Source organism: Stenella coeruleoalba (assembly GCF_951394435.1).
Source record: "Stenella coeruleoalba genome assembly, chromosome: 12".
Taxonomy (NCBI): Eukaryota; Metazoa; Chordata; class Mammalia; order Artiodactyla; family Delphinidae; genus Stenella; species Stenella coeruleoalba.
In genome coordinates, this window is record NC_137158.1 from 89,773,735 (window position 1) to 89,844,057 (window position 70,323).

The 70,323-nt window shown below is 47.4% G+C and overlaps 2 protein-coding genes across 8 annotated transcripts; one reads left to right on the forward strand and one right to left on the reverse strand.

The window, feature by feature from the left end:
* Positions 1-2,594: 2,594 nt before the first annotated feature.
* On the reverse strand, positions 2,595-16,344 carry DYNLT2 (dynein light chain Tctex-type 2). Of its 2 annotated transcripts, XM_079939268.1 has the most exons (4): positions 16,217-16,344; positions 7,701-7,907; positions 4,760-4,918; positions 2,595-2,719 (listed from the first exon to the last, which is right to left on the reverse strand). In XM_079939268.1, the coding sequence occupies exons 1-4, from the start codon at positions 16,322-16,324 to the stop codon at positions 2,609-2,611; spliced, it is 585 nt and encodes a 194-aa protein (XP_079795394.1). In that variant the 5' UTR covers positions 16,325-16,344; the 3' UTR covers positions 2,595-2,608. The 2 variants fall into 2 exon arrangements, with proteins under 2 accessions (XP_079795394.1, XP_079795395.1); XM_079939269.1 differs by lacking the exons at positions 2,595-2,719; positions 4,760-4,918 and adding an exon at positions 6,981-7,453.
* An 83-nt stretch (positions 16,345-16,427) lies between these two features.
* ERMARD (ER membrane associated RNA degradation) lies at positions 16,428-42,873 on the forward strand. Of its 6 annotated transcripts, XM_079939979.1 has the most exons (19): positions 16,467-17,067; positions 17,134-18,832; positions 19,403-19,571; positions 20,903-21,042; positions 21,998-22,099; positions 22,391-22,480; positions 24,665-24,762; positions 25,205-25,341; positions 26,727-26,841; positions 27,781-27,883; positions 31,396-31,425; positions 32,080-32,148; positions 33,575-33,748; positions 36,393-36,479; positions 38,038-38,114; positions 38,657-38,782; positions 39,097-39,315; positions 40,171-40,284; positions 41,460-42,872. In XM_079939979.1, the coding sequence occupies exons 3-19, from the start codon at positions 19,535-19,537 to the stop codon at positions 41,638-41,640; spliced, it is 1,899 nt and encodes a 632-aa protein (XP_079796105.1). In that variant the 5' UTR covers positions 16,467-17,067; positions 17,134-18,832; positions 19,403-19,534; the 3' UTR covers positions 41,641-42,872. The 6 variants fall into 6 exon arrangements, with proteins under 6 accessions (XP_079796102.1, XP_079796103.1, XP_079796106.1 ...); XM_079939976.1 differs by lacking the exon at positions 17,134-18,832 and having other exon boundaries at positions 16,428-16,486; XM_079939978.1 differs by having other exon boundaries at positions 16,467-18,832.
* Positions 42,874-70,323: the final 27,450 nt, after the last annotated feature.

Sequence of the window (70,323 nt, forward strand, 5' to 3'; positions counted from 1 at the left end):
GGGGACTGGTGTGATTCAACTAAACTGTAGTAGCTACAACTTGTGCAAAGCGAGAGCTGCCTTACTGGATGATTATCTACGTGGATATTGAAGTCACAAAGAATGACAGCAGGAGTTGAGTGGAGATGAAGCTTGCAATCCAGTAGCTCAGGTTTTCAAGAAATGAGAAGGAACAGGCCAGGGGACTAGTAGGCAGCAATGACACACAGAAGTAAAGAGCTGTATATCCAGATAGCATAAATTTCCAGGAGCCTGAGCTTTTTAGTCAGTGGGGTTGCCTACCTACCTCCTGGCTCTGAGGCATTAGCGATGAGGGATGAGAGAAAAACTAGCTTTTACTTGAGAGGGCTGCAGTGGGACTCTTCCTCAGGGAAAAGTCAGGTCCTTGTTAAGGAAAGAAACTCGGAATGCATCTGGAGGAGCGGGTGGGATGACAGAGGAGTTCTGTGAACCATGTAAACGATGGTCAATAACCTGCTATAAAGCTTTGAGAAGCAGGGAATCAGATTAGGGGGTATTCAGATTTCTGTGGTGACATATGTTGAACAAAACAATGAACACATGAATAAATAAAAGAAGGACTATAGAAATAGTTGTGAGAGAGTGAGGACCCAGGCAAGAGATATCACAGCAGGTTTTTTTTTGAGGTGGACCATTTTTTAAAGTCTATTGAATTTGTTACAATATTGCTTCTGTTTTATGTTTTGGCTTTTCGGCCGCGGGTCATGTGGGATCTTAGCTCCCCAACCAGGGATGGAACCCTCACCCCCCGCATTGGAAGGGGAAGTGTGTTTTTGTTGTTGTTGTTGTTTGTTTTTTGCGGTGCGCGGGCCTCTCAGTGTTGTGGCCTCTCCCGTTGCGGGGCACAGGCTCCGGACGCGCAGGCTCAGCGGCCATGGCTCACGGGCCCAGCCGCTCCGCGGCATGTGGGATCTTCCCGGACCGGGCCACGAACCCGTGTCCCCTGCATCGGCAGGCGGACTCTCAACCACTGCGCCACCAGGGAAACCCGGAAGGGGGAGTCTTAACCACTGGACTGCCCAGGAAGTCCCAAGGGGATGATTTTGAGTCACTTCAAAAAAAAAAAACAGAATCCATAGAATTTAACAATTAAGTAGGAATGGGGGTTGGGACAAGGGCAAGAGAAAGCAGAACTGAAGGTAATTCTGAGCTGTCAAACTGAATGATAACAGGTAACATTTCAGGATTTGGTATGCTCCAGGGTTATGCTAACCGCTGGGCATAAGTGCCTGACTATATATATTACCTCACTTAATTCACAAACCAACCCTAGGAGGAAGGCATAATTCTCACTTTACAAAGTCACGTTTATAAGCATCTGCTCTATACCGGGAAGTGTGCTTATCCTGAGGAGGTCATCAGGAAGGAACATTGCTTAACAGAAGCCCTTCGTAGGTTTGTTATTACTGATTTTTCTGTGACCAAAGTTAGCAAACAATAAATCCTGTTTTAAAGATTCTTTGGGCTACAGCTATCATGTCTATGCTGTATAGTATGGAACTGCCAGTCCTGGATTATCCAACGCATTAAAACACACAAGTGAAAAGAAAACTCTCCTCTGTCTTTCTGTTTTCCTGTTTATAGATTATTCAACTAATCAGTATTTTTACTGTCCATTAAGTTTGGCATGCGTTTTCAAGTTCTGACTATAACTTGAAAATAGTATGAATTATCACAGACATTACTACTTGGCTCACCAAGCCCACCCCCTGCCTCCTTGCAGGAGAAGCCCCGATTGACAGTGGTGTCCATTCTCCACATGGCCGTGTGCTTCAGGGAAGGTGAGCTCCAACCCAGCTCAGGGAGTGAATCATGATGATAAAGCCATGAGAACATGGTTTAATTCTACCAAGTTAAACTCGTGTACATAGAATCTGAGGGGAGCGCAGGATGACAGAAAGAACCCGGATCCTTGATCAAATGCCTGAGAAATACAATTTTCTTCTTTTTAAAAAATAATTATGTTAGGTTTTTCGGTTCTTGCAGCTAAAAAGAGCTTAACTAATGGACTAGCAAATAGAAAGACTGCACACTTGGCAGTGTTTTGATTGGAGGGAGAGGTGTTAGGGAAGTATTAAATATATCAACATCTTTCTTTCAAACTTGGTGACTTCTTTCGAAAGAATGCATGTAGTATATTAAGATACCATGCAAAATATCTGCCTTCGGGAGTTTTCCAAAAATCTATCTTAACATTTACTTAATTTGACATTTTACAAGGTTGCATCATAATATCCTGTAGCAAATTCTAATTTTCTTAAACCTAACTAGGATGATAAATAATTCCCCCCTATTATAATCCATCATAAGCATTCATGTATTCGTATATATACATGAAAAAGGCATATACATATACCTCTTATACTTTTATACTTCGGGGTAATACAATGTTAATAAATATGATAACTAGTAAGTATAAAGGTAGAAATCCAGCTTTAACTTTGTTGTTAAAAGAATACAAGTAAGAAGCTTCAATTGGAGATATAAAAATATAGCTAATCAAAACTACTACGAGGTTCACAAATCTATAAATTTCATGTATTTTTGAAAAGTTGAGAAGTAAACACTCTTTAGTACATGTAACAAGCTATTCACAGTAAAGAGCAAATACTAAGGCCAATGCCACGTAAGTTTCAGTTTCGTGTTTCGCAGCAACCCAGCTGTCCCACGCAACATCCCAGATCCATCTGCTGGCAGTCTATGAGAGAAATGTTTAGAAGACCCACTTTAGATCGAACATGTTAAGTAGTAATTTTTAACTCTATACAATGTTGGATACTGTTTAGAAGATGCATCACTATCTCAGAAAGTTATATTTTAAAAGTAATTTGTCCAATTTTCCCTTTGCTGAAAAGACTTGACAGTGATGCTTCCTGGGTCCATCTTTTCTTTTACTGGAGCTGGTACGTTATCTAACACAGAATGACCCTCCCTTAGCAGAGAGTGTCCGGGGGCAGGAACAGGAGGCACTCTGTAATCTGGGTCTAGTAGTTCTGCATGCAGTACTACTCTGCGGTGTTATAGTCCATAATAAGGAATTATTCTTCCCACCCTTAAAAGATTTTCAACCGAAAGTTTGTCTTGAAATTAAAAAATGGTATTGACTCTGTGAGCAGGCTGTTAAAAGAGAAACCCTAATTCCTTGCTTCACCTGCAAAGCCACACATAATCTTTTTCTGTGGTGGCTCTAAAATGGTCAAAAACCCTCTGTGGCATCTCCCATCAAGAGGCTGTCTATTTTTCCACCCTGTGAATATGAATTGGCCTTGGGACTTGCTCTGAGCAAAAGAATGTAACACTGCAACTTCCAAGAAAGGCCTTAAGAGGTCTTGTGCTCTCACCTCCTGGAATGCTGTGAGGAGCCCCGCATGTAAGGAAGCCCATTCAGTCCACTGGAGGATGATGGCTCCTGTGCAGGGGGACCCAGGTGCCCCAGCCAACAGCCAGCACCAACTGTCACACCTGTGAGTGAGGCTGTCGTGGACGTCTAGGTCCAGCCGAGTCACTGGATGGCTACCAGAGCATCCGTGAGACCAGCAGAAAATCCAAACAGCTAATCCAGGCTAAGCTGACCCACAGAATGGTGAGCAAATAGGCTGCTAAATTCTGGGGTGGGGCTACCTAAATACACCACAACCTCTCTGGTTATTAGTCAAGCACAGCGAGTTCGCCCATCTTAGCGTCTCTGCGCTCCGTGTTTTCTCTGCTTGGACATTCTCCCTGATCTTTGGCACGGCTGGTTTCTTCTTGTCATTCAGACATCAGAGGCCCTTCCCCGTCCCCAGACAATCCCAAGTAGTCACTCCGTCCGTGGAGCACTCGTCACAATCTAGAAGCGTCTCGCTCCCCGAGTGTGCACGTAGGCTGTGGTGTAATTCTGTCCTCCCCAGAGCCTTGCTGACTGCCCTGTGGGCGGCAGCCTTCCGCCCAGCCAAGTCCTCCCGCCAGGCTTCCTCATGGAGCCCCTCAGACTGTCCCACCCCACACACTCACGCTCAACTCGCTAGAAACGCACACAGCTCTCGGGGTATTGCAATCTTACTTGTAAGTAATAGTAATAAGCCTTTCTCATGTAGGAATTGCTCAATAAATATTTATTGAATAAAAAAAATAAGCCTTTCTGTTTATTGAGGACTCTGGGCTGGGCACTCTGTTAAGGATTTTAATACGGATAAGCAAGTAGGTTTTATCGTCCCCATTCTACAGAAGAAAAAACTATGTCCAGGCCAGAGGCAGTGTGTGTTGCTGCCAGGATTCATATCCAGGCCAACTGGACGCTAAAACCTAGGCTATTACATTCTCTGTATCATTTTATTTTCTTACACTCTAAACTGTGTTGCTTTATTTTCTTGACTGGAGTAAAAACTCCTTGGCAATCATGGTCCATGTCATATAATTTTCTGTATTTTCCTCAGTACCTATACCTATTATTTAGTGCCCTAAATCAATTTACTGGTTAATCAATTATTAAATGACATTAAATTGTCAAAACTGTTATGGTCAAGGAACAGAATACCCATACAATTTAATAAATTATTAACAGAAAATTACCATTTCTAGCTTAGTATTTTTCAAATAATTCATAGTGAAAGAAAATACAGTTCACATAATTATCCTTTCAGTCAAGATGCACCTCAGGATCTGGAAGTGCCTTTGAGACATTGCAATAAATATCAAGTCACTTAAAGGGGAGACCTCATAGTTGAACTTGGTAGATGCTGATCAGTGAGGTACTTACATTGATTGCCTGACCCGTCTTTTGAATGAGTAATACTTTTATAATGAACTTATAACGGTGGAACCCAAATTCTTTGACTGCTAACAATATGCGATCTGCTAATTCAAGCGACAAATGAGAGAAGACTTTGTCATCATATTTGACATCTTTAAGATTTTCCTTTAAAAAAATTAAGAAAAATATTTTAATTTTCAAACCAAATATTTTCTAAACAAAAATTGAAGTAGAAAATGTGTCTCATTAATACATATAACTTTTTGAAAAACATACATATTTCTAACCAAGTAATATTAAATGGTTGATATGTTTACCAATTTATTTCAATAATAATTTTGAAGAAAATTTAGTTTTATTTATTTACTTATTTTTTAATATCTGGCTGCATTGGGTCTTTGTTGCTGTGCATGGGCTTGCTCTAGTTGCAGGGAGCAGGGGCTACTCTTCGTTGTGGTGCCCGGGCCTCTCATTGAGGTGGCTTCTCTTGTTGCAGAGCATGGGCTCTAGGCATGCGGGCTTCAGTAGTTGCGGTGCGTGGGCTCAGTAATTATGGCTCACGGCCTCTAGAGCACAGGCTCAGTAGTTGTGGCACACGGGTTTAGTTGCTCCACAGCATGTGGAATCTTTCCAGACCAGGACTTGAAACCGTGTCCCCTGAATTGGCAGGTGGATTCTTAACCACTGCACCACCAGGGAGGCCCTAGTTTGGTTTCTAAATTATGTTCAGTTGCCCTTCATTAGCAACCCTTAAGCTTAAGTTTTCCTTTACTAGATTACTGTGCCAAGCAGTTACTAGGGAGACACAAGAGGAATTTTAAAACAAAGCTTCTAGGAATTCTTAGGTAGAGAATCTTAAATGTTTTTCAAATTTATGTATTTGCTAAAATTCAGGAGCAGAGCCTGCATTATGTTTTTCCTGTCTCTTTTTTTGGCCACGTGGCACGTGGGATCTTAGTTCCCTGACCAGGGATCAAACCCACACCCCCTGCATTGGAAGGGCAGAGTCTTAACCACTGGACAACCAGGGAAGTCCCTATTCCTGTCTTCTTGTCTCCACAAATTAAAGGCCACTTCTTTCTAATTCTGCTTCTATGGCTTCTCACTCTACTGCTTTTTTCTGTGGCCTCCAGGAGAATATCAAGGAAATCAAAGATTTCTCACGTTTGTTACTAAATTAATATATAGCTGGGGGCAGGCGGGGAGACAGATGTGGGCCATGAAGGACTACATTTTCCTACAAACCATAAGCAGACCTGAACCAGCTGGTGAGCAGGTGGTGCCTGGCTTTGATTGACTGACTCAGACCAATGATAAATTAACCAATGTTCTGAGTTCTAATGACAACAAATGGATGCCTACCTGGTAATTTTATAGGCAAGTAAAACCAAATAAATTACCCATTTTTTGGTTTTGGTTCCCTCCTAGAATGGTTCTGGATCTAAACTGGGTCTAGAAGAATTTAGTTCCTTCAGGCAATTGGCTCAATCTTTTGGACACTTAGCGACATCCATTCTCCCTTCTGAATCTGCCTAAGAGATCCCAGGCTTTATCTACATAAGTGTTCATTTTTAATAAATAAAGAGCACGTGCTATAGGAAGATACCTATAAGCTCCATCAGTATATACTGTTTCTGTGTCTAGAACTGTGTTCAATGCTCCCTAAACGCAAAGGAAAATCCCCGGCCTCTCTATGACCCCTAGCCTTCCACCTATATTTCCAATTAGCTGTTCCAGACCCCATCATGCTCAATGCAGTTCTATAAGCTATCACATGCAAACACAATTTGAAACTCTACTATAGTCAATAAACTTGAACTCAGTCTATGTGGTAGGGCTGAGTGACACACCAAAATGTATACTCAATCACAAATGCTTGCTATTAGTGTTTAGATCAGAGAATTAATAATTATTTTATTGTATTGAATTTATTTCCTGAAGTTATGAGCCATAATATCTTTACCAAATATTATCTGATAATTATTAATTCAGCTTAGAAATGTATCTATGTCTATGGTGGTGGAGGGAGGTTGGAGGGTGGGTTTCCTAAATATTCTTCCGTATTAATAAAGGTTAATTCATTTAAGAATTAACTTTGATACAATTAAAGGGCCATTAATCATTTATACAGAATAAACTAAACATATGCTTTCTTCCCAATAGCTAGCTTACATCAGTTATTACTAAAGGAGTGCATCTTGTAAATTAGAGGTGGGGGAGGGAGATTAGGCTGGGTAGAGTCCCACAAAGGGAATCTGGTCATCAGAAAAATCCTGGGTGCCTGGTGCCCAAAGGTGAAAAGGGGATTCAGAAAAAGTGGTCCCTTAAACAAACATTCTATAATTAAAGTTTTTAATTTGGCCCTTTATTAGGAAAGATGGTGAAGGGAATTCTTTCCATCTGAACCATGTAGTCTTCAGATACCAACACTAGCATAATTAATATTGGTATTCGTATTACAGTATTAATTTTGTAAAATTGAAGAAGCTTTGTTGGACTAGCCTGAAAACATGTGTCTGAGTTTCAAACTGTCCTAAATGAACTTTAGATTCCAGCTGGTTTAATGAAGAAGAAAACCGATGCATAAATTGGGGACTGCCTGTTCTTAAGATGTTTTAGCGTCATCATGAATCAATTTTTCACACATATTCAATATGTGTTCTTTAATTCATTCCTCCAAATATGGGAGACACATGGAACCTGAAGGATAAATAATTTATGGATAATTAAGAATTAAATGAAATAGCAAAAGAATATTCCTTTTGGTCTAGCTTTACTCATAGCATCAACATGAAGATCATTGAGTATGACTCCAAAGTACTTTCATATTTTCAGAGATAAAAGCTACAAAAAATCAATCAGGGTAACTACACGGCCATAAATCTTAATGTAGTTCATCAAACCCCCAAAGCTAAGATATTACTATCAGATGTGTCTATCAACCTACCTTTAATATCTGCTGGACTTTCGCTTCTACTGAATAAGCCTGGAATTTTTTCAATGGCTCCATTCTGTATGAATTAGCAAACTTTAGTTTGGCCAGGGTACTCTTCCATTCTTTACCTATGTCAGCAATTGCGTCATCAAATGGTGGCTCTACGTACTGAACATCATGAATTGATTCTCTCAGTCTTTCTTTTAAAATCTGTGCATACTGAAAGGAGGGAGAGAGAGACAGAGAGAGAGAGATTACTTTTTTAATTGTAAAATGAAATTTCGTTTTTAAGAACCCTGGTGCAATGGGACAGGACTGACACAAAGCTTGGAAATCCATTATAAGACTTCAATGATTATGTGGTTGCTAAATCCTAGATTCATTTCTGGCTATCAATTTGGTAAAAGAAGAAAAAAGAATATAGCTATCATCTATCTATTTATCTATAAACAGAAATACACACAAACACAAATTTGAATGCATATATTTAGAACATCCATGGAAGATGCAAAAGAACTAGAAACAAGAGTGGCCCCTGAGAGGGCAACTGAGTGGCTAGAAGACTGGTATGTAAGGAAAACCTTTCATGTTCCCTGCCCTGACATTATGAAAATATTATCCTTTATTGTCTTCTTATCATTTTAATTATTTTATCTTTGAATAAATAATACAATTATTTACATAACACATTTCTAAGCCTTAAATTGAAAAGATAACAAAAGTGTATTGATTTGGTATATACATCTTTCTGTGCTTTTTACATTCAACATTTATTGCATGACATTCAACCTGTCTTAAAGAACTATTTATTTAGTGGCTACTACGCTTCAGTTAAGTACTCTAGGCTCTGAAGTTACAGTGGTGAACTTCATTATAATAACCAGGAATTAATTGTTTTACTTGTATTAACTCATAATCAAGGACTCTGCACTCATGGAGTTATCCTTCTAGTGGGGAGGAGGACAGACAATAAAAACGTATATAGGGTAATGAATAAGCCAATTTAAATAGTGGTAATTGGTATACAAATAAAACCACATGACTTGATAGAAACTCATCATGAGGGCCTAATTTGGACTGAATAATTGGAGACGTCCCTTCAGTCCGGTTTGGGCTGAAGTCTAAAAGGAACAGGAAATAGGAAGGACAAAGAACATGTTCTGAGAATAGACGTGTGTTTGGTGTGTCTGGATCGTTTAGAGAGAGGAAAATAGTAGTAACAGAATAAGGTTAAAAAGGTATCATGGGGCTTCTCTGGTGGTGCAGTGGTTAAGAATCCACCTGCCAATGCAGGGGAGATGGGATCGAGTCCTGCTCCCACTTGGCGCGGAGCAACTAAGCTCATGCGCCACAACTACTGAGCCCGAGCACCTAGAGCCCATGCTCCGCAACGAGAAGCCACCGCAATGAGAAGCCCACGCACCGCAATGAAGAGTAGCCCCGCTCGCCGCATCTAGAGAAAGCTCGCGCATAGCAACGTAGACCCAACGCAGCCAAATATAAATAAATAAAATAAATACATTAAAAACAAAAAGGTATCATGCAGGACTAAGAGTTTGAAAAGGAATTTGAAACTTATTCTCAGAACAATGAGGAGCCAGTGGAAGGATTTAAACGGGCAAGTGATATTTTCTAGTTTACAGTTTTAAAAGATTATTGTGGCTGCTGTATGGTGAATAGATTAGAGGGAGATCAGGGTCTGAGGTAATAATTTATAGTTTAAAATACTTGTTTACAAATAATGTTAATGATAAATAACTTCGTAAGTGTACAATAGCGTTTCAAACCAGGAACATGGTTTGCTTCTGCATTTACAGAAGAACTTTTATTTACAATTAATTTTTTATATTACAAGAATTTCTTTCAATTTATTCTGAAGCATTAATTCCTGTGATATTCTTTCAATGTCCCATTTAAGGTGATTTAAAAACACATTTTATGTTTTTAGGAGTTGTATAACATAAAAATACCATTGTTCCCTACTAAAATTTTATTAATTTTAATGTTTATTACATCTTGATTTTCCTACAGTTCTACATATTTCTATCACTCCTCTTCATTTTTCACACCTTACTTCATAGACCAGTAGTTTAAAGTGTATACATTAAACATCATATTCCCAGGAATACTATGGGAAAATATTTATTCTCTACCATTGATGTTTCTATGTGGCAGAAACTGTTATGGAGCAATAGTTCCCCTTCTTTGCCCTCTGATTTGTTCCTCTCTGAGGGAGCTTATGTGATAAGCAAGTTAGGAAGAGGAAGAGCATGTTTAGTGCAGAATCTCCCCACCTCTCCTCTTGACATCTAATTATAAGTAGTACATATTTTCTGTTCCACAACTGCATATGCTTTACAGAGATAGGACATCATCTTAGATATATGTCATCATCCAGCTAGACCCATGACTGGGTGAGCTGCTTTAATTTAGGTAGAAATGTTACCAATTTCCATCCTATTTTTCATCCCTAATGGTTTGTTAATACGATGAGTTACATTGATTTTTGAATGTTAAACCAACCTTGCATTCCTGGAATAAACCACACTTGAGCATATTATTATTATTATTTTACTTAAGTTTGTACCTTTTAACCCCCTTCACCCATTTTGCCCACCCTCCAGCCCTTTCCCCACACCCCAACCTCTGGCAACCACCAATCTGTTCTGTGCATCTGTGAGCTTCCACATATAAGAGAGATCATATGGCATTTGTCTTTCTCTGACATTTCATTTAACATAATGCACTTGAGACGCATCCATGTTTTTGCAAATGGCAAGATTTCACTCTTTTTTGTATATATACACCATATCTTCTTCATTCATTCACTCATCATTGGACATTCAGGTCATTTCCATATCTTGGCTATTGAAAATAATGCTGCAATGAACATGGGGGTGCATATATCTTTTTGAATTAGTGTTTTTGTTTTCTTCAGATAAATACCCAGAAGTGGAATTACTGGATCACATGGTAGTCCTATTTTTAACTTTTTGAGGAACCTCTCTACTGTTTTCCATAGTGGTTGCATGAATTTACATTCCCACCAACAGTGCACAAATGTTTTTTCTCTACATCCTCACCAACACTTATCTCTTGTCTTTTTGTTAACAGCCATTCTAACAGTTGTGAGTTTTGATATGAAACTTTCCTGATGATTAGTAATGTTGAGCATATTTTCATGTACCTGTTGGCCATCTGTATGTCTTTTTGGGAAAAATACCTATTCAGATCTTCTGCCCACTTTTTTCATCAGATTTTTTTTTGGAATTGGAATTGGAATTTTGATAGGGATTGTATTATATTAAATCTGTAGGTTCTTTTGATACTATGGAAATTTTAACAATATTAATTCTTCCAATCCATGAGCATGAAATATACTTCTATTATGTCTTCAATTTTTTTTCATCAATGTTTTACAGTTTTTAGTGGACAGGTCTTTCACCTCCTTGGTTAAATTTATTTCTAAGTATTTTATTCTTTTTGATGCAATCATAAATGAGATTGTTTTCTTAATTTCTCTTTCTGATAGTTCATTATTAGCACATAGAAACCCAACAGAATTTCTTATATTGATTTTGTGTCCTGCCACTATACTGGATTTGTTTTTTAATTCTAATGTTTTTTTTTTTTTTGGTAGAGTCTTTAGGATTTTCTATATATAATATCATGTCATATACAAAAAGCAACAATTTTGCTTCTCCCTTTCCAACTTGAATGCCTTTAATTTCTTTTTCTTACCTAATTGTTCTGTCTAGAAATTCCAGGACTATGTGAATAAAAACAGCAAAAGTGAGCATCCTTGTCTTTTTCCTGACCTTACAGGAAAAGCTTAGTTTTTCCATTATTATGTTAGCTGTAGGCTTTTGATATACAGCCTTTATTATGCTGAGGTACATTCCCTCTATAACCACTTTGTTGAGAGTTTTTTTAAAAAACCATAAATGGGTGTTAATTTTTGTCAAATCTTTTTGTGCATCTATTTGAATGATCGAGATTTTTATCCTTCATTTTGTTAATGTGGTGTATCACACTAATTGATTTGCAGATGTTGAACCATCCTTGCATCCCTGGAACAAACTCCCTTTGATCATGCTGTATTATCTCTTTAATGTGCTATTGAATTCAGTTTGCTAATATTTTGTTGAGGATTTTTCCATCTATGTTCATCAGGAATACTGGCCTATAATTTTCTTTTCTTGTGGTGTCCTTGGCTGGTTTTGGTATTAGGGTAATGCTGGCCTTGAAAATGAGTTTGGAAGTGTTCCCTCCACTTCTATTTTTTGGAAGAGTTTGAGAAGGATTGGTATTAATTCTTATTTTAATATTTGGTAGAATCCACCAGTGAGGCCATCTGATCCTGGACTTTTGTTTTAGGTAGGTTTTTGATTATTGATTCAATCTCCTCACTAGTAATCAGTCAATTCAGATTTTTTCTTTCTTCATGACTCAGTCTTGGAAGGTTGTATGTTTCTAGTAGTTTATCCATTTCTTCTAGGTTGTCCAACTAGTTGGCATAGTGATCTCTTATGATCTTTTGTATTTCTGTGGTATCAATTTTAATTTCTTCTCTTTAATCTCTGATTTTATTTATTTGAGTTTTCTCTCGAGTCTTGGTCAGTTTGTCCCCTCTCCTCACTTAGGGACTCCAAAGACAATAAAAGTTTTTGCCTGAAATTTCCCATAGCTCATGTCAGATTTTCTATTGCTGTCTCTAAATTCACTAAGCCTGCTCTGCAGTGTCAAATCTGCTGTTAATTCCACTGTTTATTTTACATTTCCAACATTATATTTTTCACCTGTAGAGGTTTGATTTGGATTTACCACGCTTAATCTTTTCTGATTTTTTAAAAAAATATTTATTTATTTGGCTGTGCCCAAGTCTTAGCTGCAGCAGGCGGGATCTTTGTTGCCACAGGCAGGATCTTCAATGAGGCATGCAGAATCCTTAGTTACAGCATGCAGGATCCTTAGTTGTGGCACGTGGGATCTAGTTCCCCGATCAGGGATCGAACCCGGGCCCCCTGCATTGGGAGCATGGAGTCTTAACCACTGGACCACCAGGGAAGTCCCTCTCCTCATTCTTGGGAATAGAACATACTAACTCTTTTATAATATCATTATTTTATAACTGCTTTAATGTGATGAAAACTAATATAATACAATAACTGTTTTATAATAACCGCTTTAGTGTCCTTTTATACTATTTCTATCTTTTTATCATTTCTGGGTGTTTTGTTTCTTCTCTCCATTTTGAGTTGTACTATTCTGCTTCTTTGAAGGTATGCTAATTAAATACCAGATATTGTGAATCTTACCTTCCGTTTTTGCTGTATATTTTTGTATTCCCACATGCATTCTTGAGCTTTCTTCTAGAATGTAGCAACTTGGAAACATTGTAATCCTTCTCAGACTTATTACGAGGCAATTTAAAATCCAATTTAAGCTTTGATAGGCTGAACTAGAGAAAACCCTAAGTCTAGGGTCTTTTTCCCCCAATACTTAGACAATACACTTCTTAGCACTCTAACCAATGCCCTATGATTTACATGGTTTTCCATTCTTACTGGTGGGGAAAAAAAAAAACACTATTTTGTGTGAGTCCAAGGATTTTTTTCTGTTTCTTTTGGGTGGTTCTTTCTCTAGCCACACCTGACTTCCTCACCAGATGCACCGATGTACTAAGCTGAAGACTTGAGGAAAATCCTCTGCAGATCTTGGGAACTGTTTGTACAGCTCTCTCCTCTCTAATACTCTGCTCTTATATCACCCTGAACTACCCTGACTCCCAAATCATTCTCAACTAAGGGAGACATCTCCATAAGGTATGGGCTGGAAGCCCTCACCAGGCAGTACATTAGGGGAAATCTTGGGGCTCACCTTTCTTGTTTGTAATCTCTCAAAGATCACAATCCTGTCTTGCCTTACATCCAGCCAGTGGAAATAAGTACTTCATACATTTTGTGTAATTTTCTGTAGTTTCTGGTAGGAGTTGGCTTCTAGTAGAAGTCCTTAATTAGAAATAAACCTGCTGTTTTAATCATCTGTCAGACTGCTTTATGTTTTAGTTGTGGAAGAGAAGCATTATAGCTCCCCAAACCTCTTAAAAATGAAATCTTTATTTTGTTCTTTTTGATTAATAGAATGCTTCTCCAGGGTACTGCCATCTTCTTTTCCTCTCACAATACACCCAAGGGATACAACTATATTATATCATTAATAGTGGCTCTCAACTGCAATGAATTCCTTGGGGATAGGGCATGCATTTGTGGTTTAAAAATAACAATCAGAGATCCTAATATGCTGAAAACTCACATCTCTGCCATTTCTTCCATATATATATTGGCTTTCTGATTTAGTATTCTCTTTATTAAGAGTATTTTATCTCTTAATTAAGGAAAAATCTTTGTAGTCACTTCCAAAACTTAGAAATAGGCTTTAAATATGAAGAACTTTTTGGTATCTACTAAAACAATCTGAGTTTAATTATTTAACCTATTGATATGGCATTTCCTTATGTTGAGCCTACAATCCTAGAAAAAAAAGAGCATGGTCATGAGATGCCATTACATTAATGTATTTCTAAAACCTGTTTGCTAGTATTAAAGATTTTCAAATGTACGTAGACAAGTGAGACTAACCAAGTTTTCAATTTTCAGTAATTTGTTTATGGTTTTGGAATCTTTGGTTGCAAGCAATAAGCACGGAATTTTGTTAACCATATACATAACTAATTGGAAAGATATGGAGTAGCTCACAGAATGGAAGAGAAGCCTAAAGAGTCTGACACTTGAGGCAGTTCAGTATGCCGCCTTCAATTTAAATTAACCTCAATCATTTTCTTTAATTATTACAGGAAGAGTTCATCTAATCAGCCTAGTTTTGGTCTCATCCTCACCACAAAGTTAAGGAAGGTGACTGACAGTCCCACCAAAACTCTATCCAATAGGGAATTAGTTAATTCTCCAAAGGAAAACTGAGTTGCTACTAGTAGAAGCAAATAAATGGATGCACGAGAGAGAAAATCAAAAAACATTTATAACCATTAAATTGTGTGTCCTAATCTTTCTTATGCTCAGGATCATGAGAATAATCAGCTACCTGAAAAGTTAGGAATGACTAATTAGTGACTCACTGCCCTCAGGCACATTTAGTGAGCATTTGTGAAATCTTTTCTCAGTCTCTTCCCAATTCAAATTTCTTACCTGTAGAAGCCCAGATTTTAAAGGCAGCTATGGTTAATCACATTCATAGCAAATAAGCAAGAACTGCCTTGGTCCATGTTCCCTTTTCCCCAGATTCTGGCCTATATACCAAGTGAACCTATCTGTCGTCCCTCCTTTTGGATTCAGACTTCCTCACTTTTCAAGACTTCAGATCTTCAGTAGACAGTAAGTTTATAAAAGGCACCTCAAAATACAAATATTTTTCATTACTGCAGGCGACCTATCTTTTTCTCAGACTTATTACGAGGCAATACAACAAAGTTTCTGGGAGCATGAATTTAAAATCCAATATATTAAGGTTTCTGGCCTTGCTGTGCTTTTGCTTGGTTCTGAGAACTTGCCCTATTTATTTTTCCTCCTTTTGTTTCTCTTTCCTCTGTAAAATGTAGACACCAAAGAGCAGTCATTAGAACCCTGAAATGTTGCCATGACTTTTTTTTGGGGGGGGGGGTTGGGAAGGATTCTGTTATTTGAAATAAGGATCTTCAAAAATTAGTGTTTTGGGCTTCCCTGGTGGCACAGTGGTTGAGAGTCCGCCTGCCGATGCGGGGGACACGGGTTCGTGTCCCGGTCCGGGAAGATCCCACATGCCGCGGAGCGGCTGGGCCCGTGAGCCATGGCCACTGAGCCTGCGCATCTGGAGCCTGTGCTCCGCAACGGGAGAGGCCACAGCAGTGAGGGGCCCGCGTACAGCAAAAAAAAAAAAAATTAGTGTTTTGCCTATTATCTCTCCTTCATTCTGTTGATTATGGGTCCCACGAAGTAGGTATGAAAGGAACAATTATAGGCAAGTGGACCAGAAGTCCCAGCTCTATGATTACAGTTTTGTACTGTAATGGTTTTCACACTATGCTCATACAGAAATCATGGTGTTACACCACCAATAAAACTGAATGTCATTTTGCATTAATTTCAGACAGTAAGTTAATGAACAGAATTATTTTCAATTTAACTTTCTCGTACGTTCCTCAAATAGTGAGGCTGCTGCTGTTTACAAAAACTCAAAACATCTCATTGTTCTGCTTGGTATATCCAATCCAAATATTATTATTATTATTTTGAAGCACAGCACACGTACACCCACTTCTGGCTGGTAAAGCTGCGGTTTGTGTGGTGGCACTAAACACACTAAAATTACGTATTTCTGGGGAAAGCGCCTCTTAGGAAACCTGGGCTGAACAAATCTGAAGAGAACTGAAGAAGCTGTTTCAGTCAGTTAGCGCGGTGGTCTAGGGTCTACACCACAAAAGCCGGAGCTCTGCAGCCCAGGGGCTGGCCCTCGTCCCGAGTCTCCTCACTCACTGCCTCCTTCTCGAACATGCTAGGCCTCCTCTCTTTCCGAGGCATCATCAGCGGCTGCTGAGGCGCCGCGGCCGAGGGCGGTTTCCCACTCCAGCCCCGCTTCTCCATCGCGCAGGCTCTCGCGGACGATTTCCGCGACAGGGTTTCGCTCGCGCCTGCGCCGCGGGAGCCGGAAGTGCGCCGCAGGGAGGGCCGTGACGTAACGTGACGTGGCATGGCGTGGCTTGCGTCATCCCTCGGCGCCGTGGACGGGAGCCGTAAGTCATGGAGGTAGAGTTGCAGTCGCCGGTTCTCCTGAGCGCACCCCTCGGGGTGCGGCGCGGGAAGCGCCGTCCGGGCCGCAGCCGGTGCCGCGGCGGAGGGCGGCCGTGCCTGCGCTGGGTGGCGCCTGCTGGACCCGTCCCGCCCCGCCCTCCTGCTTCTTGGCGCCGCCCGACCCCACGTCGTTCCTGGGGCTCGAGGTCCCGGCTGCAGTCCGCGAGGACGTGGTGTGGGGGCCGAGGGGACGCCTTGCGCGCGTGTGGAGGCTCTGTGGCCGCGACAGCCACGGCCCGGAGCTGTTCACCGGGGCCGGGTCGTGCACGCACAACGCGCCGTTGGTTATAGTTTTTGTTCTGACTGGCTTTCGCCCCAAGGGAAGTTTTCGCTAGGTGGTACCCTGAGCAGTGTGGGAAGTATGTGTAGGAATACTCGCCTCTGGCTCACATTTGCAAGTCAGAATTACATTGGACATTTTTAGGCCATTTTGATAACGTAAAACTAAATCACAAGGGTCTCATTAACTGACCGTAGATCGGATTCAGTGGGGTTGCCTCAAAATAAGGATTTTACTTACATTCCTGCCTCGGGGAGTTCAATGTCAGTCATCTGTCAGCAGTTTTAGCACTAGCTGCTGCTCTCTGAGTACTGTGTGCCAGGTGCTTTTCAAGTATCATCTCTAAGTACTGCAACCAGAGAAGGCGATAATATTTGCACCGCTTTACAGTTAAAAGCCTCGGGTATGTTAAGTAACGTTTTCAAGGCAAGAGGTAAAGAGTCTGAGAAAGGATTCAAACTCAGATCATTCTAGCTGTCAAGCACAGGCCGTTTGCACTACCCCATGCTGCTCTGGACAAGACACTGAAGTATCAAAAAGGGCGTGGGAGGTGCACACACATGTACATAAACATGCAGGGTTTCTGGCTTCTGGGGGGGGACAGGCATGTTCCTGAGTGTAATACACAGGATGATGTATTTATTGTCATGAGTGACAGAGCATTGCAGCATCTAAAGTTTGTTGATTTGAGGTTGGATTTTATTGTCCAACAGAGTATGGGCTTAAAAGTTAACCCAGAAGCCAACTTGTAGAATTGTATGTGTGTGGGTAGGGGTAGCATATAGCCATTCCTCAGATCTGAAGGTCTTGGAGACCTGGAGGGGTGTATTGCAGCTCAGGGTAGGAGGAGCCAATCATTCATGTAACTCGTATTTTTCATTTATTGTGTGCCAGGGTCTATGCTGTGTCCTGGGGTTACAGCATTGTATAAGGCGTGGTCTCTGTGCTCTAAGATCTTACTGTTTGGTTGAGTCTGAGGGACAACTGTGTCGATCCAGTGCCTACAACCAAAAGGAACCCTTTTTACAACTTCAGGTGCCAAATCCAGGGCCCATTCTGCTCGTGGAGTAGATGGGCTTTTGTGCAGAAATACCATTTCTGTCTGTCACCTGTCACTCCAGAACTACAGCTCATTCCTTTAGAGTTCGAATCCTTTTAAAAAATGCAAGGAGTCCCTTTTGATGTGAATGTGACCTTTTAGAGTTATATTTCTGTGTTAGTCCAGAGACAAACCACACTAGTTTTTGCACTAAGATAATTTGGTATAAAGAGTTAACTAGGTAAAAATTGTTAACTAGTTATCTGAAAGGATAAAAAGGGATCTCTGCAAGTAGTATGGTGGACACGGCAGCTGCGGGAAGCAGTCACTCCCCCTAGGACTGAGGGAGCTAAGGGAAGTGGTCGGAATTTTAGAGCTTAGAAACTTAGAGGAGGGCCCCTGCCTGGCTGAAACTCAGGGGTCTAAGGAGGAAACTGTGCTGCCCAGCTACGTGTAAGGGCCTGGCAAGTCTGGGAAACAGAGTTCTGAAGGGAAGGCACTGACGCATGGTGGTGTGTCTGTGGTGGGCATTCGGTGGTAAAGCTGGGCCTACAGGTGTCGGGAAGACTGCAGACTGAGTTCAGCTGCTGCTGCAGGGCGGTGCTCAAAGGAATAGGAAGCGCACAGGAAGCCCCAGGCTGCAGGCAGCGGGAGCAAGTCCCCTCTCCCCTGCCGTCCCGCAGTGCTCCTAGGGGTGTGCACCGACTGGCTGAGCAGGTGTCCCAGAGGACCACTGAACATTCCACACGAGTCTCTCGGGCAGCACCTCACCTGCTAGGGCCTGAAAGGATTGGTTGACAGTCAGGCCTGAGAGGGGGAAGTGAAGCCTTTGGGGACAGGAATAGCGGGCAGGATAACAGGGTGATGCTGACCGGGATGGAGGAACTTAAGCTGGCTGGCTTCCAACTCAGGGAGCTGCCAGGACTTACTGATGTTAGAACACAGAGACCCCTGAACTTGGTACATCACATAAAGACCCCAGGTCAGTTTTAGACCTAGAATGTGATCTCTTTGCAGCTTTATAAGATGAGCTTCATGTAATGTCAGGAAAATTATGAAAATTTGGTTTTATTTAATCCTTCATGGAAAAGCAGTGTGGTGTGCTGCTTTTTACACCATATAGGGAGTCAGAGTTATGGTTTTTGCTTCTCTTTTAACTCATTATGCTTGATTTTCTGTTTTCCCACTCCTCATTAAAAAATGCTTATTTTGATAACTTTGGGATAGCAAAAGAATGCTGAAAGGAATAAGGCACTATCCATAAAATATACTGAGCTTCTGTAAATTCTTAAATACTATGATTAATAAAGTAATTAAAAATCTTTAAGCATTTACTTGGAAATATTTGCATAAGTAATCTTTAGTTAACATTTAATCACAATGTTTTAATCATATAGTTCTCATGACATTCGGAAAGTGTATTAACGCAGTAGCTATACCTGAGTATATTCTATACTCAGAATAGACAGAATAGAATTTTCATGCGACTTAAATATATACTAAAATTAATTTTTACTTCATGTTAAACAGTGTTTTATGTTTTATATTTCAGATATTAATAGAGGATCCTATTACCACGTGTCTTTCTCCTTCAGTGTATAATACGATTTGTAAACTCGGGTTTGAAGCCAGAGAAAATTGCGATATCAGTAGTATTGTAACTCAAAATGGTGAAGTACGCTGGATGACAATTACAGACTGTGTGGTTTATACAGAATCAGGTTTGTACTTTCTCTGAAGCCCAAATGCCCGTCAATACTGTTGCATTTAAAATGTCTTGACCTGCAAGATTTCCCTCTCTGCTCATTGCTTTTTGGGTTAGGAGATGTTATAGTACAGCCTTAATTTGAAAGAGAAAAGGAATCGGTGTGGAAAGAGGGAACGAGGCAGAGAAGCATAGGAGAGTTAGGGGAAGCTGGGCTCTGAAAACCAGGTGTGAGGAGGGGGGGTCGGGAGGCAGTGAGGGCTGAGGGGCTCTCAGCTTACGGCCTGTGATCCAGGTGGAAGAGGGAAGAAGATAGAAGTCACAAGAATTAAGGGTGTAGAATGACCAGTGATATATACAATTATTTTAAATGTCTTCCAGGCATTCTTGTATGTCTTTTGAAGTAGGGATGTGGGATGGGAAAAATAATAATAATTGTAAAAATTATAAGGGAATGTGCTGTGGCCCAGCAATTCCGTCCAGGAACGTACAAGACAGGCCCAGTCACAGGTATGAACGTGTGTTTGTGCCAAGTTACTGCAGCATTTTGTAATAGAAAAGAAAGAAAGAAAGAAAGAAAAAAGACTGGAAATAGCCAAATGTCAAGCAGTAGTGGATTGATTAAATAAATTATGGGAAAAAAAAAAAATGCATGCAAGGGAATATTATGCAGTGGTGAAAAAGAGTGAGGAGGCCCATCTTTCTGATCCAGAAATCTCTCTGAGCTGTATGGCTGAGTGAAAAAATAGGAGGAGCACATACATGTATTATTTGCTTGTGTATGTATAAATATTTCTAAATACACCCAAGGAATTTATAACAGTAGCTGCTATAGGAAGGAGAACTGGTGGCAGGAGGGAGACTTTCACCGTTTTATATTTTTTGGTCGTGAACCATGTGAATGTTCAACCAAAACTTATCAAAGCAACAAAACCAAAAATTCATATTCTAAATACGTTCCAAAATAATAATAATAATTATTAATAATGTCATTGGAAATCTCATAGTCTAATAATGTTACATTAAAAAGTCAAGTTAAAATATTATATATAACAACATGAAGCTGATTTTGTACAAACTTATATACAGATAAAGAGATTGAAAAAATGAAAAAATATTTGAACCTTTATTTTTCAAACTCGCTAATGAGAGTTTTTCTTTTATAAGCAGATAAACACTATGTAACTTATTTTCAACAACATGAGTATCTTTATTGTAAGTCCAATTATAAACTGGTTGCCAACTTTATGGAAATTTCGTAATTAAAGCCCTTTTTCTTTGATGATTTAGGCATTTGCATCACACGATGTGGAGCTGTGGTACTAACTTGCTTTCTTATCCTTGAAGCCCAGGGTCTGGATTACGGGGGAAGCGTGAGGCTGCTGGGCCCTGTGTGCCAGGCTGTCCACTTACATCTGTCGTCTCTGACCAAGGGGCAATTTGAGACGCGATATTCATCGGGGTTCCAGTGGACAGGTGTTCCAGAGGTTCGGCTTTTTAACAACCTTTAGAAATAAAAGACTTCAGATTCCACTTAGAGGTCCTTAGTACTTGCTGATTTTAAAGGGGTCTCCTCCATCCTCTGGGCCCTCAGCTGTAAGAAGGCTTGAGTGTTGCAAGGCAAAGTTGGAGCTGTTGGCAAAGCCCGCAGAGCCTGAGCTGAGACATCCTTTGACCAAAGGAAGTTTTTGGATGCAGTGTCAGGATTGGGGTTTAGGGACGTGGGTTGGTGCATGGGTGCTGGTCCTGGGACAGAGAAAAATGGACAGCTCCAGAAAAAAAGAAAGACCTTACAGACTGGTAGTAAGGTGTTCTTGAGACGGTGGGACCGGGAGACCGGAGGTGGGGATGCTTGGCTTGTTGAGGGCGAATAGAAGGGAGGAGGAATTGCTTGGGGCCCAAACCTTGTTTTGGATGGCTTGATGGTTGGTTTGGTGGTTGGTTCAAACCAACCATTTCACTTGGAACATTAAATTATTACAGTAGAGCAGTAACTATAAAAGAGTCTAATTCTAAAATACTTTGGATTTCCTAATGGAGGGTCAAGGGTGTTCCCTTTTCCCTGTGTAGTAGCTCCCTTAAGTGGCAGGCTGAGCTGCCTTATGTTTACCTATTTTTAAGAACTAATCAAAATGGGAAATAAGATTAGGTCAAAATATTTGACCTTTCAATTTACAGTTACGCCAGATGTATTGCTTTTAATAAACATTTAAGTAAATAAAGAACTTTCCAAAAACTCCTTAGATATTGAACGTCTAACGAGTTAAACATCTCTCTGATTCTTTGGATATTGTTATATAGAAAATGTTTACCTATACCAAAAAAGTCATTAAAATATGCCAATTGAAATCATCAGAGGTTTGAACTTCATTAATAGAACTGTGCCTTTGAGAAATAATACTTACTGAACACGAATTCTAACATATGTCTTATTCTAAACAGTTATTTCCTGAAATGTTTGATGCCTTGGGAAGTCTTCAATCTCTTGCTATTTCTCTTAGCTTAATGAAGCTGACATCATGTCTGGAGCGAGCCCTGGGTGACGTAAGTGTGAGGACTCTTTCGTTGTTGGTCCAGTAAAGTATCAGAAAGAACATTAACCTGTTTTGCAGTTTAGCTCAGATTTCTTGATTTTAAGTATTGTTTTCCTATACAATCACTTAGCATAGATTTTTTAAATATTTTTCTTTTTGAATGATTATGAGATCAAAAACGTCAGTGTCTTCGGTACTTTTGTCCTCTCATTTGTACAGATACTTGCTTTATGGGCGATGTTTTTGTTAACATCATCTGACTCATAATACGATTGTTACACAATATTTGTTTTAATTTTAGGTGTATTTACTGAGTAGGAAGGAATGCCCCTTTCTTTTAAGAGATCTGATTGCATCTGAGGAGCTCTCTCAAGTCTTTGGGCAGTCTGTGGTAAGCTTGTTTGCCTAAACCTGATGGAGCAGACACAGCGCAAAACAGTCGATGTTAGCTGTACTTCTGTTCTTCAAAAACTGATGCTCTGGGCTTCCCTGGTGGTGCAGTGGTTGGCAGTCCACCTGCCGATGCAGGGGACACGGATTCGTGCCCCGGTCCGGGAAGATCCCACATGCCGCGGAGCAGCTGGGCCCGTGAGCCATGGCCGCTGAGCCTGCGCGTCCGGAGCCTGTGCTTCGCAACGGGAGAGGCCACAACAGTGAGAGGCCCACGTACCGCAAAAAAAAAAAAAATTGATGCTCTGTTAGGAAAAAATTAATTTCAGTGATTCAAGCATATTTTCCTTTCCCACATCCCCTTTCCAGCCAAAAGACACACCTCCCTCTTGTCCTGAGTGTTAATGTGGTTTGATAATAGCCTCTGGTGTGATGACTGCTGGTGTGAGGGCCTCAGGTCTAAGAGCCTCAGGTGTAGTAGTAACCTTTGATGTGATGACCTCTGGTGGGATAGCCTGTGATATAATAACCTCTGGGGGGCCAGGCAAATGAGCAATTTGAAGTCTTTTGATCCACTAATTATGTATTAATTATAATGCTAATTCTGCAAGTTATAGATTATAATACTTATTCTAGAATAAAATTTTAACCCTTTAAAGAGTGATATTATAGTTTTATTATTAAAAAGATCAATATTTTTAACATCCGAGAAATTACACCTTTTGCAGCTGTTCAAACTTACCGTGGAAAAAAAATTTAGATGCCAATTAAAAAACATGCAGAGCTATGTACATTCCCAAACCTTCTAGAGGCCACATGATCAAGATCGTTTTAAGACCAGTGAATAACCTTCAGGCAACTGAATAAGGCTGGGCTGAGGTGAAGGGGGAAGCCAGGGTAGTGCCAAGCCGGGAGGACACTACAAACAAGACATTAAGAAATCCGTTGTCAGTAGAGCTTTCCCACTCTTACGGTGGTGGTTCCTTACCCCTTGTCAGCTTAAGGATTGTTTTCTTTGGTGGAGGGTGTGGAGGGAAATACAGACTGCTTGGTGTCATGCTGAATTCTTAAGTTCCGTCGTTTTCTTCTGCTCTTTATTTTCTGCCTGTGTTGTGCAGTGAGCCTTTTGCCTACCTGCAGCCCTTTTAGCTCCCAGATAATTTTCCTAGTTGATTCGCATATATATTTCTGATTGCCCAGGTGGTATGAACAATTAATTTAAAATAATACTAAATTTAAAACAATATTAAATTCTTAATATTATAGTCATTAACATTTAATTAAGGTAATAGTAAAGTATTTAAAATTAGTGTAGAGCCAAGACTTCCCAGAATAGCGTCGAAGGACCGGCTGTCAAGCTTTTTGACATTGAGTTGAAACCCCTCTTTATAAACGTCCTGCCCTTTGAGGGAAATCCAGAATGCATCTGTTTCCTCTTCCCAGCGAGTCTTTAAGTTGTATGAAGACAGCTTCAGTCCTCTCCTGAGTCTCCTGGAGGCTCAGCTCTTCTTTCATGTGACGTGGGGTTGAGTTCTTTTAGTCTCTGAACGGCTTCCGTTTTTCTGAATCTCCTAAGGTGTGGTGCTCCAGACCCAGAGGTAGCCCATGGAAAGGTATAGTTATTGCAGTCTGATAAGCAGGGTCCTTGTATTGGGAGGGTCTTTGCTTTGTAGATGGAGGGACAGAGCAGGTGAACGGTGAGCTTCAAGTCAGAGAAGAGGCTGGCGCCTCTTGGTCTGGCTCTTCGTCACTGCCTTCTGTATTTTATCACGAGCACGCGCTGTTTACTGTGGAGTTTCTGTTTATCACTTTCTGTTTTGTTTTATCTAGATACTGGCCATGTTGATGTATGGTATGAAAGCAGTGTAGCCTGGGTGGCATCTCATCCCTCTTTGTGGCTTTGTGGCCTCTGAAACCTTGGTCTCACCTCTCCTTGCTTATATTTTTCTCTTCTGCATAGTGGGAATAATAGTACTTTCCTCAGAGGTTGTCCTGAGGGTGAGTGAGTAACAAATAAACACAAAATGTGTCTGACATGTTGAATGCTCAGCAAGTGTTGGTCTATTATTATTGTTATCATTACTATATACCGTTGGTTCCATTAATTCCAAGAAGAGAGCTCACATAATCCCAGTGTTGTATTGGTTTACTCAGTGACCCGGTGATCTGCCCCCTCACTACCTAGATGGACGTGCTCAAGGTCTTCGTGGGCTCTCCGCGTGGACTCAACCTTCGCAACGTTCTGTGGCACGGCTTCGCGGCACCTCAGGAGATTCCTCCAAAGTAAGATGCTGGGGGAGGGATTCTCTCTCTTTTTTGATATACTTAAGAGTTTGTTTTATTTTGAATTTCACATCAAGGAAAGATGTATTTTGAGAAGAATGAGAGTTTGGGGACAAGATTTTGAAGATAAAACTGAATGTTAGTGGCAGAGTGACTGGCGTGATAGGGTTACGATTTCGCTGACTTGCGCCCCAGAAGCTCAGGTGGTGACGGGCACAGCACCCTGGTGCGTGGGAGGCCCGAGGTTCAAGCTCACAGGTTTCTGAGATGTCGCTGGTCCTCCCGACCACTGCACAGCCCCATCCCCACAGCCCGTGGAGTTTCCTGTGATTTAATGCTGTTTTATTTTCTTAATTTTAAACTTCTTGTTTTTGAAAGTAGAGCTTTTTGTATGTGTGCTGAGTTCATTTCTCTAATGGATCTCTGTGGTATTTCCCACTAGATACTGTTCAATGATGATATTGCTGACAGCAGGATTGGGTCAACTACTAAAGGGTTACCTTCAACAAACTAAGTTCACATTGGCACATCGACCTTTCATAACTCTTACAAGCTTAGAGGATTTGATCGTTTTCCCTGGTAAGTACCACATGCCACATTTTTCCTGAATATATCTCTGTAAAGATATTTATAGAGTTATTAAATAGCATTGAGACTTGAACTCTGTAGGTGGAACAGTTATTCTCCAGGGGCAAGATGCCTTTGAAAGTTTCACGAAGAACCTCTTAAATTTGGCCACATCAACCCTTACCTCTTCCCACAGTGCCCCCGGGGTTATCTGAGGGCCATGGCTACGTGACTCAACGTTAATGATAAAGTTAGTTCATCGTGCAGATATGTTGGCATACAGATGGCTTTGGACCAGTTTGTAACGCACTTTCCCTTCTCCTTTTAGCTCTCGTGTCTTCGTACTCATAATCCTTATGCCAAAAGTACCACTAGCATAAATGTTCTCCTATATCATCTTTTGTTTTCTTTTCATGAGAAAGCCATTTACCAAATTAGTGGGGTTGGGGGACACAGGACTTTGAAAGAGCAGTTAAACCATGTGTTTGCTCCAGGCTCATTCTTTTCCACTTTGGCTGAAGTGTTGTGTCTGTATTTGCTGATGTTAATCCTGGAGGGAACAGTACGGATCATCTTGGTCCCGGCAGCCTTAGCCTTTTTGTATCACGGATCCTTCTGGTAGTCAGGTGACTGGCAATAATGTATATAGTCTTTTTTTTTTTTTTTTTTTTTTTTTTTGCGGTACGTGGGCCTCTCCCTGTTGTGGCCTCTCCCATTGTGGAGCACAGGCTCCGGACACACAGGCCCAGCCACTCCGCGGCATGTGGGATCTTCCCGGACCGGGGCACAAACCCGCGTCCCCTGCATCGGCAGGCGGACTCTCAACCACTGCACCACCAGGGAAGCCCAATGTATATATTCTTTAAGACTTTATTTTTGTAGAGCAGTTCTGAGTTTACAGCAACATCAAGAGGGAGGTGCGGAGATTTCCCATCCACACCCCCCTCGCCCGCCCCCCGCACAGCTTCCCCCATTATCAACACCTCCCACCAGAGGGTACATTTTTTACCAAGGATAAACCCACATTGACAAGTCATCATCACCTTAAGTCCATAGTTTACCTTTGGGGTCACACTTGGTTCCTGTATCTTCTGAAGATATTTTTAATTTTCTTGGTCAGTGTGGTCAGCTTGTTGACCCTGAACTCCTCTACTCAAAGTTGTTGTAGCTTAAAGAGATGTAATTGCCCACGTTCCCTTTTTCCAAGGGTGCCTGTGGTCACCTGCAACCCTGGCGCTAGTTCAGGTGGTCTCACGCTTAGCTGGCATGCTGCCCAGGGCCCACAGTTTATTTTCCTGAAGAGGTCGGCTCAGTGGCATCACTCCCTAAGTGTGTTTACACCTTTTTTTTCAGTTGATTAGTGTGGTTGTGCTTAAAAATATTTGCTATTTTTACAGATGTTACTTATGAGGTACTTTCAGTATTAGAAGAAGTGATGAAGAAATCCACTTTTATACTAAAAATCATGTTGCCATATTGGGAAGTTGCATTACTCAACTTCAAGTCTCACAGGTACCTGAAGTGTGGCATTACATAGTGGTCATTGGCAGCTTGGAGGCTAGGCCTTCTAAAAACCCTAACCTTTCTGCTTTGTTGCTATTGGAGTTGGAGCAGGTAGGAGCGGGACTGACTCAAGGGCAGACCCGAGCATAGAATACCTTCATATAATTAACTAAAAGGCATCTTGTAACTGTGTTTTAAACATTATTTTTTGTACTGTTTTTGTACAATTAATAAAGACAATTATTTTTTATTTAACTAATGAATTTATTTTTATTTAAAAATTAAAAAAAATTTGGGCTGCATTGTGCAGCTTGTGGGATCTCAGTTCCCCCATCAGGGATTGAACCCGAGCCACAGCAAGCAGTGAAAGCCCGGAACCCTGGCCCCTAGGCCCCCAGGGAGCTCCCTGATGATCAGTTTTCAGAAAAAACTTATTAATAGTTTTTTGAGTTCTTACTGTGACTGAAACATAGTGTCCAATGTTAGAGAATCATGAGAGAAAGAAGATGACAGTTTGTCTCTATGTTCCCTGGGGAGCAAGCCCAGGAGTGGAAGCATCAGGAGGTCAGTGGTCTTTACTTCCTTTCAAGTTACCTTATCCTGATATGCACATTTGATTGGATACCTTGAGAACCCACTGAAATCCTGGTTTCTGAGTATTTTTTAGAAGTGAAGAAATAAGTTTAGCAGATCTTTGATGACACTTTATTCTACTGCAGCTGCTAAAAGTGTTTCATCATACATTAAGACACTGGAAAATAGTTTTACAGTCACTAGTCTAATGAGACTTTGATTCTGTTTTTGTTTCTCATATTAGCGAGTAATGTCACTCCTCCTTGCTTTGGACACATATTGGTAGTATCTGGAATACAGCACCCTTATTATGGTGTTGGTGCCAGTGTTTACTTTGAAAACATGAAGTTTTGCTTATTTCCTTCAATTTCACAGGTTTGCTGACTGTGCCATATTGTTATTGGTGCAACTAGAGACTGGACTTAGGAAAGTTTTTGCCACAGTTAACAAATGTCCAAAGAGACTTCTGACTGCTGAGGTACACTGCTTTAAATGGTTGATGGTGACTGTTGTTGCTGTGTTGACATTTTTCCGTGCCTAATTAAAAGCTTTTAATATCATATTTTTGCTTATTGTTAAATGAATTTTTTAGCTAAGAACTTTCTTTGGAAGGCCTGACTGTCATTTTTTGTGGCTTCCTATTGTGATTTTATATGTTATATATTTATTTTATTTGTGATTGTCTTTGAGGGTTCTGTCATATTTCCAGGTAGTCTTTTAAACCTAATGGTGTCATCAGATGCGTTGATGCTTGTGTTTCCTCTGTAGGCATATTTACTGGTACTATTGTAACCCCATGAGGTGGGCCGTGGGTGGTCTACAGCATGCCCTTCTCGAAGGATACTGCTTCCTTTTGGCCAGAACTGCCAGGGAGGCTTAGCAATGTCTCTGGGTGGCCACGGGCCTAGTTAGCTATGGGAGAATCCATTAGGTAGGGGAAAGGAAGAATATATATTATGGGACAAACAGCAGCATCTACCATACTTGGGATTCTTGTTTCTTTCACTAGTTCAGCTTCCTCTTTGTGGCCCTTTATATAGGCATTCCTCAGAATTCTGTTCTCAACCCTGTACTCTCTTTATATTTATTCCTTGGGAGACCTCACATAATACCATGCCTTAAGCTGTTACCTGTGTGGGAGCAACACCAATTAGTAAATACTTTGAAACTAATAAAAATGAAAGCACAACATGGCAGAAGTTGTTGATGCAGCTAAAGCAGTGCCAAGAGGGCAATTTATAGCATTAAGTTCCAGCAGTCTCCAAGGCATTGTCTCTAACTCACGGTTCTTTGATCTCCTGAGTTAGGTTTACACCTGTTCGTTGAATATCTTCATATGAGTTTTCCCCAGCATCTCAAATTTACTTTATTTCAGAAGAGCAAATTTTTTCTTCCACAAATTTGTTCTCTGGTATTCCTTATTATCCTTATTCTCTGAATTGCTCTGCACCAAGCTTTAGCACCATCTTATGCTCTGCCTGCACTCCGTTCTCTTCATGGACTTGCCCTGCCGATCAGTTCTACCCCTGATTTGTCTTGTGGTCCTTCAGTGCTGAGGTCTCACCTGGCTCCCCATCACGCTCACCTGGTAACTCATCTTCCACAAGTCTTCATGATTCTCCTTCTCTAATCCATTCTCACACTGCCACTAATTGTTTTCTAAACTCACGAGTATTCCTGTGTCTTTTGTGGTTTCCTCTGCTTAGAAACCTTCCATGGCTCCCAGCGCCTGCCTGCAAGGCTCACGCTTCTGCACGGCTTGTAAGGATGTCAGAGTCTGGCCTCAGCCTTTCTCCAGTTTGTTTTCCCTCTGATTCCCAGCATAATTTAAGCTCCTCGCCAGTTCCTGAACATGCGTGTCTTCCTCTCACTTTGCCCACTGTCCCCTGCCTGACCACTCCCGGCCACAGTGGTGACCTCCCAGAGCCACATCTACTTGGATCTAACAGCTGCTTTTCTCTGCGTTCTCTTTCTGTCTTATCTTGAGGCAGTTCTGCTTTGCCTTATGTGCATTTTTGTAGAGCTCTCTGGTGTAGGCCCCTTTGGAGTGGGTCATCCATATATGTCCGCTGGTGCCCACACCCGGTGCCTTTGATGTAGGCTCTGCCCAGTCCAGTGTTGTGGAGTGAAGCCTGGGTCTTCCAGCAGAAATAGAGCCCCAGTTGTCACAGCTCTCACTCGAGTGCTCTTACAGTTGACTTCATGGTAACCTGACCAGTCACTGCACGGCTCTGTGATGCTATGAATTTGGTTATTTAGTTGTCATTTCACTGCACAAATAAATAGTGTGACTGTTTCTACAGAGGCTGTAGTTTATCGAAGAATATCTTAAATCTTAGCCCAGGCTTTTATCCAGGATAAACATAGCATCAATTTATTTACACAGCAATACATACATGAAAATTATGAAGTGCTGTGCAAATGCCGTAATTATTTACTGAATACTTGTTATGGCACAAGGTCTCTTCAGAATCAATGCAGGATATGAAGATGAGCAAAGACCTAGGGACTTCTAGAAGCTTGTGTGTATTAGGGGTGAGAGATAAGACATTTATACCAACTCCATAAAATAAGGTAGAAGTTGGGCATTCCCTGGCAGTCCAGTGGTTAGGACTACGCAATTTCTCTGCCGTGGCCCAGCTTCGATCCCTGGTCAGGCAACTAAGATCCCGCAGGCTGCACGGCGTCGCAGAAAAAAAAAAGGTAGAAGTTAATTCACGTCGTTTATGGAGATGAATGAAAAGTTCAGCTTTTTTGAGGAAGTAGTGGGGATATTTAGTAGACAATTGAATATTTAGAATAGAGCTTGGAAAAAATTTTAGGGTCAGCAATACATGGGCTTTAGAGTCATCTGCACAGTAATAAATGTTCAGGAGTATTTGATAGTATTAAAATGAAAATATGTTAATAAGCATTAATAAGTTTAACACATTTCTTGAGCACCTGAATGTAAAATCCTACTGAATTCCCCAGCAGCCTTTGAGATGGGCATTCCTCACTTACACTTCTGCAGAGAAAGCTGAGCATGGAGGTGCTCAGGGTCTCACTTGTAGGAGGTGTGGAGTTGGGATCAGAGTGCTGAGGCAGCCTGGCCCCGAGCCGTGTCTATAAAGTCTGGGCTAATTATACCAAGAAGCATGAAAAACAAAGGCTATTTGTTGGAGAAAATATTCAGTTGTGCTCACTTGCACACAAATACCAGCCATCAGTAGAAGCGCTCTGTGTGAGTAGTGATTTGTGAAGTTGTGGCATCGTAAGTGTTAGAGGTATCTGAAAGATGTTAAAAAAAACAAAGCGGGAAAAAATGCTTGGAGGGTAAAATATTTAAGTATGCTAGTCAAGTGTATGCTTTAAAAGCCCAGTTTGTATGAAGAAATTGAACAGCCATTTTACCCTTAATTTGCAAAATAAAAATGCTATTTTCTTATCAAGTCCTTAAACTCAATTATACACTTTAAATTCAAATCTATAAGATCATAAAGACCCGTTAGCTGAGATATGCTGATTTAGATCAGACCTCTGGAAATCTGGACTATGATACTTCTGACTTTTTTTGTCATTTCTGTCTAGTATTTATTACTGCTTTCACTCAGGCCTGATTCTCAAATATTGGCATTAACCTAAGATGGAGAGCTAATGATTGAAGTCACAAATAAGCCAGATGCTTTCTGTCTGTGATCAGTAGTCCATGAACAATAAAAAAACATTTCTCAACAGAAAAGAAAAAAAAAAAAGAAGTATCTGAGCTACAGTCCTTGTTAGAGCAGTATCCTAACATGGCTAGACTGCCAGGGTTGCTGTATTTTCATGTCTTTTATATTGTGTTTATGTTGTCAATGACATTCTTCCCAAAGTGTTGCTAGATAAAGATTTATTTACACAAAAGGAGGTTTCATATTTGTGGCCCTGTGCTAGAATTTTTTCCTGCTTGAATAGTGTCACACTACTTGTATTTTGCTTTAATTATTTCTTTTATTTCCTTTTCTGAAGTCAACAGCTCTTTATACTACCTTTGATGAGGTAAGTAAACTTATAAGGTATTTTGAAACAAATAAAACATTATATTCTTTTAAAATTAAAATTAAAGATCAGCCATAAATCATATGCTTACAGGAAAATGTTGATAGTCATATAAGCAAAAAGAAAAAGAAAAAGGTGATGATAGTGTTGAATATAGTTTTCAGACTAATTGAGACCCAGTCTTATTAACCTAGCTTCTGAAGTTATGGAAAGGCCATAGCATACATATATACATATATACACACGTATATACATGTACACATACACAGTGTTTGCAGAGACACATAAACACAATATACACGTATACCTGTATACACACACTGCACATAAACACACAAATACACATATACATATATATGCACATAAATGCACACAGACATATACATGAATACACATAACACACCTATATACATGTAAATATACATAAACACATACACACAATTAAGAATACATATATATATCTTCCTAAAGTCATTGTATTGGTTGAGAAAACCTTTTCTGAACAGGTGGTTGCTATGTTCTTAAGACTGTCCTTATTTCATTTAATCTGCTTTGGACTTACACAGCATGTCATACCAAATGTACAATATCTTTTGACACTGAAAGTTCTGTATATGTACCAGTTAATCAACTTACTTCTTTTTGGTGTTTTAGATATTGGCAAAACACTTGAATGATGGTAAAATCAATCAACTTCCTCTTTTCCTTGGAGAGCCTGCAATGGTAAAGTATTAGGCATTTACGATCTAACATCCTTGTATTTATGGATGTGATTAGCACTTCTCAAAAATGATGTTAATTTTGGCTTGTGACGTGCCCATAAAAAGTGCTTCTGAAGCATTCCCATGCCTGAACTTCATTGTCTGTGCAACTGTCATTCGCTGGCTCTGAGCCCAGCTCAGGTACTGTGCTTCATGCTTTTGTTTAAATGTCCTCCTAAGGCCTGATGACTTAGCTGACCTGATTCTGAGCAATATTTGAATTTGTGGGTTTTGTATTGCGCTGGTAGCAGGGACTGCATTTGCTTCGTGAATGACAGCAAAGTCAGATGCGACTAGTAAGACAGAGTGTTGGATGAGAGAAGGTAGTTATTTAGAGCCATTTTCTATTTATCACACTTTTGTATTTTATGAAGTTATTGCAGTGACTACTTCGGACTGTAAATAGAATTTTCATATTTTCTCCTTTTAACTGGGAGTTAGCAACCTAGGTTCCAGTTCCGGCTGTGTGACACTAGTCAGATTCCATACGCTCTCTGGGCGTCCTTTCTGCCATCAGGAAATTAGGATGATTGAAGTAGTTTGTCTAATTCTGTTTGCCCATCAGCAATTTGCCTGGGTCAGCAAATTGGGTTTTCTGACTTATTTTCCTCTATGTTGTGGAAGAGTCCTTGGATTTTTGCCATTAAGAAAGAAGCAGTGTCTTCATAGGGCTTCAGAAGTAAACGAGTGATGTGAGAAAGGACATGTAAGAAGGAGAGCCATGAGGGAAAAGAAAAATGGTGTTGTCCGTGCAGGAGCACAGCAGTGGATTCTTTTATTGATTGGAAAGTTAGCTTCCAAATGTGGTCAACCCAGTTCTCGTTTTTCACGAGGGTGAGAATGAGAAAGGGTACTTTTACTAAGCACTGGAGCCATGCAAGCAGTTTTGCAGCCCTGGTGGTGAGTTCTACAAACTTCTTAGGTTCTTATCAATCAGCCAAGGAGCAGGTACAGAAACAGGGCTCCCCAGGTTATCCTACCTGAGGAGCAGGCTGTACAGTTAGAGACAGCAGGGTGCCTCAGGGGAGTCCTGCCTGAGGGGTGGGGTGCAGTTACAGACAGCAGGGTGCCCTCAGGGGAGTCCTGCCTGAGGCTGTGGAGTGCAGTTACAGAGGACGGGGTTTCCTCAGGGCCATCCTGAGCTAGTGGGGTGCAGTCCTGCCTGAGGTAGTCGAGTGCAGTGATAAAGCCAAGAGATCCAGGGACTATCGTAACTTGATACTTTTCTGTTGCATGACCTTGAATGACTTTCTTTTTCAGTCTAACTTTTCTGTAATGAACATTGCTGCTCCTCAGATGTTTTGGGCTTGCCCTTTCTGGGCCTTCAGACTTTCCTTCTTTCTGCTGAGAATACTAACCAAATATTTTCTGTGTCCTTTTTTTGATAGGAATTTCTCTGGGATTTCCTGAACCATCAGGAAGGTCCCCGTCTAAGAGATCGTTTAAGCCACGGGGAAATCAGTTTACCTGAATTTCCGAAAGAAGCAGCCAATCAGTTGCTTGCATTTTCCTTTGTACTTTTACTCAGATTTATTGATGAAGATCTATTATCAGTGTTTAAGGTAATGTGTAGGAAAGAAAATTAATTAAATTCACGGTCATTAAGTTATGAAGGAATGTAGTTTATTTTCAGATGTAATTATATTTTAATCATCTTTTAATTTATGTGAGTACAGTGTACCTCCATCTGAACATGTGTGCATGTGTACAGGCATTGTCTATAACAAATAAATCAATATTACTTGATCTCACCAAGAATAATTCAGCCTATTTCCTAAGCATACATTTGCTTGTGTTTTTAACAGTGATGGGATATTGCAAACCAGAGAACAAAGTATAAAACAGGATTAACTAAATAAATTGGAAAAATTTACAGAGGACTATTAAATGAGAGAGTAGAATATTTGCATTTGTCAATAAACTAATTCTTTTATATATTAAAAGAAATAGGTTAGATTGTTAGTTGTATTTTAATCTTTTTTTCAGACTGTACATGTAACAATTATGGGAAAATTTGTTTCAAAATTCCAACAGGATAGAAAAATTAATACAAAAAGTGAAAGTTCTCAGGAATCCCTTCTCCCAGAGGTGACTGCTGTCAGTAGCTGAGTGTCTCTGCTTCCACATCTTTCCATGAGCCTGCAGTGCGGGTTCCAAAGCAGGACATACTCTGTTTTATAACTAGCATTTCATTAACAGTTTATTTTTGGCAACTTTGTTCTACCTTACTCTGTCTCAGCTGCTTGATACCCCATCTTATCAATGTGTCATTATTTGTCTAAGCTGTCCTTCATTGATGGGTGATTTAGAATTTTCTCTGCTGTGGAAAATGTCTAACTATGATGCTGAAATTCTTTTGTGAACTTCCTGTTAACATCTTTGCTCTGTTTTATTCAGTTTCATTTTCTCATTGGTTTATTAGCCTTATTTGCCATTTTCAGAGTATGTGTTGCTTGTTACCAGTCTTTAGGTTTTGATGTTTTTTCTCTCTGACTTATGCATTTGAAGTCCTTAAAAGACCCTTTGCTTTCCAAAATTATAAATGTAATATGTTTTCCTGTATAGTTTTATAGCTTTTTACATCTATTGATCATTTACATCTATTGATTTACATCTGTTGATGTAAATTTACATCATTTACATCTATTGATTTACATCTATTGATGCAGCTGGAATTTATTTCAGCTGGGAGTAAGTTAGAGAATCTAGCTGTACTTTTTTTCTTTTTTTAACAAATTGCTTGCAAGTTGGCCAAACGCCATTTAGAGAATAAATATCTCTATACTGTGTGCACTGGACTCTCTTTGCCTGTCTTTAATAAGCTTCATGGTACGGTTTGATATCTGAGAGATTACTTTCCCGCCCCTCTTCTTCTTCAGAATTGTCCTGCCTCTTCTCTAATTGTTATTATTCCAGTGAACCTGTGTAGTTAAACACAAAGCCCAAGCCCAACCAACCAGCCCACAGGAATGGGCTCCTGATGGATTAATGTGGGGGTAATTGACATTTTTGCAAGATTGCACATTGTTCCCTGACACAGGCCAGTCCCCACTCTTCACTCTCCACGTTCAATCCTCTACCTCAAGCTGGTGCCCCAGATCTGCATCCCCCCTCCTCTGCCACCCCCACTGCTCCCCTGAGCCCCTGGGAGGGGTGTGGCCCCCATGTGTCCCCACTGTGCTCTGAGGCCCTCCTGAGGTTCCTGTCTCAGGGGAGAAGCCGTGTGTGCTGTGGTGGCTGCCGGCTCGTCACTGACTTCAGGTGTGAGTCCTGGCGACCCCGCCGGACGTTCACCACACAGTGAGGGCTGGTTTCTCTCTGTTCCGTGTAGCACCCGTGTAGGTATCTGCGTGAGTGAAAGTTGAGTGCATCTCTTCTCCAAGTAACGACTAACTATATGAGTTGTTTTGTGCTATTGAGAGTTCTGGGTAGTTACTGCTTATACGTAGGAAAGCTCTTGACTTTTGTGTATTAAATTTGTCCACTCTCAGCTCACTGACTAGGTAATAGTCTGCCACCTTGGGTTTTCCAGTTATACAGATGCGTCAGCTGTAAATAATGTTATATTTACTCTTTTAAAAATGTATGTTTGGCAATTGAGTGTTTATAGTATGTAATCCTCTTTTAGTTATATTGATTTTTAATGTTTAAATTCTTATGTCCTAGTTTTTTAGGAGAATCTCTTACATTTTCCAATTGTTTGGCATCTTTTTTTCTCCCATTTATTTCTTGTTTTGCTGCATTGTGGACAGAGTGGCCTTTGTAATTTATCATTGTTAATCAGCCTCATTTAAAAATTTTGTTGGTTATGGTTTGACTACTATGTTAGACCTTTTTTTTTTTTTTTTTTGCGGTACGCGGGCCTCTCACTGTTGGCGGCCTCTCCCGTTGTGGAGCACAAGCTCTGGACGCGCAGGCTCAGTGGCCATGGCTCGCGGGCCCAGCCGCTCCACAGCATGCAGGATCTTCCCGGACCGGGGCACGAACCTGTGTCCCCTGCATCGGCAGGTGGACTCTCAACCACTGCGCCACCAGGGAAGCCTTGTTAGACCTATTTTATTGAAGAGTTTTGCTTTCTTTTAGCTGAGAGAATTATGTGAAGGAAGCTGATTGGAAATTGGGACTCTTAAATGACCTAAGATGCAATAGAAGAAAAGTAGGAGCCTGACCAGAAGTTGTAGTAACAATTATCTGTTTTCTCTAAAGCAGGAAAAAGCAGCAGTGAGAGCATTGGTGAGCATTGCAGAAGCCTATGGCGCTCGCTGCCATCCAGTTTCTCAGCTTAAAAAGCAGGTGTGTGGGGAGGGGCGTGTGCAGGTCAGTTGTTGCAGAGATTTGAGAGGTACAGGCCGGCCTTGTCCAGCCGGGCTGCAAGTCCGCAGAGCTGGCTTTGTAGCCTGCGTTCACCTTGGACACATGGCCTTGGCCAAGCCACTCTGTCTTTCTAAGGTCCAGCAGTTCGGGTTGTGGTGGGGTTTGTGTCCTCGGCGTTCTTGGTACCCGATGGGTGGCTGAGTGCTGGTAACCCGGGATCGGTCACAGGTGTTGCTTTTCGTGGTGAGGGACGCCAGCTTTATGAGGCCAGCCTTTGTTAACCTGTAAGGTAAACAAGCAGGCAACAAACTTTCTTAAGCATTTCTACCAGGAAGTTACAATTTGGCGAGTAGCCTAGAGACTTTATTTTCTGTATGGTAGGCGGTACGAGGGGGCAAAAATGGGGTCGTCTCCAAGAATATAATAATCATGATAGTTGCTAACTGAGAAATTCTAAAAGGAAGCTGTAAAATCAGCACAGAATGGATTGGGGAGATTTGCGGTGGCGCCGGGGAGAAGCCGAGCCTGGAGAAGACAGGTCCTGAGTAGCATCAGGCAGGAGGGGGTTATCAGCAGCTGTGCAGGAACAGAACCCAGCGGCGCTCTGTCCTTGCTGTTTGCGGGAAGGAATCAGCCTGAGTTTCTGTCAGCGGGTCCTGTTTGCGATGGCGCGTCGGGCTGATCTGGTACCTTTATCCACTCGCATCGCACTGTCTGCCCGTAGTGATTCCGAGCTTCCAGAACAAAAGCCGTTAGAAGGAGGACCCAGAAGCATTCAGGGAGGGAGGCTTCAGCAAAGGAGGGAAGGTTCTGGAAGGAAGAGAAGCTTCGGGGGGCCAGCCTTCCTGCTCCTTGGCTGCTGCTTCCAGGTCCCTGGTCAACGCCCCTTCCTTTCCCCACAGTGGGCGTTCTGCACCTTCACCTTTTCCGTGGCCTCGTACTCCTGCCGCATGTGATTTAGTCACCTTTTATTCTGCAGCCAATCTTGCATCCTGTTCTTTCTAAGTCCGCTGCTCGGGATATCAGCTGCGTAACAAAGTACCTCATTTGGTGGCATCAACAACAACCACTTAATTTGCTTGTGCTTTTGTGGGTCATAAATTTGGGACGGACTCTGCCGGACAGGAACCCATCTGAGAAGTGGAAGTCTGTGCTGGGTGCTCGGCCAGCTGCACCCGAGCAGAGGTGGGGACGAGGGGAGGGGCCCGTCTCCGACCTGCTTCTCCCTGTGTTCTCATGGCCACGGCCATTCGCCACGGCTGGCCCCAACCAGGGGCGGGGACACGGACCAACTCTCATCAGGAGGCGTCAGAAGAATTTTGGACACTTCCTTGGAATCCCATATTTCACCTACCTTCCTTTACCTGATTTGATTGAGTAACAGACCCATCACCTAGTTTTAAAGTGTGGCATCTGAAACAATTTTACAGATATGTCTTTTCTTGGAAGTGATGGCAACATCTGTAACAACTTAAAAACATGTTTTCTAGAACATTATTTAAAAATCTTGAAAAGCAGTTGTACATTGTCCTGTCAGGTGCTGAGCTGTGAGAGGAGCATCGGAGTTTGGCCTCTGCTGCCTTTGCCTGAAGGATCCGAAAGGGAGGCTCAGCGGTGAGTGCCCCCCAAGTCACACAGGCCTCGCGGGGGTCCGAGAATGTCAGCCTCTGAACGATTTTTTTTTCTCTGGCAAGCCTGTTGGGAGACAGATCCCAAGGAGGGGTTGCTAGGTCTTGGTGACTGGAGGGCCAAGACTGGGGGTTCAGGGCCCGGTCGTGGGGGAACCGTTTGCAGAGACCAAGGGCACAGGGACGAGAGGCAGGCCTTGTGGGGAGGAGGGTGGCATCTGGCAGAAATGGCTAGTGGACGGTGTGACAGCGGGTCTGAAGCTCAGGAGAGGAGTGGGCGTGGACACACTGCAGAGTCAGCTCGAGGGAGGACTCTCGAGGGTCACAGGGCATCTTCTGACAGCAGGTGCATCGCCCACAGTGTGTGTGTCGTTTCTTTTTACCTCTCCCTCTGATGGTGGCTTTTTCATTGTATTTTTGGGGAAAGCGAGTTGCAGATTGAGTGCTTTGCTCAGCGAACCACTGAAATAAATATTATTCTGCATCTTGCTCATTGTCATGTATCTTTAAATGTTTTCTGTTTTTCAGATCAGAAGGTAATTCTGAAATAAATGCCTGCCACTCTTTAATCACAGAAATCGTGGCTGAGCTGTGTCACCACGTGCCCGAGACGCACCGCGTTCCTCACGCCTCGGAGCACCTTCGTCCTGAGGAGTAAGTCCAGGGTGTCCTGGGGGAAGTATTTTGGGGTCGCCGACCTCGCAGTTTTCTGTGTTTGAAGTCTTACACGTTGAAGGTAGTGTTAGAATCCCACTGTGTCCCAGGAGGAATTGTTAGATAAGCCCTGATGGTGCGTGCGTTGGTCTGTCTGACGGATGTTACAACACACGATCTGTTCTCACCATCGACACCCGCCCAGTGTAACGATTGCAGCAGGAAACCGAGACCGCGTTGGAGGCCGCGGCAGGTGTGCAGGCCGCGGAGGACTGGTGACCATAGGCCCTCGGGACTCTCACTCTGCCCTGCAGGTGGCCCCAGCTGCTCCGTGAGCTCTGCAGCATCCCTGTCCGGACCCTGTTCTGCCCCAGAGCTGTCCTGGAGGTGCTGGCCGTGCTCCGGAAGATCGGCGCCCACTGCTGCCGCGTGTGTGGCCAGGTGGCCGCCTGCGCGGAGCTGAGGCGCCGGCAGTGGGAGGACAGGAGCCTGCGCTCCCGGCAGCGGCGGAACTACCTGCGCCTGGTTCACAGGTGCGTGGCTCGCGGGTCTCGTTTAGAGGAGCCCTGCTGGGCAGCTCTTACCTCAGGGTACACTTCTACCCCTGACTTCAGAGAAATACTTATTTTCAGGAGAAGTTACATATGTGTCACTTAAAAATACCATTTATAATTTTGGGATATGGGTTCTACGGACCCGGATTTAAAATACGACAGCAGATTTACCTGGGGATGCCAGCATTGTGTATTTTAGAATGTGCTACATCCTCATGAAATTACCATTTTGGACAAATTCCTAGAATTTCTGGGTTGAATGGTATCTGCGTTTATAAAGCTTTTAGTAAGTATTCCTTTGCTTTCGGAAGGTTACATACAGTTTACACCCTTACCGGCAGTTTATGAGGTGATGCTGTTACATCACACATCCTTCCCCAAAACAGGATATATTTTAAAATTCCTCCCGGGAAGACTGGAGTCTGACTTTAACTGGAATTTGGTCCCAGAGATGTTGAACCCATTCTCATGTTTAAGCCATTTGTGTTTCTCCTCTTGGGAGAGTCCTTTGCTGAACGCTGACTTGTAAGGAAGGAGCTGCCACTGGGCAAAGGGACTGGGTGCCGAGCCGGTGGAGCCTGGTCCTCCGAGCAGGCAGGGCGCCTGCGGGCTCAGAACCAGGCGAGGAGCTCAGGCCCAAGGTTGAGGGGCATCCCACACAGCCTGCAGGGGCCAGGGCTCACGGCCACTGGGATAACGGCTGTCCACACAAGAGTGTTCTTTTGAGAAGTTTGAATTTAAGGACTTTTGAAAGAAGGATTGGTTAGGTGAAACATTTTTCTCCTTATAAAGGCGATAAATACTTACGTTTATTAACTTTTACTTTATTTTTAGTATTAAGCTTCTGTCTCCTATGCTTTATCTGATTTTATTGCTGATTGCACTGGAATTGGTCAACATTCATGTGGTTCTTGGGAAAAATACTTCGGAATATCAGCAGTATCTAAGGTCAGTGCCCTCACGTACGGGAGACGCAGCTGTGTTTTGCTAATTCTGAATCATGTTCACTCCTGTTGGTTATTTTCTTGGTGATTTTTTCAACCCCACAGTCTGGTCCTGAACTGTTCTTCTCTGTGGACTTCAGTGCAAATTTGTGAGCCTTTAAAACTGACATGTTTCAGAAAATTTAATGTGATTTACATGGGAATGATTTCGGAATTCCTCCCCCTGGTGTAAGAATACCGTCCAGACAGTGTTATCGGGAGGAAGCTGGAGAGGCTGCCACCGTCTCAGGCAGCTGTGTGGATGCCTGGGGCCAGGTCACGGCTCAAAACCGTGGACTGTCTCTGCCGCGGGTCTGCCCCGGGTACTGTAGGGTGGTGCCCTCCACCCACTAGATGCCAGTAGCCCCCAGTTGTGATGACTAAAAACGGCTCAGATGTTGCCACAGTCCTCTGGGGGCAAAATCACCCTAAGTGAAACCTACGCCTCTAGACAAAGGGTCTGTGGATTTTCATCGTATTATTCTTTTAACTGCTCCCTAAGTTTGAAAATTTCAAAAATTCATAGTTGGAGAAAATTTTAGGCTACTTGGGAACCTTTGAGGAGAACTTGGAAAATGTGAAAATAGCGCTTCCTCCCATCAGTCAGAGGTAATTCCCCTGTGAACTTTCTGACGAATTATCTTTCAGGAAAAGCCTTTCAACAGCAATAGCTGCTCCAGGTGGGACGTATCTCCTTTGAAGGGGTGGCCCCTCTCTCCGTCGGGTGAGGCTGGTCATCAGGGTGGGAACAGGAGGCACAGCCCCCGAGGTCCTGTGTCCTGTGGGTTTATTATGCATAAGTGTGGTCCAGACGGCCTCTAAGGTCCTTTCTGGAACCGAGTCCCATCAGCTAAGAACATCCGTCATATGTGGATCTGGGAGAGAAAGATGGAAGAGTATGTGAGCTGTGTGGAGTCTAGGTGTCCATCCCCTCCAGTGACACTCTAGTTCGGCATTCTTCTCCTTCATCCAATTTGTATTCTCTCATTTCTGTTTTGAATGTATTTTTTTCTTGAATCCTCAGACAAAAATTAACTACAGAACTTTAGTTGTAATTTCAAAATGAAGGGGATACATTTAAATCATTATTGCATTTTACAAGGGCATAGATAAAGAAATTAATTTCTTTCTTTTAAACAGGTTCTTAAAGTCCGTCTTGCAGTACACAGAGAACCTGGCGGCTTACACCAGCCAAGACAAGAACAAGTGGGATGAAGCTGTCAATCTCACACAGGTGGCCTTGTTGAAAATTTGGACTTTTAGTGAGAAGAAACAAATGTTAATACATTTAGCCAAGAAATCCACGAGTAAAGTAGTCTAATAAGTCAGGATGCTTTGGGATCTATCAGAAAACCCGACCTGAGCAGACTTTACAGCATGTGAGTTGAAAATCCAAAGGCAGGGTGGATTCCAGGTACTGCCTGATCAGGGCACAAGGTCCATTGCTCTGCAGTTTCCTGACTTGCTTTTCCCAAGTTGTTGGTGTGAACCTCAGGTTGAATCCTTGGGAACCAAATGGCCGTAGCAGTTTTGGGCCTCATCTCCCAATGCATACTGTCCAGAGGAGAGATTTTTCTCACCCAGCTCTCACCCAGGAATGGGCGGCTTCATCTTACTGGCCACAGGCCTAATCTTGAAACGATGGCTGTGGCCAAGACCCTGCCCTGCACTCACCAGTCAGGCTAGGTGGACGTCTACTCCTGGACTGGCCACTGGGGAGTAGAGGGAGGCTTGGGCTGGTCACCCTTGTCCCTGGAGCTGAGAGTGAGGTTGATATGATTCAGATCTCGAGGGAGAGGGTTGGGGAGGAACAGCTCCTGGAAGGCGCTGGGCAGCACGCCTAACGGTCTGCACGTCCCCAGGTTTCCAGGTCTGGCGGGTTTAGTGCAGGAACCAGGAGGGCGGAGGAGTGTGGGCCAGGGCTGCAGCCAGAAGAGCCGGGTCAGCCCTCGCAGGAGGCCCTGGGTGGCCACTGCAGGAAGCTCCTCGTCCGCTTCGGTGGCAGCAGCAAGGCTGTGTTTCTCCAGGAACCCCTGCAGGGCTGCCCCCAACCCCAGTCTGTGTGTGCTCGGCTGCACCCACCTGCCGTGATGCATAGCCTCCAGCCTTGCTGGCAGGTCTGGCCTCCCAGGAAGGACTTTCCACAGCCTGTTCTGGCTTCTCAGCTGTCAGAGATGAGCGTGGAGGCCGCCGTTGGGGAGGTAGGGTCGTGTGACAACAGCCATCCGTGTTCCATCTGTCGCTTCACCAGCCCAGTACTTGCAACCCCCTTATAAAGTGAAATTGTGGGTAAAGACAGTGAAACCTGCTTCTGCCTGATGTGATGCCAGACGCCCACGTCGAGTGTCCACCTCTGGAGAGGTGCTCCTGTGGTCGGTCACGGCCTCCTGGGTGTGGGCTCGAAGGCTTAACCACTCCTAACCCTCCTGGTGTTGGCGCTGGAACGGGCAAGGGGGAAAATGGACTGATCTGTACTCTCACCAGCCAGTGCAGGATCTGCAGAGCCCCGCGGCCACTAGGCTGGCGGAAGCTCGTGTTAAACGCTGCTGCTGTACAGCTCATCGCGTTCCTTTGCCCTCAGCTGCCCACCTCTGTTGGTTGTGGGTCTTCACCTGGGAGGTTGACCCAAACCTCATTCCTGAAAGGGCTTTCCCGCTAGCAGTCTTCCTAGTTTTGGTAACTAGTTTTCTGTTGACTTTTATCCCTAGAAATGGGCATCCTTTCCCATGGGCCCCCAAGTCCCCGCCTGTGGCCGCAGCCCTGTCCTCAGGGGCGTGGGGGGCGGTCACCCCCATTACAGTCGGCCCCTCTCGGTCCTTTGGTTCCCTGACACAAGGCCAGCACTGCGGGCGGGCCCTCAGTCCTGTGTAAGGGCTGCCTTGGGGGCCTAGCCTCCCCACAAGCCGTGGCTCCGAGGGGGTCACAGGGATGCTCCCCCCTCACCTGCCTCCTCGATCGACCATGTGTCCTGGTGGCTCAGAGAGGAGGGCGCCTGTCGGGTGGACAGCAGCCCCAGCGTCCCCGTCTCCGCCACGTCCTCCAGGGGCTGCTCGCGGGGCTGCAGCGCGTGCTGAGGTCTTGGAAGCGGTGCCAGGAGAGCCACCCAGCGGATAAGGCTTCTGTGCCGTGGTGATGGGGGGTGGTGTCCACAGGTCACCGTGTCACCTGACGCCAGCGGTGGGCGCTCTCATGGGACAGACGTCAGCATGCTGTGCACTCACCTCCTCACGCCCGCGAACCACTCTGATACCTCTGGCCCTCGCCTTCCGGTCTCGTTGCTTCCAGGCCCCTGACCACCTGGCCACACTTACCAGTTGCTTCCTCCGTGTAGACCCACCCTCACGGCCATGGGTCCTTCCCGGCGCTTGACCTGCCCCCCGAGACAGTGGGGGGGGGGCTGCCCTTGAGGCTGTAACACTACAACTTTCTCCTTTAGGTGGTGTCAGTGGATTTTGCAGAAATCAAACAACTCGTACTTGGGGCAGCCGGCCGTAGGAAGCTCTCCTTAAGCCTGTGGGCACACGGCGAGGAGGTGTGGGCATGTGAGCCTTTTGTCTCTGACCTGGGCCTTGGAACGTGTGCAGCCTGGTCCTGCGTGGGCGTCTGCGGTTTCAGAAGGAGATGCTCCAGCAGGCGCCAGCCCGATGCCGCAAGGGCTCGGACGACACCTCCCACCATCTCGGTCACGAGGACACTAGGAGCCTCGGTGGAGTCGGGGTTCTAGCCGGTACACGGTCCGGAGGGCAGCTAGGAGAGTTACTGTCACGGTTGTGTCCCAGAACCCTTGGGTCTGTGCTGTGGGCCTGTTTGTGGCTCAGCCCCAGCACCGCACAGGCCGCGCCCGCACACCAAGATCCTCTGCGAAGGCTCGACACCCACACCCCAGATGCCGGTGCTGGCGACTTCAGAGTGACATTCGGCCGTCACTTCGCAGTCAGCTTTCCGTCCATTCTGCCCCAAGACCACCTCCTGTCCTGCCCAGGACTCTCGCCGGTCTTGGTCTGGCCTTCGAGGTGGGGGAGCTGTCTCCCTGTGAGGCCGGGCGCAGGCCTGTGTGGGTGCTGCCCCCGTAGTCCGAGGACCCCAGCGTGTGCTCCCAGAGGGAGCGGCGTGCATTCTTTTGGTTTGGCGCTGCGCTTGCAGGCCCTTCCCGCGGCTCCCTGTGGGCAAACGGCGGCAACGTGGCACCCGTGACAAGCGCTGCCCTTGCTGGGGTGCCGGGCGCTAGGGCGGTGTGGCTGGTGCCTGCCCGCCCTCAGGGAGGCCACGCCGCTCCCGGCCGGTGCTGGGCTGGGCACTGCGCACGGGCTTCCTCCTCTCCGCCCGGTCTGTTTTCTCTGTCCGCCCTGCTCCTGCAGAACCCCTGCCTTGATCGGATGCCTCCCTGCGTCCACGCGGGTGGCAGCCGCAGCAGAGGGGGCCGAAGCTCATTGTTTTCCTCAAACAGTGTCACATGTCTGCTGCTCTTCGCCGCTGAGCTGATGGAGAACTTCACTCCGAGGGGCAGGCGTCCTGAGGGCTGTGCCACACCAGCTGTCTAGCCAGCGGGAGTCGCCAGGGTAACAGGCGCCGGCGGCTGAGGGTCCACGACCCGATGGGCACCGGCCGTCACGGCTGAGGAGGCCAAGCAGCTGAGAAGCGGCCAGAGGCGCCTGAAGTTAGCGAGTCCGCCTCATGCTCCCCGGACGCTTTTTATTTTCTCTGCTGGCCGAATACCTTCAGCAGATGGAAATTGCTGCGAAAAGGAAAGGAGTGAAGATTAGCTAAATTTGTTCTCCATCAAGAGCTCGCCAAGCCATTCGAGAGCGAGCCCGGGAGGGAGTCAGCTCGTGCCGGCCTCAGGAGCGCGGCCGCAGAGGGCAGAGGCCACAGGCTCGGGCGCTGGACACAGGCTGGACCCCGGCTCCGCCACGTCTATTCACGGGCTCAGCCCCCCACACCGTTTTCTCGTGGGTGACGTGTGGAGGGTACCGTCCCGCCCCGTTAGGTTGGCGTGACGACCGTGTGCGGGCAGCCCCCAGCCCCGTCCTGACCCGGGCGTCGGTGGCCCTGCCAGGAGGAGGGACTTGGGTGCCTCCGTGTGGCAGCCGAGCTGCGTGCCTGAGCCCGGGGTCTCCTCCCCCCAGCGCAGCCTCCGGGTCTCTGCGGGGTTTTCGGCGAAGGAGGGGGCGGGGAGCCGGCCGCTGCCCCCCCGTGTGCCCGTCGGCGCTAAGGACAGCTCGGCCTCAGCCCGAGCGGCGCCGCAGGACCGCACCGGAGCCACGGGGGCGCCCCTCAGGTGGGTGTCCGGTGTGCCCAGACGCGCGCACACCTGCAGGAGGGTCGCTGGGTCGCGTCCCTCGGCGCCTCCTGCCTCGCTGTGCTTCAAGGGTTTGGTCGCGAAGCTGCTCTTGCGAGTAAACTCCGGGTTCCTCAGGCGAGGGCCGCTCCGGAGGGGCTCTGTGAGCGCCGTCGCACGGGCTGGGCCCGTGCCTCACGGGGTTGCGCTTCTCTGTCGGGTCGCGGGGCGGCGCTCTTCAGCAAAGCAAGGCCGCGGCGGCCGCGGGATGCGCTGGAAGCCTCTGAGGGGAGGGGCTGGGGGATCATGGATCCGGGCGGCACCTGCTCCTCCTTCGGCCTTCCCTGCAGCGGGCAGAGCCCGGGCTGCCCGGGAGGGTGAAGAGCGGCCGCCCGCTTGTCGCAGGGCCCACGGGGCTTTCCCCGGGAACGAGCTTTCACTCCGGCCCGGCGAGGCAGGAGCTCCCGTCCTCAGGGAGGAAAGCCCGGGCGGGATTGACCGTGTAGCTCAGAGAACGAACCGCAGGGGAGAAGCTCTTTGTTTGAAGACTGAGGTTGATTTCCTGAGGAGGACGGTGTTCGGCGCGGAGGTGCCGTGGAAGTGGCCCCCTGACGGCTCCCCTTTACCGCGAATTCCCAGCTGGCGTTGCGGCGTCTGGGGGCGGCTAAGAAGAGCCCGCGGGGACGCAGGCCTCCGCAGGGCGTGGCTGCGGCCGGTCAACAGCCACGCTTCGCAGTGCCAGTAAGACGACGTCGCTCTGTTGGTGCCCGTGCCCCCAAGTCTTCGAGGCAGACATAACCTGCACCTGGACCCCTCAGGGTCCCCGGGGCCCTGGATAATGTGGCACCAGAGTGAATCGATTTGGGACCGTTTACAGCCCATCTAAGATCAGTTCTTAAGTTTTTCCAAAGAAGACCCTGGATGATGCAGGAAGTTCTTTTGACACATCATTCAATTCCTTTAAGACAAGAGTATTTTAGGGTACATTCAAAAAAGCCCGTCACGGGCTGAGCCCTGCAGCACTGGTTACAGTCGGGGCGGGCGGTGGCACAGGTGCGCCTGTGTAAGTACCGGGTGGGCGCCTTGTTCCCAGAGTACCCCGAGGTCCTTGTTGTTCACGTCCGCTCCCTCTTCACCCGCACCCACCCAGTAGGACAGCTCCTTCAGGAGCGAGGGGGCCTGGGAAGGCATCTCCTCGGGGGAGGAGGGCAGGGCCGGGGTGGGGCTGGTCCTCTCCCCGAAGCGGGCGTGGCCAGCGTGGCCCGTGCCACCTGGCATCTCCTCTCCATCTCATCACAGCCCCGTTTCTACAAGGCTTTGCAGGTGGGTTCTCCCGAGAGCGAATCCCCACAGCAGCGCTGTGAAGGTGCAATCCCGCCGGCTTTACAGGGGAGAGAGCAAGGACCCGAGAGAGGGGCTCCCAGCGTCGCGGAGGGGAGGGTCTTGATGCAGGCCTGCGTTCTGGGCCGGCGACTCACCCAAACGGAGGCAAGGCCTGTTGGGTGGCGGCACCGCCTAAGCGTGTTCTCTGTTCTACTACGAGACCCGAGGGTGCTCAGGAGTCTTCCTGGGCCTTCCTGCAGCTCTGCGCGGGAATTTAACTTGGCAGCTGCAGCCCATGAGTAACTGTAGTTCACAAAACCTCGCCCCTGAGTTACTGCAACTCTCCCCTCCCACTTGTAAGACGTAACACGGCTTTGAGTGTCAGTGAGGAAATGTCACGAGCCTGCCCTTCCTGTGAACGTGTGTTAGCGCTGTCAGCGCTCTGGAGGGGCCCAGTTTCTTGCTGGAATCAGATGCCTGTATTTCAGCTCATTTCTTTCTTTTTCTTCCCTGTAGTAGTTGATAATTCCGATTTCTCTGGCTTGGATGAAAGTTACATAATAAATAGACATAACTAATCAGAAAATAAGTACTTCATTCCACTGTGGGCAAGACATTCTGCTAGGGAGGCTGAAGGGTCCCAAGAGGCTGCAGAGGGAAGAGGCCATCGCCGTGGATGGCGGGGATGGATGGCAGGAAGTGCCGTCGGAGAGGCGCTGGGTCTGGGCTCAGCAGGGGCCCCAGGTGCCATAAGGTCCTGCTGTTTCCCTCTCCATCCTTGGTCTGGGTTGGAGTCATCAGATTGGCCTTGGAGGGTATGCCAGGTGAGGAGAGAGGTGAGGACGAACCCTTGGGAGGAATGATGGTTAGAACAAAGCACAACCAGGAAGGCCAAGAAGGATCCAGCGAGTGCAGGAGGGAGGCCCCGGGGGTTCAGAGGAAGACATGACCCCAGAAATGTCTCGGGACGAGGCTGGGGAACGTCCACGGCTCTGGCAATCGGGGTCAGGTGGGCGGGAGGGGGCAGGAGGCAGGAACCACAGACTGTGTCCCCGGGGGTTCGCAGAGAAGGGGAGGGGCCTGGCAGGGGCTCTGCTGGAGAGCCCAGGGGGCTGGGGAGACCAGTGCATCTCAGGACTCAGAGTGTCTCAGGACTCAGAGTGTCTGAAGGAGGAGAAAATTCTGGAGCAGGTGAGATGGACAGGTGTGCGGAGCCCTGCGTGAGGCCGCCTGACCTCAGAGAAGAGGGAGGGAAAACATGGTGCAGAGGGTTTCAGGGAGGAAGGAAGCTGAAGAAATGGACACAAAGCAGCTAAATGCCCTCGGTGAAGCAAGAAGAGAATGGGTCTTCCAGGAGCGGAGAGGTCGCAGGAGGGGCTGAGGGTGGGGATGTGGGACCAGGGCTTGGAGGAGGTGAGGGCATCGGTCAGCGGAGGACAGCACTGCCCCGGAGCCGGGGGCGAGGAAACCTGCCGCCGCCCCTCTCAGGACACGGGAGCGAGCCGGCTCCGTCCTCCCGTTCTTTCTCTGTGGACGGTCGACCTCGGTTACTTACGGGTCGGGGGAGCCCTGTGGCCCTTTTAGCCTGGCCATCGCCTCCACGAGTGGGGATTCGGGACGGGCTGGTGCTGGGGGCACCTGGGAACCAGTCGAGGCCCATTTGCTTCGTGCTGTTGTTTATCGTGGCGCGGCAGGAACGCAAGAAGGTGTGAGAGCGACCCCGGTGGGGCTGCGGCGGCGAGACAAACGCTGGGGTGTCACTGCCTGTAAAGCCTGTTGTGTCCAGATGGCTGCCGCCCGTCCAGCCCCGTCGCTGTGTTGGTAACACGTCCTCAGAGCACCCCCCTCCGCTGCCCCCCGCCGCCTCCCGGGGCCACCGAGGCCCTGCCAGTCCGGCTCTGCTCGCCCGAGTCCCCGCGGCTTCCTCCACCTTCTGCCGGCGCCCGACGAGCATCGGAGGACCGAGGCCCCAGGGACTGACGAGAGGGCGTCTCCATCCCGAGAGGGACGCCCCCCGGAGGCCGGCGCCGGCACTGCCGCCTCCACGGTGTTCGTCGCCACAGAGGTGGCCACGTTCTCAGCTGTCACTCGTGCAGAGCAGGTGCTCTGTGAACCCAGTGGTCCAGGCACGCCCTCCGCCCGCGTGACGGCTCTGCCGTGGCTACCGGGACGCCGCCCGTCGGGTCCGAGAAGAAGCGGCTAACTTACCCCCACCGTCCCGTCTTTTCTAGGGCATTCATGACAGGAGGTCTGATTGCTGAGGATGTGGTGGTGAGGCACTTTTCACACCAACTTTCGGACCAATCGGCCGCTCACTGAGGCAGCGTCTCCCCAGACTCCTTGCTCACCCTGCGAGCACCTGTGGGGCTGCCGCGTCCTCGGGTCCAGGTGGACGCTGAAGTGGGTGGAGGACAGGTCAGGCCCTGCTGCTCCCTCTGTGTGGGGGCACCGTGCCCACAAGGCCTCAGTGGGCAGGAGGGGAGCCGGCGGGGCAGCCGCCGGGGCGGGGGGCGGGGACACCCTGCAGAGGGCTGGCAGCGGTCAGCCAGAGCCGGGGTGTGTTTCAACCTCAGAGAGTGGGCCGAGCATGACCCCAAAGTGAAAGACAAGGGCAGAAGATGCTGCAGGTGCCAGAGGGACCCCACGCGGGGTGAGCGCGTGTGAGACGGGAATGGGACCCAGTGGACAAAGGCAGCAGCACGGTCACCGTGGCCGAGGTGGCTGGACGGGAGGCTCCTGTCTGACCCAAGCGCTCAGCCTGGACTGGATGCTGAGTGAGGCCTGTGGGTCCAACTGAGGATGGAGGAAACCGAGCGTGGTCAGGCCGTGGGCTGTGGCCTGTCAGCCCTGCAGGGTTTGGAACTTCAGCCTCTGTGGGACCAACACAAAGTTCCCAAGTCCACTGGGTTCTATTGACAGTTCTGATCTCTTCTCTGGCTGGCTCCGGGAAAGGACTTTTGCCAATATAATAGGTTTTGTATTTTTATAGTAAGTTTGAGCGTCTGTTTGTATTTTTTTCCCCTGGACTATATAGAGGTTTTGTCCATTTATCTGTTGGGTTGCAGATCTTTGTCTTGTTGATTTCTAGGGGCTCTTTATATACTAAGGATATAGCTTGTGATAGGAAGTATATATATATATTATTTTTTTTTTCCTCATTGTCTTCCCTTATTTCTTAATTTGCTGATGGTAGTTTTCTTTTATGCAGAAGTTTTTATTTTTGTGTAGTTGAATTTATAAATCCTTCTTTTACTGCTTTTGGATTTTCAGTTTTAATTAGAAGAGTCTTTCCTTGACTGCAAAGTTATAAAGGAATTTGCCCATGATTTCTGTTAGTACTTTTCTGAGTTTATGTTTAACATTTAAATATTTGACTCATTTGGAACTCATTTTGACATACAGTGTGAGACATGGTTGCAGCTTTTATCTTTTCTCATTTATTTTGTTGGATAGCTACTCTGTTGTCCTAATGCTGTTTATCCCACGGTTGCTTTTTCACTACTGATCTGAGATGTCACCTTTACTACATACTAATTTACCACATACTTCCAGCACAGCAATGGTCTAATGATTAACACTGGATTTGCCTACCTATTCTTGTTTCTTTTTCTGTTTGAACTTTTGAATCAAATTGTCTAGTCATCTTCTCACAATAAAAAATTCAATGACCCACCTCCTAGAGAAATGGAAATAAAGACAAAAATAAACAAATGGGACCTAATGAAACTGAAAAGCTTTTGCACAGCAAAGGAAACCATAAACAAGACCAAAAGACAACCCTCAGAATGGGAGAAAATATTTGCAAATGAAGCAACTGACAAAGGATTAATTTCCAAAATTTACAAGCACCTCATGCAGCTCAATAGCAAAAAAACAAACAACCCAATCCAAAAATGGGCAGAAGAACTAAATAGACATTTCTCCAAAGAAGATATACAGACTGCCAACAAACACACGAAAGAATGCTCAACATTATTAATCATTAGAGAAATGCAAATCAAAACTATAATGAGGTATCATCTCACACCAGTCAGAATGGCCATCATCAAAAAATCTAGAAACAATAAATGCTGGAGAGGGTGTGGAGAAAAGGGAACACTCTTGCACTGCTGGTGGGAACGTGAATTGGTTCAGCCACTATGGAGAACAGTATGGAGGTTCCTTAAAAAATTACAAATAGAACTACCATATGACCCAGCAATCCCACTACTGGGCATATACCCTGAGAAAACCATAATTCAAAAAGAGTCATGTACCAAAATGTTCATTGCAGCTCTATTTACAATAGCCCGGAGATGGAAACAACCTAAGTGCCCATCATCGGATGAATGGATAAAGAAGATGTGGCACATATATACAATGCAATATTACTCGGCCATAAAAAGAAACGAAATTGAGCTATTTGTAATGAGGTGGATAGACCTAGAGTCTGTCATACAGAGTGAAGTAAGTCAGAAAGAGAAAGACAAATACCGTATGCTAACACATATCTATGGAATTTAAGGGAAAAAAATGTCATGAAGAACCTAGGGGTAAGACAGGAATAAAGACACAGACCTACTGGAGAATGGACTTGAGGATATGGGGATGGGGAAGGGTGAGCTGTGACAAAGCGAGAGAGAGGCATGGACATATATACACTAACAAACGTAAGGTAGATAGCTAGTGGGAAGCAGCCGCATGGCACAGGGAGATGAGCTCGGTGCTTTGTGACCACCTGGAGGGGTGGGATAGGGAGGGTGGGAGGGAGGAAGACGCAAGAGGGAAGAGATATGGGAACATATGTATAACTGATTCACTTTGTTATAAAGCAGAAACTAACACACCATTGTAAAGCAATTATACCCCAATAAAGATGTTAAAAAAAAAATTCAAAATCAAATATCCAGAAAAACCTCAGTCCATCCTTATTTTTGTTGTGGTTGCATTAAGTTATGAAACAGGTTGGGGAGACTGTGTCCTGTGATGTTGAGTCTTCCTGGTGAAGAACGCGGTAACCTCTCCATTTGTTCACGTTTTCTTATATGAATTTTTTAGGGTATTTAAAAATGTTTCTCAAATAGATGTTAATTTCTTAGGTTTATTCCTAGAAACTTTATCTTTGTTGTTTGGATAATTAAATGGAGATAATTTCTTCCATTATATCTTTTAAAGCTATTGGTTTCTCTATTTTAATTTTATACACTGATATCTTACTAAATTTTCTTATTATTTGTAGAAGGTTTTCACTTCGTGTTGTCTTTGGGCTGAGATAGATGTATTTTGCCATGTTAAGGAAATATTTAATCCTATTTTATTGAGGGTTTTTTGTTTGTTTGTTTGTTTTTTTGCGGTACGCGGGCCTCTCACTGTTGTGGCCTCTCCCCTTGCGGAGCACAGGCTTCGGACGCGCAGGCTCAGCGGCCATGGCTCACGGGCCCAGCCGCTCCGCAGCATGTGGGATCTTCCCGGACCGGGGCATGAACCCGTGTCCCCTGCATCGGCAGGCGGACTCTCAACCACTGCGCCACTAGGGAAGCCCTTTACTGAGGTTTTTAATGCTGAATTTTATGAAATACTTTTTCAGCTTCTCTGAAGATGATCCCATTATTTTTTAAATGTTTAGATCTATTAAGAGATAAAACAAATTACCTATAACCACTTTTGAAACCAGCTTTTTAAAAGTTTTGAATTTTATTTTGACATGTAATTATGTTTAGCTGAGCTCTATAGCATGTATTATTGAAAACCCAGTTTTCCATAAGGACGTACTATTTTCTCAAGCATCTGGAGTTCAGCAGCATCTTGAATTCATTTAACAAAGACTTATGGCAAAAAAAAAAAAACCAGAGCTGTGCAGTCATGCCATGATTTAAAAGCTGACATTCGTTCTCTGAGTTTGAAAAATAATAGCTATATATATTTTAATGAAGAAAGTGACATACAGTATGCTCGTCTTAAACAAAGCAAGCGTCTTAAACAAAGCAAGAGTGCACAGAAGTAGGTATGTAGGAAGCTAGAAGGATTAGATAAACATTGTCAATAAATTTAAATTGACGGGATACACACTTTTAAAATGCCTTTTAAAAATAACATAAGAAATAAGTTAGAAAGCAAATACATAGGAAATCGAAGTTCACAGATGCCTGCTATCAGACGGACCTGCCAGCACGCCAGTCTCCATGGCAACAGCAGAGTGAGGGACCGGAGACGGAGGAGCCGCCACAGTAAGCCTATGGATCCCCTGAACACCGTCATTTCCGAAGCTTGCTTGTTGCCTTTCAATTTTACAGAATCACATTACAATTTTGTGGCGACTGGAAACCAAGAGGAGAAAAGATTTCTACCTCCAAGATGGAGCAGGCGCTCACCACTAAAGGGGAGCGATCTTGAGGCTTTTTACAAAATGTTTGTCCCCCGGGACTTTGGTCAGGTGCAAGGAGCCCAAGCCCTGGGTCTGGGTGACACGCAGGACCCAGTTTCTGATATTATGTGTGTCGTGGAGGTGCCTGTAAATGGGCTACAGACACTGACTTGTGGGTTATTTATTTGTCGCCTCTGCAGTGCAGTTGGCAGTAAACACACCACCTTGAGGTAGGGGCGCTGGGAAAGCCTCATCACGCCGAGAGCTGTTCACCCGCTGGCATTTCCTCCTGAACCTCCTCCTTAGACAGCTGGGCAGGGACCGCATCCTCTCCGACGGCTGTAACGCTGGGTGATGGATCTCACGCGGCTGCCAGTGCGGGTGGAGCCCGGCACCTGCGTGCTGTCTGATCCAAGGCTCCTGGAACATGTTTGTTTAAACCAATCAACGCTTTCTGATGATGGCACGAGACTCAAAGCCTTGACGCTGCCATTTTTCAAAAGGGGCAAAGCATGGCTGACGATAACAGAACTCATCCCCACAGCAGCAGCCTGGGAGATGAACCGAGGGTTTCCCCGCGCGCTGTCCGTGCCGCCGCCTCTCACCTGCACGCGGGGTAAAAGCCGCACAAGAGACTGACCAGAAGCGAAAGACTGGAAACGAATGAGAAGGCACCGGGCAGGCTCCCGCTCAAAAGGCCCCACCAACCAGCTGGATCTCGGCCCACCGAGGTCACGTTTGCAGTGGGGCCCTGGGCGGTGGGTAAACTGCGGGAGGGGTGATCCGGGGGTGGGCGGCCGAGCAGAGGAGCAGACGGCTTCTTCAATGTTTCAAAGATTGCTTAACGAAGAAGCCACCGTAAGGGGGCCTACGGCCCATGCGTATCTGCTGACTAAGTGGCGTTACACGGCCGTCTGTGTGCTCAGCTCTGCCCCAGGGCTCCTGTGCCTGGAAAACCTCCTGTTCCATCAGGAGGACCTGCCGTCCATGCACAGGACAAAATAGCCGAGGTTCACGTGCCCCCAGGCAGTGCTGGTGGACGGCGCACCCTGGACGGAGCGGCTGGCGTGATGTGACATTTTACGTATGTGGCCAGGCATCAGATAAGCAGGAAGGCTTATTCCATCATCCAAGTCCATCCTGCGGACTCAGCTTCCGGGAGCACAATATAATATTTCAGTCAAAAAGTTAAATCCTACCTTGGCCTGGATTTCTTTAGGGATAATCCCGACTAGAGCATTTACACCGAGAGAAGACCTGTGTTTGTCAGAAGTACCTCCTAGCAAGCTCCCTGGTGAGGGCCAAGCCATTATGCAAAGCGAGTGTTATTTATTTATCTTTCCCGGAAAACAGAAAACACACTGTACACACACTTGCCATTCAGTTTGGCAGAGGCTGAGACGAGGTGGTGACACGTTCATGTATCAGGAAGCAGTTTGAAAACATTAGTGGCGAATTGAAACCAAGCTCCCGACAGAGATGCCCGCCCAGGGGTTCCTGCTGTCCCGAGTCAGCCGGGCCCCACGAGGTTGCCAGACGGTAGGGGCAGCTCTCCCTCCTCTGACAGCCCCTCCCCCTGCCCCACTGCCCAGCTCGGCAAAGGAATGTTTGAACAAGATAACACGCCCCCAAAAGCCCAAATAAAGTGTTAGGAGGAGCACAGGTGGGCCTGTGTGAAAGGTAAACTGTTCCCAGAAGCAGCAATCAGGCAAACGATCTGACTGTCGATCTGGTTAATGTTTCTGCCTCTCGCCTGCTGTGCACACGGCTCCCGCTGGCGGGGCCCAGGGCGTGTGCCGTGTGGACAGCCTCCCCGCTGCCCGAGGGTCCCTTCTTTCACCTGGAGCCGCAGCCAGGCAGCTTCTAATCACACACCTCATCAGGCTGTGCTGCGCAGAGGGTCTCCCACCTTCCCGCCAGGCGTTACCTCAGCTGCCAAAACACAATCTGTCCTGAGGGCCCTGAAACCGGGCCCCGCCCCCCGCTCCTCTGCTGAGGCCTGAGTCTCGATCTGATTCGGGGTTGGTGTGCTCGGCGGCACTTAATCCATTTTTCCCTCCAGCTCATGGCAACAGTGGCTCCTGCCAGGTCGGGCTGGCAGCGGCTCCGACAGCGGGACGTAAGCCCAGCTGGTGCCCGGAACTTCCGTGTTCATGTTCACAGCAGCCCCGGTGCCAGGAGAGTGGTTCCCGTGCATCCCGACCGGACAGGGGGCTCTTCCTGTGGCCCCCGCTCCGCACTTGGGGCCATACCTCTGGTTACCCGGCAGCATCTCTTTGTCTCAGTCCTGGTGAGACCAACAGAGAAACGAAAGCAAGGCCCGCGGGGCTCGGGAGGCAGCAAACGGTGTGAACAGGAGGCCACGCTGGGCCCCTCCGCTAGGAGCAGCCCAGTGGCCGGGACAACGGAGGGAGGGGCCGGGCCCCGGGTCCTGGGATGGGGCCGGGTGGTGCGCTCCCGGGAGAGTCTTTCCACGAAGCACCACGGGCCCGGGTTCCCGGGGCGCAGGTTGTCTGCACGTCCGTCTGCGCACAGGCCGGCGTCCGTGGGCCGAGCAGACTGGCCCTGACCCGCTGACCGTGGCTTTAAGTCCTCGGACGGAAAAGCCGTTGTCGCGGCCCGAGTCGGGGGCATCATACTGGTTCGGGGAGACTCTGGGTTGATTTCACCGTTTCCTACAAATGACGTCAAGCCGTTGGCCGGAGCCACTCAAAACGGACTATTTGTCTACTTTCTCTCAAAGGCTGGGAAGGGGCTCCCTCAAGGCCTCGGCCGTAAACCCGTTGTGGTTCCCGAGTAGCTTCCCAGCGACAACCCGCTGTCCCACTTGGGACACTGGCTTCCTGGTCAGCTGCGTGGAAGGAGGGACACTGGCCTCTGACCAACGGCCCGAGTGGAGCCCACCGCCCGGGGACCCTGGACTGGAACGGCAGCCCCAGAAACACGGGCTGGGCTGCAGCAGCTTTAAGATGTGCTTTGAGGCTGACATTTCTGTCAGCAAAATTCTAAATTCTGCGTGATCCGTGGTCACCTTAAGGCCGCGACCTTCAGTTATGCTCCGTCCGCTCTCCCAAGGAACCCAGCAGACCCGTCCCCTGGGTCACGCCCGGGCTGGTTTGCTGTCGTCAGCGGCGTGGCCAAGAGGGAACGTTGACCCGGCATCACCTGGAGCTGGAGCTGCCTGGCCCCGCTCCCGCCGTCGTGCTTCTCAGGTGAGCATTGCCTGCCACAGCCGCCCTCCGTCCGCTGGCCGCCCCGCCGTTGGCGTGTGTGACATTCCCATGCTGGCCCTGCAGCTCTTTGTCCACCGTCAGCCAGACACGGCGTGGCAGCCCCGGGAGGTGACCATCAGGGGAGTGAAGCGTGCAGCTCAGGGGAGGAGCTGAGCCCACGCCAGCCCTGGTGGTCCCGGGCGGACCCCTCGAGGGGTGCACGCTCACGGTGGCGTCCATGTTGCCCAGAGTAGGTGTGCCCGCAGGGTGGGGTGGCCACTCCCAGTGGCTCATCCCCCTCCCACCACGGGCTTCTTCCGTCTCACGGCTCCACCCTCCTCTGGGGCAGGGGCCAGGTCAGCGAGGCGGGGCAGTCTCGGCCCAGCTCCCCGTCTGCCTGCAGCGGAGAAGTGGATGGCCGGGCTGCCAGCTGCTGACCCTGCTCGGCCAGCACGGGGTGGGGACGGGAGGGAGGGGATGGCAGGCTTGCTCTCCCTGCCCGGAGGTGGCAGGTCCTCTCCCCGCCGACCCAGGTGCCAGTGGCAGGGGACGGAGGCTCTGGGGAGCCCGGCCCCAGGGCGATGCTGCCCATGGAGGGGGCGTGTGAGGCTGGGCTGACGGCCCGCTGACGCTGCCCCCGGATTCTGTCCTTAGTTTACAGGTGAGGTTGTGCGGGCTCTCGGATCCTGCAGCCAGGGGAGGTCATGCTGGAACCCAGCCTGTCTGGCCTCAGGTCTATGCTTTTCCCACCGAGTCTGAGTTCAAGGCTGCTTACAAGCTGCAGGACCCTGGGCGAGTCACATCTTCTCTGTGGGCAGATTCTCATGTCTAGCAACATGGATTCTGCCTAACCTTTCTTTTAATGCTGAAAAATCAGGGGCTGCCTGACTGCAGTACAGACTTGGAGTCACTCACAATTCTCTGGCTCACTTCTGAGGATGTTTGCGGTAAAACATACAGACTATAATATTGATCATTTAACCATTTGTATAGACGCACCATTCAGAGGCATTCAATACATTCACAGTACTGTGTAACCATCACCACTCTCTTTACCTAAAGATGTTCCTCATCCCTGACGTCAGCTCTGTGCCCAGGCATCAACAGCTCCTCACCCCACCCCACCCTGGCAACTCGCTTTGACTTTCTGTCTCTGAATTTGCTAATTCTGGTACCTCATATAACTGGTATCATACAATGGTTGCCCTTCTGTGTCTGGTTTATTTTACTGAGCATAATGTTTTCAAGGTCTGTCTATGATGTAGCATGTATCAACTCTTCCTTCCTTCTTAACCGCTGAATAATATTCTGTGTGTGTGTGCGTGTGTGCATGCGTGTGTGTGTGTGTGTGACATCATCTTTATCCTTCATATGCTGGTGGACACTGGTGTTGTTTCCACCGTTTGGCTGCTGTGAACATGACTGTGCAAACACTTGTTCGAGTTCTTGCTTTCAGTTCTTTCGCGTATGTACCAGGAGTGGATTGCTGGGCCACATAGCACTGAGCTGTTCTCCACTGGACGTTCTCACCCACCACACGTGCATGGGGCTTCAGGCTCTCCACATCTTCACCAACATACATCGGTTTGCATTTTTCAACAATGATTGCGGCCATCCGATTCGGTGTGAGGTGACATCTCAGCTGTGGTTTTGGCTTGTCTCACCCAGTGACTCAGGATGTGGAGCAGCTCTTCATCTGCTTGTTGGCCATTTGCATATCATCTTTGGAGAAATGACAGTTCAAGTCATTTGCCCATTTTTAATTTTTTTTTTGTTTAGCTGTAGGAGTTCTTTATATTTTCTGGATACTAATCCCTTATCAGATAGAGGATTTGCAAATATTTCCTCCCATTCTGTAGGTTGTCTTTTTGCTTTCTTGATACTGTTCCTTATGCACAGAATTATTAATTTTGATGTGGTCGGATTCATCTATTTTTCCTTTTGTTGCCGTGCTTTTGGTGTCATATTATTACATTTTAATAGTGCATTCTTTCCTTACTCAGTCTTACTGCTACCTCTGTCATATGTCAAAATTCTCGAAACATGTGTATCTGTTTCTGGGTTCTCTGTCCTGTTCCGTGGCCTCTGCTTCTCCTGACACCACTGCCTTATTACAGCCTTAGAGTCAGTCTTGACACCCAGCAGGGCAGGTACCACCGTCTCCTCCTCCTTTGAAATGTTCTTTGCTATTCTTAGCTTTTTGCTTTAATAAACTTTACCATCACCTTACTAAGTTCCATGATAAATATAGCAGGAATTCTGATTGAAATGGCATCTAACTCACAGCTCTTAAGGGGGAGGGTCGCCACATTCACAATATTAGTCTTAACATCCCGCAACACAGTATATTTTCCATGTGTTCAAATCCTTGTATGTTCCTCAATATTTTAACATTTCCCCACCAAAGACTGTGGATGTCCTTTTTAGACATATTTCTGTAGCAGTGTTTTAAAAATAGCTTTCATGCTGTTGTTTACGATGTCTTCTTTCCTATTATATTTTCTAATTGATAATTATTGGGTATAGGAGTGCTACTGGTTTTGGTAAATAGATCTAAATAACTTCCTCCTCTTTTCCTCTTTTTTATTTTCAATTTCTCTTTTTAAAATTACCCTAAGATTTTAATACCTATATCTTACTGTATTTTTATTTTTAACAGACCCAAAATTGTTCAGTATTTCTACCCCTCCAAACAGGAAAAGGATTTTAGCATTTTTAACCACCTACATTTAAACGTGAAGTTAGTTATTGATTTTTTAAAATATAAGTTTCAAGTACAGCATTGTACTACGACATCTGTGTATACTGCAGGGTGAGCCCCCCCCAAGTCTGGTCACCGTCCATCACCAGACGGTGGAGCCCCTTCACCCAAGTCATCCCTCCCCCAACCCCCTTCCCCTCTGGTAACAACCAATCTGTTCTTTACACCCACGGACTTGGACTTCTTGTTTGGTGGTTTGTTCCTCAGATTCCACATACAAGTGAGATTATACCGTATCTTTCTCTGTCTGACTTATTTCACTTAGAATAATACCCTCCAGGTTCATCCTTGTCGCCACAAATGGCAAGCTTTTTTTTAACGGCTGAATAACATTTCTGTATATATACATAATATAATATTCCATGATGTATACATCACATCCTCTCTATCCATTCATCCATGGAGGGACACTTACGGTGCTCCCACGTCTTGGCTATTGTGAACAGGCCTGCTGTGAACATTGGAGTGCATGTGTCTTTTTGAATACATTGGTTTAATGAACTATACTGTGGAGACTGGTCTCTCTGTTCCTTGTTATGTTTCGGCGTGGCTCTCATAGCATCTCTGTTGATGGTGCTGGTCTGTAGCGCGGGGGCTCTCCTAGGGCAGCCGGCCTGGAGCAGATCAGGAGGCCACCCCTGGACAGAAGGTGCACGACGTGCTGGGTCCAGGGGCACGTGTGGGGAGGGAGGGGCGCGGCTCTAGGGAGAGTGCATTTCAGCTGTGGCCGGTTTCGTGTCTGGAGCCGGTCCGTCCTCCAGGCAGGCCGGGCACCCGCCAGCCCGGCACCCAGGCCGGAGTCTGAGCCCTGTCTGCCACGCCGTGCGCTCTGGTTTCCTGGCTCTGTTCAGATGAGCTGCGGAACCCCACAGAGCGTTAAACTCTCGTCCTGATCCCCCCTTCGCGGTACAGCGGCCACGAGACGCAGGGTTTCCCTGTTTCCAAGGTGTGGGAGAGGCGTGTGCAGCCAAGGGGAGGCCGTGGTTGTTAGGGGCCGGGACAGCATTTCCTGCAGGGAATTAATCCTGGGGCCTCAGGTCCTGCTATGATTTACTCACTGCAGAGTTGAAAGGCCCGGATTCAAAGGCCCAGCGCAAACCTTTGCCCCCTGGGAACAAAGGCGGGAGATTAGCTCCATGTTATCAATCAGCATTGTCAGGATGGGATAGAAACGCTTCACCTGTTGACGCCTCAGTGTGCGCCTCCAGAGGGGGTCAGAGGTCACTCCTGCCCAAGGTTTTGTGTCTCAGTTCCCCTGGCCCCGAATTACCTTTAAAAATGGCCTCAAAGGACCGGAGATGAACGTGGATTAGTGTCTTAATCTTACAGCAGAGCCTGTAGTTAGGGTCTGGGGACGGAGGGGCTGGTGGCATTGTCTGGGGCTGTCCCTGGCACGCAGCCCTGGGGGTGAGGCCGGCTTTGAGCCTCTGGACACGACCCTTTACCAGCTAGGGGGCGGCTCACGGGGCTTTGCCAGCTGACTCAGTGGGACAGTGGGGTTTGTCAAGAGCCTAATAAGTGAGCTCTTGGCTCCGAGGGGTTGGGAGCACCCTGCTCCGGGGTCCCTGTCGGGAGACGGGTGGAGCTCATGCTCCAGGGACTGGCAGAGACCCCCTGCCCCCGCCCCCGCCTGCGTTCAGAGTCCCCCGGAGAGTAACCTCATCAGACCGAAATTGCCTCTCTTCCGGCTGCACACGCTGTAGCCGCAGCCCTGCCGTGACGGGCTTCCACCTCCACGTGGCACGCGGGCCCCAAACCCCATCTGCAAAGCGGGGCCCCCGGCAGGCAGGGGTGAGGCCCTGTGAGTGTTCCCCGCAGCCAGCGGAGAGCCTGCATGGGGGGCCGGGATTGGCGGGGGGCCGTGGGTGCCCGCTGGCCTTTCCCTGCAAGGGCACTCGGGTCACTGAGTTGTCTCTGCAGAGGGTCTGCGGGGTGAGGCGGGGCCCTGCCTGTCCTTCCTGTCGCCCTCCTTCCCTCCCCCAGTAGACGCTGCCCGTCACCCCTCCTCCTGGCTCTCCCCTCCCTCCCTCCTCCCGCACACGGCCTCCTTCCCACCAGCGTCCCTGGGGGCCATCCTCTGTCCAGACTCCTCTGCTGAATCCCAGCCCCTAGCCCCACCAGGGCCTCTGAGTGCCGTGTAGACAAGTGGCTTCTCCCGACTTCCCTCCATAAGCGCTCCTGCACCCACCTTCCCAGGCCCTGCTGCCTGCTCCTCGGCCCCTAAGTCTGCTGGCCCAGCGGCTGCCAGGTGGCCCACGTTCCTGCACCGCCCCTCCTCCACCCCTCTGGGGGCGGCCAGGCTGCAGGCATCAGGGGATCCAGCTGCTCTGCGCTGCTGCCCGGGCCGCAAGGCCTTCCAGGATTAGGTGCTCCTCTAAGAGTTTAGACCAGTGACAAGATATGAAGCTGCAACACTGTTCTGAGCCGTTCATAACAAAAACAACTCAGTATACAACATTTGAAAGGAAAGGCTGAATTATCTCTTCTCTTTATGGAAAGCATGTGAAAATTGCTCTCGCGTGAAGAGGCAAAGACAGGAAGCCGAGAAGACGTAGGAGGAGTAACACTTAGCGGGGTGTCAGGCAGTTGAGGAGAAACATCGCTATTTTGGATTTTGCGACGTGCGCGGTGTTTGCGGTGGTCCCCCGGGCACCGCGTGTCTTTTCTCGCGTGGCCTCCCGCCCCTCCCCCTGCGTGTGAGGCCGCGCCTCCCCTGCTGCTGTGCGGGAGGCCTTCTGCTGCTCTTCGCTGCTCCTGACGCCTGGGCTGTGCCTCGGACTCGGCGTCTCACGGCTGATTCGTCTATTTCCCATTTTCTACACAGGGCGCAGGACGTTCTGACCGAATATGTAGTTCCATCGGTCCAGTGACATCTGACAGCTTGTGAAACCGACGTTTTAAGTAGAAATTCAGCAGTTCCAGGAGCGCTGCTCTGTTTTTCACTCACGGATTTGGGAAGCGCCTTCACAAAAAATGAGCTTTGAGAAATTTTTCTGAATTTTATTTGTGACCGCGTGTGGGGTGGTGGCCGGTGGAGGTGGCCCCCGGTGACCCTCGGAAACGCCGTTCTCTGTCGCGGATGCCGGACGGCTGCCCCCAGGGGATGCTCTGAACCTGCAGCTGAGGAGAGGGCGTCGGAGGTGGGAAAGGCTGGCGCTCAGCGCGTTCTGGGGACTTCGGGAGGATTCTGTGCATGTGGGGATCTGGGGCCAAGAGCGAGCCGGAGGCCCAGAGCCACAGCGGGTGCGCGGCGAGGCCGCCGCCCCTCCTGCAGCAGCTCTGCCCTGGGGCACCCTCGTGGGACACTCGCAGCACCCCCAGCGCGGGCCGCGGGGCCTTCCTGCTCGGAGCCGGCCTGGCGGGAGCGGCTGGCCCACGCTCTGCCGGCACAGCCTGGCTGGTACCGTGCCCAGGCCGCGGCCTCTGCCGACCCCGGTTCCTGTCTTCACAAGCGCCGCCTCGCCTCTCCCGGGAAGCGGGTGCTCGGCCGTGTCTGGGAGCTTGGGCCTCGCTCACAGCCCCTGGCGGCCTGGAGGCGAACGTTGCCAGGCAACGCGGGATGGTGAGGCCCACAGTCACTCCTGAAAACGATGGGGGTGGGTCTGATTTTTTCATCTCTCGGTTGATCTTATTTCGCAGACGGCTTGTCCCCACGATGAGCCTTTGCTAATCGGGCCCGAGTCGCGGAGCAGAGCAGGAGACGGTGGGGACCCTGCCCCTCGGCTTTTATCACGTCGTCCCCAACTTGACCACGGAGTTGTGCTTTCCACTGTGGGTTCCATTTGGGGTTTGGGTCTTGAAATTATCGTCAGGGGCCTCACGTCCTCACAGGCACCGAGGCAGCTCCAGGCCTGCCAGGAGCGTGGGGAGGTTTGGAGGGGCTGGCGGACGAGGGCGTGTCCCTGCGGCTGGAGGGCGTGGGGTGGGCGCGGGGCCTCGATCCAGTTACTCCGCACGAGGGGCACATGTGGACTTTCCAGCCTTTCTTTCAGGGGAGGGATGTGAATACTGGGGCTCCTCCTTAGGGGAATCTGAGTCATGCAGCACCACCTATCACTCAGACCTAACAGAGCCGTTAGGAGTTCATCAAAGCGCCGGCTGTCAGGGATGCCAGCCGGGTCTGGGGGTGCGATTGCCAGCACGCTTGGTCACTCAGAGCCCAGCGGCTTTTGCACCTGCTACGGAGGCTGTAAACTGGTGTTGCAGCCATTCACGAGGCCCTCTATACAGAACACAAGTCACATGGGATGTGCTTTACCTTCAGTGACAAGGTCACACAGTAAGATCCTATCGACTCCAGAAGGTCCGAGAGTCAGGGGACAGATGCCAGGTGGAAAGCTTAAGTGGGAGATTGGAGACACCGTCGTCACGGATGGCTTTTCCACTGAACATTTATTAACTAACTTTATGGCCGGCCTCGCCATAGATTAAAATCGTACATCGTGTACTTGGGTCAGCTGACACGGAGATTGTTAGGTTAAAGGTCTAGGTTCTCCTTGAATCTGCACCAATTTTAGATGATGTCGGGCACCTCCCAGGCCATATTTCTGCTCCCGTAGGAGGTCAAACACACAGCCAGGATCAGGCTACCCTGTTATTCTGGAAATGCCAAGGCCGTCTTTACTGGGATTTCTGTATTAAGTTCTGGTGGGAGTGGTAGGTTTTGAGCCAGGGTTGCCACGGTTCATGTTTATCAGAAAGAGGATAAAGGTGCCCCTCTTGGTTTCTGTATTGTGAAAACAACGTACATAGGCTCAAAATGTTTTAATCTTTTTGAAAGAGAGGTATCTTACAAATCACCAGATAATGGCTGTTAGGATGAAATTATGAGAACTTATTTTCCCTTGAATCTACTGATTATCACTAAATTGAAAACTTATTTTCTAAGAAACTCTACTAATTTCTTAGATTCCGAGCTCGTCTCAGGAGCCATCAACCTACGTTTTGTACCAACCACAGCTCTGTGCAGACACCTAAGGAATCTGACTCTTTTTTTTTTGGAATTAAACAATTTATTGTCATTGTTATTTTGCCAAGAGCAGAAGAAAATGAGGTCAGGTTTGTTCAGCAAAAGTTGATGCTTCTCTTCACCTTCTGCTCCTACTTCTGCATCTTCTCCCACTGTCCTCAGATGGTTTGGGGGCCCTGATGCCCCGAGAGCCTCCTCCCCCCGACCTGCTGTGGGGAACAGAGCAGGTCGCCTCTGTGCGCTGGTTATTGGGGGGATTCAGAGCTGCTCGTCGTGTTTTGGGGTGTTCGGGTCCCCGTCGAGCACGTTAATGACATGGGATTTGTATCTATTAAGGAGGTTATGGGTCTTCAGGTCAGAAGTTTCAAGGACCAGATAGGCTGTCATCGCCTTTGATGGGGCAGCGGACCCGCTGCTGAGGAGGGACACGGGGTGTCCTGCCGTTCGTCCACGATCTTTGCTGTGATGTGCCCATTACACCGTGGACCTGCGGCTCCTCACCCAGGGAGGGGCTCTCCTCGCCCGTCAGTCCCCCTCATGCCGCGCGTGCTCCGCGGCCACCACGCCCCCCGCCTCCTGCCAGGCCCCCGCGCCTGAGACGTCATCTGTGTGTCATCTGCGTCGAACCGCGTGAGTGCACGTTCTTTAAGAGATTTCCATCTTCTGAGATAAGCCTTTATTTTTGTCTAAATGTGGCCTAAATGACAACAGTGAAGGTATAAATCTTAAATTATCCATTAAATTCTGAAACCGTGTTTACTTGGAGCTTTTTTTTGCTCGTTAATGGTCACAATTAATACGGGAGAAAAGGGCGAGGAGCCAGCCACCAGGGTCAGGATCGTGTCGTTCTTTCTGTCTCGTTGCCATTTAACTTGAGAACATTTATCCTGTGAGGTCGATGCGCAGCCGCCCCGCGTTCCTGGCTCCTGGCTGAGCTCTGCGAGCGGCCCCCTGGCTTTGAGCCGTCAGCCAGGCGCATGCGTGCTGGAGCCCGAGGCGCTCAGGCGGGTCCCGCCGCCCCGCGGATCCGTGCCAGCCGTGTGCTCCCAGAACTCGCCCGAATGGTCTCCCTTTGGGGGCAGACTCCCATCTCCACTTTGTGTCTCCGCAGGGAACGTGCCCCCCACCAGCCCACCAGGAGCTGGTGGCCGTGGTCCCGGTGGTAGGACGATGGCCACGTCAGAAAGAGGCCAAGTGAGCCCAGAGCAGGGATGACACACTCTCCATCCACCGCCCCTTCCTACACTGAGGGCGAAGACCACGTGCCATATTGGCTGAACCCCATTTGGTTTTCCTCTTGGCCCACTGCTGGACTTCCGCGTTGCCGAGTGGGTCCCGGGGACGCGGGCGAGGACGACACCACCGCCAGCGTGCTCGCCTCTGCCGCCAGGGGTGTGCAGGGTCCCCGGACAACCTCATGGGGCAGAGCCCTTGCCTCACCCACACCAGGCCGTGGCAGGAGCAATTCGCACCCATCGGGACAAGGCACTGACGTGCTGGGCCGTCCACGACAGCAGGTAGCCTGTCGGGACTCCAACACCGGAGGACGCTTGGTCTTATGTATCTGCCGTGATGACAAAGAAATTTCCCTGGTTCCATCCTGCAGATGGAAAGAAGACCCCGACGTTTTCAGCTCCAAGCTGGGGGAAGAGCCTTGGACTTGCAGCTGCCCATGCAGGGGCCGTGCTTCTCTCAAGGTGTGGGTGTAGGTGCCCGGCCGGCTGGGCCAGAGTTCCGTTATCAGGGGCGCCTTTGCTACAAACTGTAACAGGCAAGGATGCTTCTTCGATTAGAAGTCAGCACAGCGAGGTCGGTTTGGGCAGAGGGCCAGCGTGTAACCCGGAAAACTCTTGCTCCCCAAGAAGCAAGACCCTCCCCTGTGTTTCCAGTGAGAAGAGTTTGCTTTTCTTGATCTGGACTGAATTCAAGGAGAAGAAGGCTGCTCACCCAGGGACAGCTCAGCAAGTCTCCCTGTGTCCAGGCCAGGCTCCCACATGTGATGCAAAATGGGAGAGACGCCCTGAATTGGAGAGAGAGTGGGAGGGGAGAGGGGGAGACAGAGAGATGGAGAGAGATGGAGACACCCAGTGGGGTGGGGGAGGGGGCCAGGGGCAGCATGTCCTGTAAACTCCGGCTGGCAGTGACCTTCCGAGACCACTCGGGACCCCGACAGCTGTGAGACGGAAGAGGAGTGTCTCTCCCATGGGACACGTGCCCCAGGGGCCCTCTGGGGGTGACCAGAGCCTGGCGCTGGAGTCCCCGGGACCTCTGGGGGTCCTTGGGCTGAGCCCACCTCGCCCGCCGTGTTTCATGATTAAAGGTGGCTGATGGCAGAGGCCGGGCTGGCGGGGGCATCGGGGCGGGTGGCCCCTGGCCCGCGTCTTCCCTCCTGAGACTGAGGTTTGGGGGCACTGGGGGTGGGGGGCCTCCAATGGGGCTGAGGGGCCGCCTGCCCTCCCTGAGCTGGCGCTGCTGCTCGCTCTCACCTTTGCGCGCTCCGGCTCTGCCCGTCCCCGCCAGCCTCTCCTTGCGCTCTGCCTGGGGGTTCTTCTCACGCACCTGGCCTGACATCGCAGCCCAGATTTTCAATCCTGGGCGTGAATCATAATCACCGGGAGTCTCGCAAACCCCGACAGCCAGGAACCGTGACCTGATCTGCCCTCACCGGAGGCCTGGCACCGCTGCTGCTTGTTCTGTTTCGACATCAGTGATGTTTGAAAGCTCACCAGTGACCCCGAGGGGAGGCCCGGCTTGTGACTCCGGGGTTGGGGACCCCGGCCCGCTTCTTGGGGCTGCAGGGGAGTCTGGCTCTTCCCGGCTGAGCCCCGAGTCCTGCGGGAGGAGCTGGGGGGCCCCCTGACCCCTGCCTGGGGTCCTGGCTGAGGAGGAGTTTCGCGCGGACCTGCCGTGGCCCTGGGGTCGCTCCCTGCCCGCAGCCCTGGCAGCCCGGATGCCCTTCCCTGATGAGGCTTCGCCCTTAAAGGAAGGGAAGGAGCCTCTGACTGCGCCCTGTGCACGTCAGCCAGGCCCACGTCTCGGGCAGGAGGCATGTGGGGAGGACAGGAGGGGCTCGAAAGCCCAGGGTGCCCACGCAGAGGGCAGGGCTGCCAGGAGCATCTGGAAGTCTGGGTTTTGCCTCAGAATCTCCTGATTTTAAACAGGAACATGTTTTAAAGGAAACAATTAGAGGCCGAGTAAAGCACATCCGCAGGCCAGTTGAGGGTCATTGGCCCAAGTCTGCCACTTGCCCTTCCCCCTCCTCGGTCCTTTTCGTGAATTCAGCACCACTTACTTATCATTTACTATAAACCACACACTGGTCTTGGCGCTTGGAATAAAGCTGGGAACGCGGTGGCAAGTCTCTGCTCCCCGGAACTTATGGACGACAGGCGGAACCCCTGCACGCTGTAAGACCTGTGAGCAGGATAGACAGGGAATCTGACAGGGCAGGCGCTGGCCAGACATGGTAACACGTAGCAGGGTGTCCCTGGGGAGAGGACCCTTGGGTTAAAATCTGCACGAGAGGGGCAGCAAGTGCAGAGGTCCTGAGGGGGAGTGAGCGGCCTTTCTGGGGGCGAGAAGGGAGGCTGTGTAACAGCCCGGGGCGGGGGACGGGCTGCTGCAGGGGGACCCTGAGGGGAGGAACAGCCTACTCTGATGGTGTTTGAAGAGCTCGCTCCCCTGAGAACAGAGGCCAGACCTGCAGTGGCTCGGGATCCGGTCGAGGGGCGCAGGGAGAGGAGGGCGTGCAGTGCATTTTGAGGTTAAAGCTACTGGAACAGTGGTGGAATCTGGGGTGGGGTGAGGCAAACGGAGGAAGCGAGGGCAGCAAGAGGCGTGGGAACCACCCTGCCGCCCTCACCTGCACGGTCTGTCCACAGACGCAGCCGGGTGCCTGGGGGCGAGGTCAGGGCTGTGCACGCGCACCTGTGATGTCACGGGACTTGGGGGTGGGGGGAAGACAGCGAGGGGCGAGCACACGCAGCCCACGAGGTGCAGGGGCATTTGTTACGGGGTCCGGGAGCAAGGCGTCCTGCAGAGGCCGGAGCTGGACGCCGCGGAGAAGTGAGCACGGGCTCTGCGAGGTTCTCGCCTCCCTCTGTTTCCTGGCTGGGTCTCGTCGTGGGCAGGCCCTGCTGTAAACATTTAGGGCCCTAACGCTGAAAAGACCGTGTGGCTCCCTCCCACGTGGAATTCAAATGCAAAAAGTTTTTTGGAACAAAACAAACTTTATGATGAAATTTTAAAAAATTCCCCTAGATTTTCCGATTGCAAAATTCTTGGTAAGTTTGTGCAAATCTTTTGTTGCTGTTGAGTTTCCAGCGTGCCTGCTTTGCTGGTGTCTGAGCAGAAGCGTATGTAGTCACGGGGCAATTAGCTCTGGAACTGCCAGTTGGCCCCTTGGCTGGAGCTGCCACCTCCCTGGTGCCAGAGCTCCGCTGGTGGAGCGACTGTGTTAAGACAAACATAATCCCCCCACCCCCGGGTGCCCAGGGGAGCTTCCTGGGACCAGAGTTAAGTCCTGGCAGCAACAAGGCCTGTAGAGTCCCCCAGGCACTCCCATGTCTTTGTTCCCTTGAGCGGTTCCACCTAGAATATTCTGTCCTCCGGATGTGGAAATCCTGCCTTCATTCCCGGCAAGAGCTGGCATGGTGTCTGCTTATTTGTGCGTCTGTGGGTTTCTGTGCTGAATATTGTTCAGATGTTGGGATTATTTTAGAAACACACCTATTTGTTAACTATGCGTCTTTGAGGTTTGCCAAGGATGTGCCCTGAGACTCTGACCAACCCCCCAGTTTACTGCCCTCCGGGACTTACTTGGAGGTATTGTTTGGTCTCCCAAATTTTTGATTGTTTACGCTAACAGTAAACACTTAAACATTATTTTATTGAAGTATAATTGACTTACAATATTATATTATTTTATGTGTATAACATAGTGATTTGATATTTTTACACATTTCAGAATGATCACCACAAAGTCTAGTTACAGTCTGTCATCACATAAAGTTATAACAATATCATCGGCTATATTCCCCACACTGTACATTTCATCCCTGGGACTTATTTATTTGATAACTGGAAGTTTGTCCCTCTTAACCTCCCTCACCTATTTCTCTCATCCCTCCACTCCCCTCCCTCCTGGCAACCACCTGTTTGTTCTCTGTATCTATGACTCTGTTTCTGTTTTGTTATGTTTGTTCTTTTTTTTTTTAAGATTCCGCATATAAGTGAGATCATACAGTGTTTGTCTTTCAATGCCTGACTTATTTCACTTAGCATAATACCCTCTAGATTCATCCATGTTGTCACAAATGACAACATTTCATTCGTCTTTTACGGCTGAGTAATATTCCATTGCATGTGTGTACCACATCTTCTTTATCCATTCATCTGTGATGGTCACTTGGGCTGCTTCTGTATCTTGGCTATTGTAAATAATGCTGCAATGACCATAGGGGTACTTATATCTTTTCAAATTAGTGTTTTTGTTTTCTTTGTAAGAATGCCCAGAAGTGGAATTGCTGAGTAATATGGTGGTTCTAGTTTTAGTTTTTTGAGGAACCTCCATACTGTTTTCCACAGTGGCTGCAGCAGTTTACATTCCCACCGACAGTGCACGAGGGCTCCCTTTTCTCCACACCCTCGACAACACTTGTTATTTGGTGTCTTTCAGACGATAACCTTTCTGACTGCTGTGAGGTGACATCTCACTGTGGTTTTGATCCCCATTTCTCTGATGACTAGTCATGTTGAGCATCTTTTCATGTGCCTGTTGGCCATCTCTTTGTCTTCTTTGGAAAAATGTCTATTCAGGTCTTCTGCCCAATTTTTAATTGGACTCTTTGTTTCTTCGATGAGTTATATGAGCTCCTTGCATAGTTTGGATATTAACCCATTATTGGATGTATCATTTGCAAACATCTTTTCTCTTGCCTGAGGAGACACAGCCAAAAAAAATATTGCTAAGACCCATGTCAAAGAGCATACTGCCTGTGTGTTCTTCTAGGATTTTTATGGTTTCAAGTCTTACATTTAAATCTTTAGTCCATTTTGAGTTTATCTTTATGAGGAGGTGGTCCATTTTGATTCTTTTGCATGTAGCTGTTCAATTTTC

Excerpts from the sequence above, each read along its gene's own strand:
- ERMARD (XM_079939976.1), top strand. Across the intron at positions 22,481-24,664 it reads AAGTCTTTGGGCAGTCTGTG|ATGGACGTGCTCAAGGTCTT; the intron begins GTAAGCTTGTTT and ends CTCACTACCTAG. Across the intron at positions 32,149-33,574 it reads TCCTTGGAGAGCCTGCAATG|GAATTTCTCTGGGATTTCCT; the intron begins GTAAAGTATTAG and ends TTTTTTTGATAG.
- DYNLT2 (XM_079939268.1), bottom strand. The coding sequence starts at position 16,324 with ATGGAGAAGCGGGGCTGGAGTGGGAAACCGCCCTCGGCCGCGGCGCCT. Across the intron at positions 7,908-16,216 it reads GCATGTTCGAGAAGGAGGCA|TATGCACAGATTTTAAAAGA; the intron begins GTGAGTGAGGAG and ends CCCTCCTTTCAG. Across the intron at positions 4,919-7,700 it reads AAGTCCAGCAGATATTAAAG|GAAAATCTTAAAGATGTCAA; the intron begins GTAGGTTGATAG and ends ATTTTTTTAAAG.